The sequence below is a fragment of the Prunus persica genome, chromosome G6, assembly GCF_000346465.2.
Source record: "Prunus persica cultivar Lovell chromosome G6, Prunus_persica_NCBIv2, whole genome shotgun sequence".
NCBI lineage: Eukaryota > Viridiplantae > Streptophyta > Magnoliopsida > Rosales > Rosaceae > Prunus > Prunus persica.
This window is the reverse complement of record NC_034014.1, coordinates 8,060,238-8,126,862: the sequence shown is the minus strand read 5'-3', so window position 1 is coordinate 8,126,862 and position 66,625 is coordinate 8,060,238. Positions and strand designations below refer to the sequence as shown.

The following is a 66,625-nucleotide window of genomic DNA, read 5'->3' as shown; positions in this document are numbered from 1 at the left end:
ACTTCTGGAAAGACGTTTTCGACCCCTGAACTTCCAAATTTCCAGATTTGGTTATCTTCCAGTCAACAAATTCTTCATGGGGTTCTTTCTGCAAAAGGCGGGTGCATAGATGAAACTGAATTTAGCAAAAGAAAACCTCGGCTAAGAAACAATGTTCCACAGATTGTTGAAGGAATTTCTTCAAAAGGTTTGGATCCCCTAGATTTGGCAGTATATTGGTTGGAAAGTGGTAAAAAGCTGAACACAAAATTTTCAACTTTGTGGTGTGAAAGGACCCTTCCAGCTGCTAAAGAGGTTTATCTGAAAGACTTGCCTGTTTGTTACGCAACTTCACAGCATGAAGCCCATCTAGAGAAGGCTTTGCATGCTTTCCATTCAATGGTAAAAGGACGTGCAGTGCAACGTTTTGCAAAAAAGCTGGAGGATGAATGCACATCCATCTGGAAATCTGGAAGGCAACTGTGTGATGCCATTAGTTTGACTGGAAAACCATGTATGCACCAGAGACATGAGGTTGAGACTAGTGAGTCGCTTTCAGGGGCTCCCGTAAAGCAACATTCCAGTGGATATGTGTTCCTTCATGCATGTTCTTGTGGTCGATCACGAAGACTACGATCTGATCCTTTTGACTTTGAATCAGCAAACATTACTTTCAATTGCTTTCCAGACTGTGACAAGCACCTTCCCACACTTCAATTACCTGAAGTAAATAATACAGGGCCTATTCAACCTTCCTCATGGAGTTTGATTCGCATTGGGGGTGCAAAGTACTATGAACCTTCTAAGGGTTTGCTTCAAAGTGGGTTCTCTTCCTCTCAGAAGTTTCTTTTAAAATGGACAATATTTTTGGAAAAACAGAAAAGCCCAAACGACTTACCTGTCGGTACAGTGCATCAAGGTTCTGTAGATAGGTCAGATACAAACCTGAAGTTTGAATCTAAAGCTGATGTACAGTTGTACACAGGGGATTTAAAATCTGGAGTTGGAAGTCTTAGAAAGCCTGCAGAAGACATAGTGTCTGATGATAATAAAATCAGTTTCGGTAAAGGTCTTCCCAACTTTACTATGAGAAAAGCCTTTTCTGAGGTCGTCGCTGGAACAGCAGGTGCAGATTCAGGATTTCCTTCTATCCAGCAGAGAAAAACTTCATCTGGTTTAGATAATAGTATCAACAAAACTAGGACAAGGGATCAGATTGTAGAAAGGACTAGTGATAAAGGACCTTGGAAGTCTGAAGATGTTGTATCTGTTCAAGAGAAGTTTAGCAGGATTAGCAGTACAAATGGTGACCCCTATCTACGAATAGGTAGTAACGTAGTTCCTGTGAACCTGAATGGCAGTGAAAGGCTCAAAATGAACCCTTCTTTAAAACATGTAGTAGTGTATGTTGGATTTGAGCATGAGTGCCCCCATGGCCACCGTTTTCTATTAAATCCTGAGCATCTTAGTGAGCTTGGATCCTCATATCAATTGCCTGAAGAGTCTTTGGAAAACTCGGACCATAGTTTGGCGGAGGCTTTCAAAATCAATAGGAATGGTTTCCATGCTAAAGTTCATCGAAATTCAAATAGGACGACTGTTACTGCTGCAAATAAGGAGAGACGTGTAAATAAGTCAAAAGATATAGTAACTAATGGTAATCTGAATTTTGATGGGCTAATACAGTTCTCAGGACCAGCGAAGGAGCAGAATCAAACATCTTTTAGTGCATCTGCACTCCCAAATTTTTCCAAACTTCTTGAAGGGAGCTTTCAGTCTATTAGTCTTGATGATGGTGGAAGTGCTTTCTCCATGTTGAATAGAAATTTACCAATCTATATGAACTGCCCACACTGCAGGCACTCTAGGGATAAGCAAAATCCACCGAAGACTAAGTTTGCTGGCACAATATCACAACTTCAAAGGATTTTTGTGGTATGGGATGTTGCTTAGAAGCCATTTTCTCTCTTTGCATTATACGGATTAGTTTACAAGTAGCTTGTTTTAGTCATTGTGCTTATTACTATGAATTGACCATATCTCCGAGCTTCTTCTATTATTTGTGTTCGAAATATGCAATATCTTTTTCTTAAAATCTGGAATATGATTAAGCAGGTTTAATTTCATGCTAATGCTTTTCCCGCTTATCGATGCTTACTGTAGATTCTGCTTGTAGGTCACACCCCCCTTTCCAGTGATATTAGCTACTTGCCCAGTAATACAATTTGAGGTATGTGTATCTCCCTCCTCAAGTATGCATAACCTTTACAATATTACCTTCTGTACTTAGTGGTATATTTTATTTTACAACTTGACAGCCAAAGAATTAGAATCGTCTGAAGGTTAATAAACCAGTTTGCTAGTATTTCTTTACTGGGTTGTGTTTCAGAATAGCAAATCCTTCAGTTGTTTTTACTGTGTTCTGACGTGCTTGTAACATGCACTTGTTCATTGTTGGTGTAATTGTTTTTACAAATATATCGTAGGCATAGACATTTTTTGCACTTTTGTTCAGTCTAATTATGTTTATTACATCTTTCTTTGTAACTTAAATCTTGGTTTTCCTTATGTTATTGCAATCTTTTTACTTGTAGGCATCATGTCTACCAACATCAGTCCCAGAACGTGAGCAGAAGTTGCAGTTCACCCTTGGATGCCAAGTGGTTTTACCTCCAGAGAGTTTCATTACCCTTAGACTCCCATTTGTGTATGGCGTACAACTGGAGGATGGAAGTTCACGTTCTCTTAATTGTCTTGAACATCAACCGGAAGTAACAGCTTGGATTATCAAAGGAACAACATTGCAGGTCATGTCCAAGAGAAACTGTGTTGGTCAAGATGAATTTCTCACATAGTCAAAATTGTTGATCTACAGGATTTAACCTCTATCCTTGCTGAGTTTGCGAAGGCAGATTTAGTTCGCTCCATTACGTTCAGGTAATTTCTCCATTGAGGAAATTTCTTATGTAAAAGCACCTAATGCAATTTAATAAGCACAAGCATATGGATGGATGTTTAGCATTGGCGACCAAGATTGCTAAGTTATTGTCAATCTAATGGATGATCAGATAAAGCTGGATGCCAATAGAGAATTTGATTATTGATCCCAAATAGTTAGGATGGCTTTTATCTTGCAATCTGTTAATGTTCTGAAGTTAGAACTTGAACCTGGTGATGGATGATATGCATGCAGGCTAAGGTTTTTATGGATAAACATCATGGTGCGTATGATGATTGATAAATTCCAACCTCAAAACACATATGAGCTTTCTCATCTGTAGCCAGGTATTAATCTTGATGACATCATTTCAGTAATGGCTATTAATGGTTCTTTAATTTTTTTTTTTGTCCTGCCTGTTTTTCAGGCATGTTTTTGAACCTGTAGGTGGCTGGTGCTTGAGGGAAGCTTTTTAGAGCCATGGTCTTTATTTGTCCTCACTTGCACTGGAATGTCAGTAGCTTATACGCATACTTACTATCATATGCTACTTCTGACGATCTGGCTTCCAAGATGTGGCACACTTCTGGTCCTATATGCTACCAGATCCAAGATATCCTTCCATATTATCTTGTGTTTATTATTTTTGAAAGGAACATGACGATAATATATATAAAAGATGTTCGGTCGTAGATTGTCTTTTCACGGTCAAACAGTATAGTTAAACATTATATGAAAAGTTGATTTAACTCTATCCCTATCATTCAATGTTCTGGGATAGGTGAACATAACATTTAGTTACGAATGTGTGTATCAAGTTCCTGTTCTGTTCTGTAACCCATAAAAAGTTCACGTTTTAGTGCATGTATATTGAAATGCACATGTAGACCTATGCTTCTTGCAATAGGCAGACTCTGGGGATCTTATATATGACCTTCTAATGACTCAAATGAGTTATTAAAACTTGAATTTATTATGATCCTGCAGATTTAGATTCCATTGTTTGCTATACAAAATTATTTTGATTTTGTGTGAAAAGGAATCATTCATGATGAGGTGGTAAGTGAGCTCTTTTGGTGATCCAGTTTGAACTACAGCAGACCTTGTTGCCAAACAGATACACTTATGAAAACTAGGTTCACGGCCCAACTAAAGTTTCATATTAGATGATCTAAGGAAAAATAAAATAAAATAGCAAGTTAAGAAGGATTAACTAAGAAAAAGTAGCTTCCTTTGAGTGAATAGGTTGTAATTGTTAATGTAATTACTTTTGGATTTACTTTCACTTGCAAAGTACATTGTGTGAGATGTATGATGATGATTTGTAGTGTCTCTGAGGCTTGTGTTTAATTGCAGTATATATTTTGATGTAGGATATGGGTGAATTATAGATTTAGAGAATTTAGCAGAAGCTGAAACAATGAAAAACAGAAAATTAAACGAATAAAGATAAGTCTGGAATCACTCCAGGGCTTCACACGGTTTGGCTTCACACCAGAATTCCATAATGATGAATTACATAGGGGGTATTTATAGCAAACTAAACCCTAGAGATAACAGGATGAAATTCTCTTACTAAAACATAAATCCTAATCCACACAGGAAAAGGAAAAAACAAACCAATCCAAATAAAATAGGAAACTTAGAAATCAGTAAAAACTAGATATCCTATTGAAATCTGAAAAACTTAGAGAACCTAGGAAACTAACAAATAAATTAGGAAAACTAATCAATGATGTCTGCATCAATTCCCCCTGGCTGAGAAGCACTCGATTCCGGCGAGATAAAGTTTGTAATCACGGTCCAAAATGTCTCGATTAATGCGCTGCAGGTCCTCTTTGTTTTGCACCTCCTTGTTTGGTGGAAACTGATTCACGAACTTGGGTTGAAGTGGCTTCAGCGTGATGTTCTTTCCTTTATGTATGAATGAACATATATTTTCTCGACCCAATATGGTAACATTGTGATCGTAAATCCATGGTCTTCCCAAGAGAATGTGATTCACCTCCATCGACACCACATCACACCAAACATGGTCCTTGTAAGAGGAAAACTCAATAGGAACTTGACATCTCTGGGTAATAGGGATAGAAGATGTATCATCCATCCATGCTACTCTGTATGGTTCAGGATGCTTATCGGGTGACAAGCCAAGACGAGAAACGGTCAGTGTAGACACAACATTGATACAACTTCCGTTATCTATGATGACCTTACACTTTTTATCATCAGACTTGATATAAGTGTGGAAAATGGATGTCCTACGCCAATCTTCAGTATCCTTCTTAGGTAGAGTCAATGTACACCTTACCACTGCTAGCCTTGAGGGAGGGGCTTCACCCAAGTCATCTTCTAAATCTTTGTCTGCAAGTTGAGGCTCATAAATTTGTTCACGTTCACCTTTATTGTCAGCTTGTTTGTCAATGCTTGCACACAGATTTCTTGTTCCCTTCTTCGTTGGGCAATGGACAGCAAAGTGTCCAAAACCTTGGCATCTATAACATCTTGTCGTCCCGCCACCACGGGTATCCACTAGTGCTCCTTTTTCGTTGGCAGGTTTAACTAAATTAGTTGTAGTAAAACCCTTGGATGTTGGAGTCTCAAATGTGCCAACACGAAAATCAGATTTTTGAGAACCAGTTTGCTTGACCACATTGGAGGACTTTAGATAACGCTCCAGTTCTTGTACTACTTCAAAAGCACTCTCTAAAGTATTCACGTTATGAAGAATCAATTCTCTTTGAATCTCAGGACTAAGGCCTGATTTAAACCGACAAAGAGTTACCAATTGATCCTCCCTTACGTCACACCGCAACATAAATTCTTCAAAATTTTCAATATATTCAATAACTGGCATGTTGCCTTGACGAAGAGTTTGCCACTGGTCTAACAAGCGCCGTTGATACGAGAATGGTACATATTTCTGCTTCAACCTTTCTTTCATCTCAACCCAATTGACAATTGGTTCTTCACCAGCTCTCTCTCCAGTTGTTTTTCAACATTGGTCCAAAATAATCCAGCTTGACCTAGCAATTTTATTTTAGCAAGTCTAACCTTTCGAGCGTCTGACATGTCATGCCACTCAAAATAACGATCCATGGTAGCTAACCAGTCGAGGAAAGCTTTAGGATTTAACTCACCATAAAAATTAGGAGCGTCAAGTTCCACACTTTCTTCGTCATGTTGAATAGATGCTTCTATGTCTGCAAAACGACGATCAACGAGTCTAGATCGTTCTTTAAATCTGGTGGTTAGATCTGTCACTTGCTTTGTTAGAGTTTCCAGCATTTGAACAATCCGTTTAGAGTCCATCTCTGGCTGGTCTGTCTTACCCGCCTTAGTTGGAGCCATACACTCGACACTCGGTGTGCAGAAAAGAGACTCGAAACTCTAGCTCTGATGCCAAATTTGGTGTTTAGCGGAAGCGAAAACAATTAAGAACCGAAAATTAAACTAATAGATAGGTGTGGAACCACTCCTGGGGCTTCGCACTAGAATTCCAATCGCTGGAAAATTAATCTTTTAACTCAATAAATCAACTCTACCACAATGAATTACATGGGGGGTATTTATTACAAACTAAACGCTAGAGATAACAGGATAAAAATCCCTTACTAAAACAGAAATTCTAATCCACACAGGACAAGGAAAACAAACCAATCCAAATAAAATAGGAAACTTAGAAATCTAGAAAAACTAGAAATCCTACTGAAATCTGGAAAACTTAGAGAACCTAAGAAACTAACAAATAAGTTAGGAAAACTAATCAATGATGTCGGCATCAGATTTTCTGTGATAATATATGACCATACTTGTGTGACAGTTACTCTTCATCTATGGTTGCATAAGAAGCTGTGCATAATGAGATGCCCTGGATTCTTGCTGACCCACAATCCTTTGCTGCAGTGTGGTTGTCATGCCGAATTATGCTAAAACGGGCAAATTGTGGTGTTTTAACCATTCCGTATCCGACATTGAGCTTGCATAGCTGCAGTAGATGGTTACCGTGGATGGATAAAATGTCAGTTTGGGCGATCTTGCATCTCTCACTATATATTATAGGCGGAGCAGATGCCTATAGCGTGCCAATTATCTCGTTCACCAATTCTTGCTTTTGTATCATAAGAAGTCTGAAATGTTTGACTCCATTCCCGAGGAAGTGCATATTTTACCCGAGTCTTCTTCCATAATGGTATGGAACAATAGTATCATTGGGAGAGATACACGAATCACTTCAAGTATTTTCTTTTGTTTTGTAATTTATCTGACTCTCTGATACTTTGTTGTTTTTGTGTAGTTTAAACTTCTTTTCAGCATTACTGTTATATACAATTCCGAATTTGGATGATAAACTTGTAAAATTGATAGAAATTTTTGCCTGTTGGTGATAATTGCAGAAGAAACTCTCAACAGATGCTTAATTCTTTCGAAGCCACGAATGAATGCAACAAACCAACGGCCCAAAAAGAATTCGTATACCAACTTTTCCTCCCAAGGACTTTAAATAAATTGATTGAACTAGCCCAAGAATATCAACGAGGTTATGGTACAAATGGGCTTCATTCAAGCACAATGGTGGTGAGAGACGACATGAGGGCCTGAGGTTCGAAAGAGAATAACAAGCTCTGGTCTAGTGGTATTTTATACGTGTTTCTGATATCTCACAATGATGTTTTGAAGTCATTTTCTTTTGAATTCGTTTGCAGGTTTGTAAAAATTGATAATGGTGTTGTCACAAATTAATCGCCCGGGTTTCCTCTGCTGATATAACGGTGATAAAGCAGAAATCTCCGCTATATTGGGAAATGTCGAGGGTATGAGAGAAGAAATAGAGGCTATAGGCATCGTCGTCTTGACAAAAGGGATATATCGGTGCATTGGCATATATTTTCATCCTTAATCACACGGTTACGGATCGATCGTCTTGCATAAGCTCCAATCATAAATTCAAAATTCACTATTGAGCATAAATTCTTAAAATTAAAAACATTTTATTGGAATTTAGAAATTGAGTTTGAATGGTAATCAAGGGGAAGCCACAACAATGCCAATACACATGCTTGAAGTGGCCGTGCTTTGGGGATTAATTAAGCTCTGCGTTGGCATTTGGCATCATCCATTGTACGTTTGACTTACAACGTTAATCAATATTATTGTTATTCAAAAGACTACACGCATATTTTATGTATAACAAATCATTAATAAGATAGAACTAATTATCCGAAGGCATAATATTACTCATATTTGGATGGGGGTCGGTCGAAGATACTTGAAATTAATTAACTACAAGCATAATTGTTCTTGTTGCATGCATGCATGAGAAAGAGCTTATTGAGCTGAGAACCCAGAAGCCAATTCAAAACCTTGATTCAGAAAAGCCCCCGTCACCCAAAGTTTCAAGTTTGGCAAGTTGATGATGTCCTGCTCACATTCCTTTACCTGTTTTTGGACAAATAAAAATTAATTAATGTTGATGAGAGAGAGAGAGAGTTGGGAAGAAGATCAAATTGAAAGCTCAAGTATTATATACATTTAAAGCAAGTGTTAACTCAAATCTATCAGTCGAAACTGTGTTCAAGTTAGAACTCTGAACATTGAAGCTTGTAAAGGATTCGAGAGCCTTGTAAAGTGCCGCGGCTACTCCTCCTCCCTTGTTACATGCCACCTTCACATAAAAACCTTTTTCCTCCACTTGAGACACATCTATCTGCAAAGGCATAAACTAGTTTCAATAATTAATATTGCAGAAATTAATGGTCATCATAAATTTGAAATCCAATTTGATTGAATGTTTACTTGAATGATGCCTTTGGAAACTAAATTGATGTTGTTTGTAACTTTATTCTTGCTTGGATTTTCGGTTGATCCGTCTTGATATCCCTCATGATCATCTGCTCCTGGTAAGGATGCTTCAAGGCTTTCAATCTCAGCTTTCAACTTCTTTGCCTGCTTTTGTAGGTCTTGTACATACAGCACAGCATCTCCAACAATGGAGGCCTTATCCATCTGTGCACATGTGTCTCCAACAAATTAAACAACAATAATGCATGTATCGTATAATTATACATATATGTCGGACCCAATGTTATTGGAATTTTTAAAGAAACTAGACCTGTACCTTTCAAGAATAAATTTTTGTACGAAACTTCTTAGGACTAGTCAAAAATGGGGTGCATGTGTAGGTAGGCTATGGTGGTCACACATGTTAAGAGTCTTATCACACATCGGAGAAGTATAGTCTTGCTAGTTTTGGGTTGGATGCTCTTTAATTCTATCAACACGTACGTACCTTAGTTATGTTCGGAACCAAGGACCGCAGTGCATAGAGCCTTTCTTTCATCCTCCCCCTCCTCCTCCTCTCCGAGACCAAGGTTCTCGATCGATCAACCTTTTGCCTCTTGTTCGTGGTCGTTGTTCCAGACGAATCCTCGCCATTATGATCTTCTTCCCCACCCTTCATTTCTCCATCAAAATTTGGTAATGTAGTAAGCAAAGGAGCACTTGGGTCGGATAATGTGCCAAGAAAAGAAGCACTTGGGTCGGATGCAACGGCATCATTGAAACCAAAAACCACACCTGGAGTAGTACTTGCTGGACAAAACAGGTTATAATCATCAAAGCAGCCATTGATCATAAGGTCGCAACCAAAACTCGCCACCGGATCTTCGTTCTGGCCGCGGATAAGATTAATGAATTGATCAAAGTTTGCATCATCTATGAGGTCTTGTAACTCAAAGTCATTGATGTTCTGACCTCCTAGATAGTTTCCATGGGCATCCATATCCTTTGTTTGATGGTGAGGTTTGTGTAATTATGTGTCATAAAATATGTTTATATATATATACAGAAATCGTGGATGGGGTTTCATGTTTATCTCAAGTGTGAAAGGAATCAGGATGCGGATTTTCTTTTCTGACGTTGGAGCTGTTATTAATTAAAGTTTAAGGGAGCTGACAAAACTACAACACCAACATTGCCTCTTAATTTAAATTTAAAATAATAATGATAAATAACTAAATAAATAAATACAGTGCCTCTTAATAAGTACAAAAGAAAACTAGTCATGATACATATGGGTCTTAATAAGGAGATAAAAATGGTGTTTCTTTTAAGTAAATGACCAAACATGTACTGGAAATTAGGAATGTTATTAAATTGTTATTTAGTTTCCTTTTATTAGTTGATTGTAATTAATTTGGAGTAGTCTCCAAGTAACCTAGTTTTCCTAGTTAAGCTTGTAATATCTCTATAAATATTTAGCCTTTTGGCTCTATCAATAACAACTTAGAATTATTCTTCTTAACAAAATCTCTAATTTCACATGGTATCAGAGCACTGATTCTAGGGCATCTCTTGAAACTTTTTTACAAACCTTATTTTCTTCACAACCCTAGTTGCTAATCTTTGAAATCCTTTGCCAAATTGAGAGTCGTTGGCGCTTTTCATCCTTCACCCATGATGGGTATTCATCTTGTACAGTCGTCTTGTTCACCCTCTCCTCAATGATCAATATTTTATTCCCGCTAACAAAGCCATACCATCCCACAGTTCCTACATCTAACTAAACCAACAGTCGCACCCTTCTTTGGCGCTGCAATTTCCTTATGTTTTTCATACAAGTATTGCTCTCTATACAAATCATATTGAGCCATCTCTAGTCATGCTCTCTGTTGCAATCAGATATTGAGCCCATGTTTTGATGTTTACTACGCTTGCCACAACCACGGCATCTTCGTCCTTCATCGAGCCTACCCATCATTTTTTTAAGTCGTCTACGCTTGCGGCAGACACGCCGTCTTCATTGCGATTTCTTCGTGAGCCTCGTCACTGCTCACTAAGCCGTTTATTTCCTCCATGAGCCTCGTCAAGGCTCACCGAGCCGTCATGTCTTTGGACAACCCACGACATCTCCAACAAACGCAGGAGGCTCTACACTAGCACCACTGCTGTTGACCAGCCATTGTGTTCATTGATTCTTTACCCCTGCCTAGAAATCATCGATCGCTCGTATCCAAGCCATCTATCGTAATCTCCCTGAGAGCACCTTTGCACAACTGCTGGTCCTTTTTCTCTCTGTGTTGCCATCGCTTCTTTGCACCACGACAACCCAACATGAGCGTTCACTTTCTCTCCTTTGTTGATATATCAGTTTCTCTTTGAGGTTTCACATCAGACCCAATTTTTTTTTGTTTTCTTTCTCTACCTAACTTTTTTCTTGGCCAAGTTTGATATTTTCTTTCTGTCTCCACATCACTCAATTCTTCTTCTTCTTTTTCTGGCTAACTTTTTCGATAGGTCATATCCTTTTTTCGGTGGGTCATTTTTCAAACCAAAGATAAAAATAAAAGTATTTTTTTCACTTTCACGCCATCTTCTTGGCTTTGCTCCTTTTCTTTTTTTAATCTCTCTTTCATCATTATTTTTCATTCTCTCTGCTCTTTTTCCAAATCTCGACCCTCTACAAGCTTCGGATTTGAGGGGCAGATATGGGAGATAGACACATTGTCACACATCAGCTGCACACAGGCAGCTGCACACCATCATCAATAGCTTCCGCACAATTGCACCAGCAACATCATCAATCAGTTGCACCAGCAACACCATCATTCAGCTGCCCCAGCAGCATTATTATTCAGCTTCAAGAAAAGGCATCATCAATAACATTTGCTGCACATTAGCAACAAAATCACCATCGTTGCACATCAGCAACATCAACAACAGCCTTCATACATGCAACATGTGCTGAACATCAGCACAACATTATTTGGGTGCTGCTTCCTTCAACTCACGACTCTCATACATCGTCAAATTTGAGAGGAGCAACAACCCCCTTTACAGCAGCACACCGCTGCTCCATTTGCCTCCAAATTTGCCTTCATTACAACAGTGACACAGCTGCGACACAGCTGCCCCCTTTACAGCAGTGACACCACTGCCTCTTTATCAGCAACCTTTGGGAGTAACACCTTTCACAATCTCTTGTGCAAGTTGGACGTTCTTGATATCCACCCTCCAACTTGAGGGGGAGTGTTGGAAATTAGGAATGTTATTAAATTGTTATTTAGTTTCCTTTTATTAGTTGATTGTAATTGATTTGGAGTAGTCTCCAAGTAACCTAGTTTTCCTAGTTAAGCTTGTAATATCTCTATAAATACTTAGCCTTTTGGCTCTATCAATAACAACTGAGAATTATTCTTCTTAACAAAATCTCTAATTTCACAAAACAGGTATCAACATTTGTTCAGGCCAATTTGCATGAAGACTAATTAATACCAGTAGTCTAAATTACAATAACAAATACTATTCCTATATTATATGTTTTCTTATTTCATGGATTATATATAATATATATATAGTTCATTCTCTTATTTGGATTTCTATACATTATTACTGTGCGAATGCCATTGTAAATAGGAAGGAAAACAAAGAGAAATAGTAGAAAATATACAGTCTCCGTAAGATAATAATGTCCGAACGTACATATAGAAGAATTTCTGTATATATGTATAACTCATCTTGTTGATCAGATGATGAGTAAAATGCGCAAACCATGTGCAATCATAAAGTAAAACAATTCTATAAAGAAGGTGCTGTGCATATGTGTGCAATGTTTCTCAAATTGGTTTTGACTTTTTATTACAACTTTTTAAAATAAAAAAAAAATTGCAACAAGATGAGAAATAGTATGGTTCATCGAACCATGTGAGGCAGAGAAAACAATTCTGATTTGTTCCTATTTTTTCATTTTTATGGGGATAATTAATTATCTCTTCTTGGACAATTTTTTGTACTTGAAAACACTTGACGATAATAAACTTTTTTTTACCATAATGTTCCATGAAATATTCTCACGTCTTTTTTATGACTAGACCTAGAGATATGGTATTGTACTTGACGTAATTGTAGTATAGTTCATGGATTATTTTTTTTTCCTCACTTCTAAATCTTTTTAGATTGATTTAGATATTATTTGAGTTTTTTAGGAATGATTCAGTATGTTTTAGGACACTTGAGAGTTTAGGGTTTAATATTTTAGGCTGGGGATATATATACTACAGTGAAGCAATGCAATAGTAGTTGAGTGCCACAATTGGTTATGATGGAGCAACAGTTGTTTGCCGCTCGACAATGTTTTAAAGTCGTATTCTTTAAGGGAGTTATTATCGGCACTCTAAAAATATCATTATGCACTTTTTTTCTTTTATAAAAATATAAGAGATGAGCAAATAATGAACTTTTGGAGTGCCAACAATAGCTTAATTTTCTATAAGTGAAAAATTTGTAATAGAAAATAAATAGAGGTATGTTATACATTATATTTTTAAAACAAAAATAAATTAATCAAATTTTTATATGAGGTTTCAAAGTATAATTTTAAAGTAAACCAAGACATCTTGTATTTAAAAAGAAAACAATTACAGCTATTTTGGAACAAATTTAGGATTAAAAACAGTAAACATATATAGTTAACAAATTAAAGAAATCTTATTTTCACCAATATTCCACTTGTTTAGTCAACTCCCATTAAATCTTTTTTCTATGTCTGTAATCTTCTTCTCTATATTTTATCACAGAGGTCCCACTTCCTCTCCCTAGTCGGCTGCTGTTGGCTTATCCAATTCCCTCCCCAGTGATGACTTCTCTATTTGCCTCGTACAAACTTTTTTTTAAATTATATTTATTTATAATTTTGGTAAAAAAAATCTTTTTATTTTAGGTACTCCCTTTTGCTGCGTTTGGCGGATCGTCGGTCTCGGATTGACCTGAAACCAGGACTTTCCTGCTTTAACTTGCATCATCTTCATAGGTTGAAATCGAAGATTCTACCAGAAGCTTAAAGTTAGATCTAACAAACACCTCCACTAAATTCTTTGGCATATGTTTTATCAATGTTTTGTCCTACTCCTAAAATTATAATTGGAAAAATTGCTCAGTAAGTGTGACTTTAACACAGTTATGTAGTGTTATTAATCTACGTGTTATATGAATAGGCGATATGATCATTTCATTGCATAAGAAAATAACATAATATCATCAGTTAGAATAAATGGCATGTTTACTAATCCGTAATTGAATGATGAGGAATTGAATTGAAGAGGAGTTGGATTGGGGAGAATTAGATTCTGAATTCCTAATGAAGTTGTTTACTAAACCATATAAATTAATGGTTGTTAGATTCCAGATTCCTATTGAAGTTGTTTACTAAATCATATGGAATTGGAGTAGGAGTGATATTAATTAGTAAAATGTCATCGTTGTTTGGTTAAAGTATATAGTATATTTGAAATTTTAAAAATTGTGATAAGGATATAAAAGGTAAAAAAGATGAATTCCTAATGGATTAATTTTCCAAGAATCAGAATACCACCTCCCACTCAAGAATTGAATTCCTCCAAAATTATTCATAATTTTGTGTAGGCTCCACTTACTTTTCAATTCCTTGATGTGAAGTAAACGCAAGAATCCTCCATAAGTAGAATTCAATTCTTAATGAGAATTCCAATTTCTAATTAATATACACACTAGAAAAAGAACTAATCAAGACCATTCTCCATTCAAACTATAAAATTCGAAATAAAAATAATAAGGCGTATAAAGTCATAAGCAGAAAAAAGAGCTATCACATCAACTAAAACACCCTCAAATCTACTTCCCTCCATATACTAGTTGTACATTCCAGAAATAAAAAAATATAAAAAAATCTCAAGATCTCATGATTTGCATTTTTTTTTTATGAACGAATTGTCTTACAAGTCACTTAATTAAATTACTTGAATACTTGAAATATTCTAGAGATATTAGATGCTTCTTGACTTGGAGAGCTTTCTTTGCATCACTGAATATGTCATTTTGGCACCGAATGGCTTGAAGGCATGGCACATGACGGCACCAGCTTCTACTTAAAAATGGCTAATTATATTATCGGATGGTCGGACCAGGCTAATAATGTTCATGAACTTAATTAAGCCTTAATTCAATGGCTTAATGTGACATGTCGTATATTGTTTATTGTAAGTTTGCAATCAAAACATCGGACTGAGTTTAGCATGTGTTGCACAACATGTGATTGTAAGACAGCTCATTAGGACACGTGCATACTTGCCGCAATCCACACTTCTTATTTCCCAATTTCTTTCAAGGCTACAATAAAGCTATGCATAGTCACATCCCAATTTCTTTCAAGGACCGCAGTGCATAGAGCCTTTCTTTCATCCTCCTCCTCCTCCTCCTCCTCCTCTCCGAGACCAAGGTTCTCGACCGATCAACCTTTTGCCTCTTGTTCGTCGTCGTTGTTCCAGACGAATCCTTGCCATTATGATCTTCTTCCCCACCCTTCATTTCTCCATCAAAATTTGGTAATGTGGTAAGCAAAGGAGCACTTGGGTCGGATAATGTGCCAAGAAAAGAAGCACTTGGGTCGGATGCAACGGCATCATTGAAACCAAAAACCACAGCTGAAGTAGTACTTGCTGGACAAAACAGGTTATAATCATCAAAGCAGCCATTGATCATAAGGTCACAATCAAAACTAACCACTGGATCTTCGTTCTGGCCGCGGATAAGATCAATGAATTGACCAAAGTTTGCATCATCTATGAGGTCTTGTAACTCAAAGTCATTGATGTTATGACCTCCCAGATGGTTTCCATGGGCATCCATATCCTTTGTTTGATAGTGAGGTTTGTGTAATTATGTGTCATAAAATATGTTTATATATATATATAGAAATCGTGGATGTGGTTTCATGTTTATCTCAAGCGTGAAAGGAATCAGGATGCGGATTGTTTTTTTTCTGACGTTGGAGCTGTTATTAATTAAAGTTTAAGGGAGCTGACAAAACTACAACACCAACAGTGCCTCTTAATAACAAAATAATAATAATTATTAAAACAAAAAACAAAAAAAACAGTGCCTCTTAGTAAGTACAAAAGAAAACTTGTCATGATACATATGGGTCTTAATAAGGAGATAAAAATGGTGTTTCTTTTAAGTAAATGACCAAACAAGTATCAACATTTGTTCAGGCCAATTTGAATGAAGACTAATTAATACCACTAGACTAAATTACAATAACAAATATATGTTTTCTTATTCCATGGATTTATGCTATTCTCATTGAGTCATCATCGGCGATCGATGCTGAATCGTTGAAAATTTTCCCATAATATAGTTGGTTTACTGAGAAATCAGCCAAATTTGGTTAATTTCGACGAGATCTGACCGAAAAATTCAAGTAGAGGAAGAGAGAGAGTGGGAGAGACCAGATCTCATTCAACATTTATAATTTCAAATTTCTATTAATCTCTCATTCAACACTGACATGAAATTTCTTGAATACTTTATACACTTTACTCTTCTTCTTTTTACACAAGCGATATTATAGAATGGGGATTCGAATACAAGATCTCAAATACATGGATAATTACTCTTAACCACTTAAACAACAAGAGCATTACTTCATACACTTTACCTAAAGATAACAAAGTATCTCGTAATAGCGCTCATAGGACCACAAACATAAGAATATAAAGCATCCAATATATTGTATTTTTCAGAATATAGAGCATACATTATATGAAGATACGAAACTTTTTATTGTTTCCCAACTGATAAACGATTGCATGATTTTAGAGACATACTTTTCCTCATCCGGATTTATGCCTCTCTTTTGGCAAGAATTTTAAGCTATTTCTCACTGATGTGACCAAGCAATGTATGTTATAGCTTGACTAAATCTTCTCCAAGAGCTTTTATGTACAGATTACCAACCTTTGCATGTATTATGTAAAATGTGCTCTTCTTCTTTCCTCAAGCTAGAACAATTGAGTTTTTGTTGAGTTTCCATTTTTCATTAGCACTGACATCAGTGTATCATTTATCGTCATATAATTTTTCATTTCTATATGGGGAAGTTTCAAAATTACTGCATAAGTAATGGAATCAGGCATGAACTATCTGTTCGAAAAACTCCTAAGCATAATAGCATAGCTGAGAGAGGATAAACATAACTATTGTTGAAAGAATCATAACAAAGTTATCGCATGCCAAACTACAAAAGAGTTTTGGGGGTGAAGCTCCCATTACCACGGTTGATCTAATTAACCTTTCTCCTTCAACACCTTTGAATGGTGATGTCTAGAACAAGTTCTGGTCTGGAAAGATATTTCCTATAAATCATTGAATAAGTGTTTGGTTGTAGAGATTTTGTCCACACCATTCAAATATATTGAAGGTTTATTAATTCAGCCGCAGTCATGAGAGCTTCACCCCAAAAACTCTTGGGCAATTTGGTATGAGATAACATTGTTCTAATTCTTTAAACAATGGTTATGTTCATCCTATCAGCTATGCCATTATATTGAGGATTTTTTCAAATAGATCGTTCATGCATGATTCCATTACTTATGCAGCAGTTTCGAAACGCCCCCATATATTCTTCTTTGTTACCAGTGCGAATACATTTCAAGCTTCTACTAGTTTTCGTTCAACGCTAGCATGAAATTGCTTGAAAACTTCAAACATGTGATCTTTCCTTCTATGTGCCTAAGCCCACACCTTACTATAATCATCGTCAATGAAAGTAACAAAATATCTTGCATTGCCAAGAGTACTAGTGGTCATAGGACCACAAACATCAAAATAAAAAAAATTAACATCTAATACATTGGGTTTTCTTTGTGCAGATCCATGTTGAAACGAAGCTCTATGTTACTTTCCAACCAAGCAACGCATGCATGATTTTAGAGGTATACTTTTCTTCAAATTGGATAGTGCCTTTCTTTTGGCTAAAATCTGCAACCATTTCTCGCTCATGTGACCGAGCTGTTTATGCCAAATCACAATTGAGTCTCCTTTGAGAGAATTTACATACCCATTATTGATGTTTGCGTGTGTCATGTAAAGAGTATTGTCCTTCTTCGTTTATGCTATGACAAGAGAGTTTTTCTGAGTTTTCATTTCCCTTCAGCAAAGACATTAGTGTATCTTTCATTGCGAAGTAATCCTATAAAGATCATATTGTGAAAAATGTCTCGCATCCTTGAGAACCAAGATGCTACATGCGTTGGTTTCAAGGGAAACAACTCATCTTCCCACGATCTTGGATAATTACTCATTTTCCGTTCTCACATTACTAAAATCTTCATTGGTGTAGGATGTAAAGAAGTTCAATCGTGAGGTAACATGAAATGATGCGCAAGAATCTACTATCCAACATGTATCTTGAGAGGAAAGATTAACACATACATCACCACATATAATAATTACATCATTTCCACCAAAGGTAGTTGTGGTCATGTCTCTGGCTTCATTTCTCTCATTACCTCTATCATGCTATCGTTTAAAAAACATGCACTCCCTCTTCATGTGGCTTGTCCTGCCATAATGGTAACATTCTAGGTCCCTTCTTGTCTTGGACCTACCCCTTGAATCATCTCTTCACAAGAGCTTATGACTCGGGTGATGCACCCTGTTATTTCCTCTTTGCTTCTTCATTGAACATAGTTATCTTTAACTATGTCCAATGGAAGAACGCCTCGAGGAGTTGAATTGCTTAATTACACTACTAGTGTATCACAACTATCTAGCAAGGAGTTGAGTAACACTAGTGCATATAACTCATCATCGAGCACCATCTACATATTCGTCAACTGGTTGATCAAACCTTGGAAGTCACTAAGATGCTCGATAACACTTTGACCATCTCTGTACTTGAGATTTACCAATCGTCAAATCAATTAGACTTTATTTTGAACGGTCTTCCTCTCATACATGAACGACAATTTTGTCCATAATATATATGCATCTTTTGGTTGTGCCGCGTGATGGAACACACTTTGATCCACCTATTGTCGATTTTGTCCGACAACTTTTCTATTCATTATGCTCCATGTGTTGTCTAACTCCCCTTTCGGTGTGTGTCCTTGCAATTGAAAAGGCTCATACAAATATTCCTTGTAGTAAAAGAGATGTCCTCTATTCTTGGCTTCCAAATGGAATAATTGGATGTAGTCAATTTGAACATTGTTGCTAACGATGGATGATGACGACTCTATCTTAAATCAAACAAGATAATAATTTTGAGCAAGCTCTGATACTACTTGTTGTCAAAGATGATGAATAATAATAGCCAATAATTTCACCACATATTTTTCCCTCCTTCACCAAAAGAGGGATACCTATCTATTAAGAAGAGGATGCATATCACAAGTTCACAACAACAAAGCTAATATGTCATTTACAATACCTCGTCGCGTATTTAAGTCGTTTGCAAAGCATTCTACTCACCCCTGACTTGAAATTGTATTTCATGGCGTCCCTCACAACTTGTCTGCAGTAAGAGGTTCACCAAGGGCACGTATCTTTAGAGGCCTAACCCCTATATGGGTCGGCAATTGGACTCCAGACCCATGCTTCCTTTTTTAATCCACACAAGATGAACACTACAATTGTTGAATGAAGCTCATACTAATTGGACTCTAGTACGACTTGTTTGCGAAATGATAGCATCATACTAAAGCCTCTTGTGCGATGAACAAAATAATATAGGCAGCAACAGATGAATGAACAAGAACAATGAAACGTCAAAGCAAAATCTTACACTAAGAAAAGTAATGGGATCATAAGAGACAATCTCAACATGAAATCTCTCTCTCTCTCTCTCTCTCTCTCTCTCTCTCAATTTTTCTCTAAAGCGAGGTTTTGTTTTATGGATGGTTTCAAAGCATTAGTTTGTGCCTTATATAGGCAACATTTTCATGCATGCACTATTTGTATGTGGTCATGCATTAAAGGAGAAACTTTCTTCTCAGTTGTAGTTCAATTAAGCATTCTCTGCCATGCAGCTTCCGCAATAATAATTCTCCTCCACTAAGGGAGGATGACCTGACACCTGCCTAGCTCTTTGTACACTGATGGTAGATGTTACGTTTAAGTAGAATAATTAATACAGTAATTTAATAACACTGATTAACCGTATATATACATACATGATATATGCACACATCCTAACAATAATAATAATAAAAACTTGTTATTATACTACCAAAAAGGTGGTATTATTAAATAATAATTTTTTTAGGTTTTCTTGTTTTATACTTTTGTACCTATGCATCTTTTCCTAAATATTTAAACTTCTGTTATTCCTTTCACATATCAAAACAATTATAAAGAAAAATAATTTTTTCCATTCTACCAACGAATAATCTATAATAATTCGCAAATTCAGATCAGCTAATTGTTCTTGGATAGCACCTGCTTGAGTAGAAATTTCTTGATTTCGAAATGTATCAGAGCCTTGGGTAGTAAAAAAAAAGTGGGATTGTATTTCCAGGATTAGATTTCATATTCAAATGAACCTTGCAATAGCAAGAAAGTAGGTTTTTTAGCTACGGGCCTAGCGAAAGAAAAAATTGGATAGGATCCTATAGGATCTCCCCCTTTCAACACCAAACGTGAAAGTTTTCTCTCATACGGCTCTCGTAGTTATATATCAAATGAAGATAAAACCCAACTACTCCTTAGTCAAGTTCCCAAAGAAGATCAAGTAGCTTTTCATCAATTCCTTCTTCTTTTTATTTTATGAGTTATTAGTATTAGATTTTCTGAATTCTTTATTTGATTAAGCAACACCAACACAAGCATTAGTCCAATCTAATGATCAATATGCTGAAACAAGAGTTATTTAATCATTAATCTTGTCATTGCTCGAGTTAATTTACACAGTCAATTTGCGTTACTTCAGTTTCTTTTCTCTTTTTTCATTCTACATTTCTGAAAATTCACTTTTCAAAAAGAAAAATAATACAACAAATGTTGCCTCCTGAATATCCACTAGTAAGTTTTGGTTTCATTAGGGCCGACCCTGACTTTGAGTGGCCCTTAATTTGTATTTGTATGTAATCATAATTTTATAAGAAAAAAAAAAAAGACTACACATGTATTTTCTTTTTGGAATAAATATAGTAGTTTATTTGAACTAAAATAACAAATGTAAACTATCATATGGTTGACAAAAGAAAAAAGGAGACATTTAGTCATATACTCATTCTTAGCACTAATAATACAGATAAATCTTACACTATTTAATTTCTATAAATAAACCTAAAAAAAATCCAAAAAAAGACAGCTGACCCTATTAAATTTATTTTTTATTATTAAATTACTTTGATACCTTATTAAGTGTTTTGGATTTTTTTAAATAAGTTTTTAGGGTTGGGTTTGTTTTAAGAAATCAATGGCAGTTTTATAATTTAAAATAAGTTAAAAGCCTTTTTGTTATGTTGTAAAAAGACTTTGGGTGTGTTTCTAAAGTCCATTTCATATAGGGTTTTTTTTTTTAAAAAAAAGTGAATCTCCAAAAAAAAAAAATAAACCATGAAACTATAAGAATTCAACATTTTTTTGAGGAAGTGTTTGATTAATTGCATATTTGTTGTTCCAAAGCAAATTAATAATTTTTTAATATGGGCCATTGTATTGTTAAAAGATTTGAAGTGATTTTAGTTTGGCTCTTACAATTTTGAACTCTCCAAAAATTGCTTTTAATATGGGCAAATAATTATATATAATATAAGAGTTAATCGTTTTATTAGTCTTTGAACTTAGACTCGATTTGCATTTGAGTACTTCAATTTCCAAAATAGTTCTCGTGGTCCGTCAACTTCAGTTTCGTTAGGACAAATGGTCCTGTCGTCAATTTTCTTAACTTTTCTGTTAAATGCAAGGGCAAAATGGTATTTTTGTATCAAAATTGATTAAAATATGAATAAAAAATTAAAATTAAACTCTCACTCTCCCCTTCTATCTGGATTTTTAATCCCCCAAACTTGATTTATCTTTTTTTTTTTGGTTGGTTTTTTATTTGATTTTCTTTTATTGTTATTTTAAAGATATGATTTTTTATTCATTTTTTTGGTTTTAACATAAAAATACCATTTTGCCCCTACATTTAACAGAAAAAGTTAACAAAATTGATGGCATGACCATTTGTCCTAATGAAAGTGAAGTTAAAGGACCACGGGAACCATTTTCAAAATTAAGGTACTCAAATGCAAATCAGGTATAAGTTCAGAGACTAATAAAATGATTAACCCTATAATATATAAAAAATTGAGCCCACTAGATAAAAAAGTACCAATATATTATGTCGTGCCGTAGTTTGTTTGTTTTTTTTTAAAATTTTTTTTATCAAAGTGAGATAACTTCATTGAAACAACAATATTAGAGTACAAAAAGATGACTGGACTTTAGCAATGTAACAAGTGTGGCATCATTAAAACTTTACCTTTAAAAACTCCCAAATGAGAAAAAATCCGGTCAAAAAAATGTCATGCCGTAGTTTGAATTTTGAAAGGAAATAAAATTGCCTATATATATAATTATATATGATATAATATATGAGGTATATAGGGTTTATTGCATAACATGGCTTGACGATTATGTTTCTTGGGCTTGTATAACCCTTTTAGTAAATTTGGGTCTTAGGCCATAAGAATATGAGGGCTAATACATGTTGTAAGCCCTTATCTAAATGTTAGATGCTTTATCCAACTGCTAACTGTTGACATCATTTTGGTTTTGTTTCAGATTGAAATTATCTTCGGATAATCTATGGTTTAATTAGTTAATTGGGATTGACTGGCGCGACTGTTTTCAATGCATGTGGCCCAAATGGCTTATTGACCCAATCAGAAATTTTTTTTTTTTTTTTTCTTCCCAAAGTTAGGAAGGGCTTGGCTCCCCAAAAACTTTCCGCATATATATAAAAATTTTCCTCTCCTTCTCCTCCCTCCTCCCATCCCAGACCTTCCCCTCCCTTTTCCTCTCCTCCCCACCCCTTCCCTCCCGTCCATCCCCTCTAGCCCCTCACCGTCCCTCTTCTCCTCCCATTCCCACCCTTACCCTCCCTTCATCCCCGCCCATCCCTTCCTTGGGGCTTTTACCAGCTTTCGACTAGGTTTTGGTGATTGGCTGCTTGACTATCTTGGGGACGACGTGGTGGTAGTTCAGCTTTTATTTTCTTGTTGTGTGTTGCAGTTTTTAGAGTTGTAATAAGTGTGTCAATTTTTTTTGAGTTTGTTGCATGTTGTAGTCTCTATTTGTAGGTTTTACTTATGAAAGTTTAAAGGTTGTAGTTGCATTTGTAGTTTTGTATGTTGAGGCGCATTTGCCTAGTTTTTCAAGGCTTGTGGCTTTTATGGCGGAATTTCTTTGGCCCTGTGTGGCTATGAGTAGAGGTATGCTTTGTGCATATGTTGTTGTTGGTGGACTCCTTTGTATTTTGAGTACCCTTTGTGGTTAATGTGCTTGCGTAGTTATATTAACTATATGTGTTTATTTGTATTAGCCTTTGTGTCTGACGGCCTTTAAGCCTAAATTATGAATGCAATCTATCGTCTTTCTCAATTAAAATATATATATATGCCTTATTATGTGCTTTAAACATTAAAATATTTTTTTCATAAGAGATTTAAGTTCCCCCCGCCCACCCCCAAAACAATACTTGGACATGGAATAGTCAATCTTAACAGACGGGACCTGGCTACGCCCCCCCTGCTGCTCAAGCTAGGTCATCTTGCAGTATATAAAGAAACATCAAAGTTGGTTTGATACACACAACACCCATCAAAGATGACAAGTTACACAGATTTTTGGATAGGTTACAACCATTGTAAACAAACTGGTGGTGGTAGGTGTCATAACACTATCGTACGGTACGTGTGCCCTACTAAAATATTCACAGGCAAATGTAGTAAGTAATGTTTATTAAAAAAATTCACACACGTGCTCTTCTTCTTCTTCTATTTTGGGTGTAGATATAAATAACCTTTATATTTAAAACGAGTTCTTAATAAAAATATGAATAACTGGAAAATCAGATTACGAGAGCAATGAAGAATTCCCTATATTTTATTAATGTAATTGTAACTTCATGCATACACATGGGGTCGTGGCTCTCTCTTTATACGATTCTGGAGATTAATTATGTTTAGTTGCTCGTTAATATATAAGATTTTGAATATCATCACAAAAAAGATATAAAATTTCAGGAAGAGAAGGTTGATTAAATTAATTCAAATCCTTCATTGAGAAGAGCCCCAATCACCCAAAGCTTCAAATTTGGCAAGTTCATCTCCTGCTCACACTCTTTAACCTGATTTAATTTGACATATAGACCACTTATTTTCAGCTGAAATAGTTCAATTAAAATATGTAACCAAAAAAAACAAGGAGAATCAAGTAAAATAATTAAAGGTAGAAGAAGAAGAAGAAAAATGCATAACTTCAAAGTAACTGTGAGTACAAGACTCTCAGAAGCAGTGGTCAAGTTGGAATTCTGAACATTGAAAATTATAAGGAACCCAAGAACCTAGTAAAGTGATGTAGCCACCCCTTGTACCTTGTTGCACACCAATTTCACATAAAATCCTCTTTCCTCCATTTGAAACATGTCCATCTACATGCCCACATGCATCAATTAATATCAAGTTATAATGTTTCAAATATTTATTTTATGTTTTTTTCTATATATATATATATATATATAAGCAATTGTCTAAATTACGTACTCTAAATTTGTAAACTGTGTGTCCTTCTAGTAGAGTGAATGGCCTGAACCTGGATTAAGGTTTGGGCTTACACTTAATCTCCTGGTTGAGATACCTTCTGGAGATGGCCTACACACTTCGAACAGTATCAAAATAGGAGCGAACTGGGGTTTATCCCAGTTGAACCCCCTCTGATGGTTAAGTCAGAAGTAGTTTAGAGGTGAAGAGAAGGATGTGTAGGGTTTTTAAGTTGGGAATATTTATTACCTTTGTCCTTATATAGGTGAGGGGTATTTAGAGGGGGAGAAGGAGAGACAAAGATATTTAAGAAGGAGATATTTATCTCTCTTCCCCCTGGTGGGACTGGACTACATTAAATGACTTCTTCTGATCACCATGTTGTTTGACAGGGATTATGTGGTAAAGCGACACTTGGCTTTGGATGGGAGGCACATTAATTGATCCATCTCCATCACCTGGCTACCCATCAGGTATCACATGGCAAAGCGACACCATGGCTTTGAATGTGAAGTACATTAATTGATCCCTTCCATCATCAGACTGTTGTATCAGACGGATGGAGTAACTAACTTGACAGGGGCCTATTCATGCATGTTTAATATTAATGCGCCTCTGGTCACACACGGCATCCCAGTGGTCGGGTCGGTGTTAGAATGCTCAGCCATTTTATTCACATTCTTTCCTAACAGGTTCGATTAGGTGGCTTTTTATCGACACTCGGGGTAGTTCATCTGGTCGGATCAGTATAAAGGCAACCTAGCCCCCTATGGCCATGTGGTGTTCTTAAATAGGCTCGGCTCACAGTGATGGTATGAGCCGTTAACAAAATTGATCTAATTTCTAAGAAGGGGATTCAAACTTGGGTGTAAGAGCAAGTCCACCCCAAAAGGCTAAGGCAAGGCAAAGGCAAGGTAAGGGCTGCCACTATTCACGTGAATAGTGGCAGCCTTGCCTTTTTTAGTTCCACCCCAAATGGCAAGGGCAACGACAATTACCATTCATTTTAATTTATTTTATATTTTTTTATACTTAAACAATTAATTTTAACATGAGAAGTAAAAAATAGGACTAGGTATCGTAAAAAATAGGATTAGGTATTGTAAAAAATAGGACTAGGTATTTATATATAAAAAAAATTCTGAAAATTCTGAAAATTTTTAAATTTTTTTTAATTGTTGACGTCATCAACGACGTCAGCAAACCCAGGCAAGATTTGCCTTTGAGCCTGCCCAGGCTTGTGGCCCCCATCAATTGCCTGGTCTTGTCTTTGAGCGCTAGAGACAAAAGCTAGGCCTAGGCCCCCTCCTACCTGGGCAAGCCTGCAACGCTGGACATGCTCTAAGGAGGGTGGACTATCCTAACCAACTAGCTTAACTCACTTCTGCTATGGTGTTTCAAATTTTAAATGGTATGAAAATAGTAAATATGTCTGCATCAATGTGTACGGTGGGTGTACCTGAATTATTTTCTTGGAAACTAGTAGGCTTGTGTTTGCCATTCGAATCTTTCCACTGTTTCCAATATTATTATATCCTTGATATCTCTGAGGTCGCCCAACCAAAGGATGCTTCAAGCCCAGCAATCTCAGACTTCAGCTTCCTTGGCATGCATTTACAACTCTTACACATACTGCAAAGCATCCCCAACAATGGATGCCTTATCCATCTGCACATTAATTCACAAGGACCTGCATTATTTAATAATGTATACTAGCCTGACGGAGTTCACAGCTGAACAATGTCATGATGATATGGTTCATCATGCTGTATACCTATCAAAAATAAACATATGCATAGTAAATGCATTCAAACACAAACCAACCCGATTAATAGGTTTAGATTCAACCTAACAATTGTCAGACAGTCTGTCGAGAGAAATATTTTTTTATACATGTATATTACCCGAGCATATACGAAGGCATACCTTAGTTATACTCGGAACCAAGGCTCACAATGCATAGAGCTTCTCTTTCATACTCCTCACTACAAAAAAAAGTGGCAACAGTCACCATTTTGTCACTAATTTTGGTGACTGTTGTGTGGATTATTAAAGACTTTAGTCACCTTTTTTTACTTTTTGGGTGACTAAAAAGGCTTTCAGTCACCTTTTTTGCTCTTTTTAGTGACTAAAGCCTTTAGTAATCCCACAACAATCACCAAAATTAATGACAAAATGGTAACTATTTCTACCTTCTTTTTTTTTTTTTTTTGTAGTCCTCTCCTCTTTCGCTCAGAAATCAAAGTTCTTGATTTGTCCATGTTCTTCCCCCTCTTAGTTGTAGTTGTCGTACTTGTTCCTGAAGAGTCGTCCCTACCATTAATATCTTCTTCTGGAACCTCTTTCTTTTCCCCTTCAAAACTTGGGAGCAATGAATTAATATTAAAGCCAAACATATCACCAGGGGTCGTGACGTCGTCGGACCAAATTGGTTATCAATTAAGCAGCCATTAGTAATAAAGTGATTATTATCATGATCACAATCGAAACGATCCACGACAGGGTTTTGATCTTTCTCACGGATTAGATTGAAAAACTTATCAAAGTTGGCACCATCCATGAGATCATGTAACTCTAGCTCTAAGCTAGGGTCGTGCAGGGCGGGGTTTTCTAGAGCATCAATGGGATTCATTGTTTGGTGGGTAGAGAGGCCAACTTAGTCTTGGTGTGACCAAAACATATATATAGATGGAAGTGAGCAATGGGGTGAGTGTAATTTCAGTTTATATAGGTTAACGTTGAGATATGTACACTGTATATATATATATATATATATATCCTGGAAACGAATGTTCCTGGGGGAGGTAGCTAGCTAAAAATATTATGTTCTGAAGTTTTGGAGATGATTTGTTTATTGACATTGGGATTGAACATCAAAACCAAATTTTAAAGATAGTGACACTGCTCGTAGTGGCGGACCCAGAAATTTTTTAGCGGAGGTGCAAAATTGATTAAGTACGAAAAATAGTTTTTCGGAATAATCAATTTTCTCAAGATAATTTTTGGCGGCTTTTATTCCTTACACATTAAATAAGAAAACTTGATTTTATGGGATTTTAGTATGAAGTATATATTGACTTAATGAGCCATCATTTTTAGCATAAATCGTATTTTGCACTAAAACCGATTTTTCATATTTTGATTTGATAGGAATTTGATTTTCTAATATCATCTTCAATCCGTCACGTATCAGGAAAGTCTCCACCCAAAAATTTTCTCTTAAAATTGGACAATTTCCCGATTTAATTGTGTGCATACTCGTAATTCTTCAAAATAACTACGTAGATGAAATTTCAGAAATATATGCATTATATCATATATATATATACATGAAATGTCAACCAAAAAAAATATAGATGATGAAATGCATTTCTTTCCTTAAGTAATTTCAAAACTAAATTTATGGAAATTGGATTACCACTTCCTATCTTTCCTTTCAGTCCAGGGAGGCAAAAAGAAAAGCTATGTGTAATGTGTTTTATAGTAAATTTAATTATTTTCTCCTTCTTTTATTTTGCATACATAATGTCTTAGATTTTGTGTATATATAGGAAATCATTTTTTATTTGTTTATGTACGTGTGTGGTTGGAACGAGAGGGCTAAGCAAAAACTAGTACACGAATCGAATGTGCTTTGATCCCAAAAGCATATACGTTGCATCAACGCGGTAGGGGCTCTGTGAGTGAAGTACTTACTTATTTATATTATTTCTAATTATGAATTTATTTATACAACCAAGTGTATTAGGTGTTAATTAAATCGATTATTTAGTTGTACGTGCATTACACAACCCCAACACATTCCCTGCTCCAATCTTAGCCCTCCATAAGCTCAAACGAAAATTAATTAATCGCTAATCTTGTCTTTCCACACGCTCAAGTGTGCCATTAGTGCCAAATCATCATTTTTATATTTTCGTTAGAACACTTGTCGTGGCATTACTTAACTTCAAACCATACTTTTGCATTACAAATTTGAAGGATAATGTTGTATCTGTGTGAATTTTACTTGTATGGTTGGTTAATTTCTTCACTTCAAGTATGTTTTGATTACCATTTTGAAAAATTACAAGGATATGGTTTCTTCACTTTAATTTTTTTGGTATTTAAATTGGCCGCTGACGTCACGCTAACGTCAATATGACGACATGACGTCAGCTTGCCCAAATAGCAGCTTAAGCAAGTCTTGTCTTCGGACTTGTCCAGTTTGGTGGGCCCACTTCTTGCCATGACAGCTCAATACTTTTGAAGGCTAATTACTAAGTTTTACCTCTGGTTATACCTACCAAATTTCAAAGGGTAGTAATTTTTATGCTCCAATTTTTTCCGAGATGTTTTTTTAAATCAATGGGAGTTGGGGGTTTCGAACTTAGAGTTCTTTTAACATTGAGAAGAGAAGTATCACTAGACCAAGAGCTAGTTGATTGTCTGTGAATTTTATGTTCTGATTAACCTCTTATTTACTCAATTATCAAAGCATAAAAATAAGAAGGATGATTGCAACATAATGGAACCCGATTAAAAGAAAATTAAGAATTTCATTGCTAGGAATTAGTGTTTGAATGATCTTCAACCAATCCCAACACCCTACCAATTCTCCTTGTCCAGAAAAGGAAAGAAAAAAAAATCAATGAATTTTCTTTTTTTGTCAGTTCTCCTTGTCAAGTCAACGGACAGAACCTGCCAACAACAGTTCAAGACCAAGTGTAAAGAAAAAAACAAGGACGACAGAGACCTGAGCAAAAATACAAAGGAAACTCCACTGATTGTCCAAGCAAACCCATTGTCAACTTTGACAGTAGCTAAAAGATAAACTACTAGTGGTTAATGAGATCGAGAAGAGATATATATATATATATATATATAATAGAAATTCTCCTATACAAATATTCGGATGTTAGCAGATCTAGGCAATTCTCCTATACAAATATATATCATGCGGATGTTATATATTTTTTAATTTTTTGGCATATTTGATTTTTTTAGCAGATCTAGGCAAATCTGATTTTCTTCTCTTAAATCCATAGTATAAGGACAATATAGGTATTTAACACACACAAATAAACTAAAAAACAACTATTAAATTAAAAAAATTAATAGCTGTCAATTTTTGAATTTTTTTTTATGTGTTTATAATTTTTAAATAATATAGAACTTTTTTATAAGACTATGTCTAAAATTGAGTATATAACTAAATTTCCATTTTTTAAACTAGTGACTACTTAGAGAGTGCATAAATACAAGTTCCAACACGTCATCCCACATTGCGGATAGTGACTGCATATTGAGACATTAAAAGACCCAAAGAATGATTGGAAAAGCAACGCAATACTCTTCAATCTCAAGACTCCACCACCCTTCAACCAACGCCTCAGTCACTTTATTATTAATGCATGTCTGGCCAACTTGTCTTTCTTTTTGCTTTGAGCAAAGCCCAAATTTCATGTTTTATAAATTTATACTAAATAAACATTATTCTCAGTCTTCAAAGCTTCCTGTGCCCTGAAAAAAGCAAGAAAAACATATACACTAGTTTTTCAAAGCAAAAGCTCCCCCAGACAACTCATTTATTCGCACACAGCTCCTTCTATTCTATCCTTGTAGGACTAAAATTTTGAGCATAAAATCAAAGTCATCTCACATGTGATTTGAACCTTTTTTTTTTACAACCCATACCCCATTTGCATCTTGCTACTTTGTCCTAAAAGAAGAGAGACACCAAACAAAGGAAAGGAAACCAACCATAGGCTATAGAGATAGCCAAGAAATAGTAATTTAGAAAAATAATGGCATTATTATATGCACCAAACCCCAAAGTAAGCTGCTTTGACCTTTTGAAAGGACCTTTTCGGCTTTGAGAAATGACAGTCCAAAGCACCTTCGGGCTTTGAGAGTCAACCACTTTACCACAAGGCAAGGGAATCCTATGAGATGTTGAATCCCGATATCCAAGTCCAAAAGGGATTTCCTCAGAAAAATTTGAAACCCTAAAATAAATCTTTGGTGCTAATAGCAGAACCATACTGTAAGAGGAACTGTTCTGAGATAAAAGCAGGGCAGAAAAAGGGAAAACCCCATTTGAACAACCTGACCCAAAAATCCAACTCCATATCTCAGGAGTAGGTCCACCCACCAGGACCACACCTAACCCATCATCCCCTTTGCAAATTATGTGATTTGCTCCTTTCTTTTTACTTTTCAGATGTACAAAAAAATTTCTTTTTGCCTTAACCCGCCAACAAGTTTACATCATTTGAAATTCGAACGACCAGAAAGTCAGCCATTTACTTTATCACTAAGCATTGCTGTCTATGAGCTGCCAACTGCGGTAGTATCGAACGGTGTTCTCGATTGGATTATAACCCGAGCTCCTGAAGCAAGCCTGTTTAGGAGGAAAACAAACAAAATGTCAACCAACATTGACAAGACAAGAAAAAACAGGATTATAGTAATAAATTTGACCAATGTGAAAATGGGGAGGAGTCAACACTCAACTTTCTTCGATTTTGATCACCTTCTCCTTCTCTTCTCTAAAAGAATCTAACCTGTTTGATTGCTTTTTAAGAGATGAAGGCCCTGTGATTCTTTTACTAGCTCCATTGGATGCACAGTGGGTATTGATTTGTGCACCATCAACTCCATCTGAGGAGTTCCTTGGTTTGTCAGAAATAGGTGATCTCATAGATTCACCTCGTTGTTGCTTATTGAGTGACGCCTTGATTGATCTTGGGATGCATTTTGAACGTCCTGAGGTAGAATCCTCTTTGTCCTCTTTGTCCTCTACTGAATCTGCCTTCCTACAACTCCTGCAAGTTCATAAGTTTAGCATTTGAACCATACTTGTTGCAACTGTCTTATAAGTACCCCCATAATTCTTCATGGAAAAAACTCCAGAATACTCAACAAAGCAATCCAAATTGGGGGAAAGTCCCAGAGATGCAATTTGGTGGACCTAACCTAGTACATGTAACCCCTTGAATTTGCTCTCAGTAGCATTAGAAATGAATCTGCTTCTCTTATTAAAAGAAAGAAGTGAATCTGCTTCATTCCTTGTTCGGGATCAAATCAAATTCTCATGATTTGATGTAATTCTCTATTTCACTGTCACTGTGATGCTAACATCTGATCTAACAGTTTTAGGCTTTGTGATTTGCTAACTTTTAGCAAAGCACGTTCATTACAAAGATCAGATAAAATGGATCACGCATATAAGAGACCACAAAATTTAATGTGACTCAGCAGAATCTTGCTGATATCCATAGACAAGGGGGGAAATCTGCTTAAGCATAGAGGATTACAAAAAATTATGAGTCCCACACCAAACCCAATTCTCTCTAAACCGAGCCTTGAAATCATCCTAGTTCCACTTTCAATACTCGTTGGTTTCTCATAAGACACCGTTGCATCTCTATCAACAAAGTCAGACAACTACCTCATAATCCTAGTTATTTCTAACTACACATCTATTAAATTACCAGAGCTAAATTCCTTATTTGACAAAGAAAAGAATTCCTTTCTACCCTAGTAAACCCAAACGAGTAATTAAATACAAAGCCCACAATAGACCAAGCTAAATTGAGATTTGAGAAATAGTATCCAGCTGCTTAAACCGACCTAACTTGGATGTTCAGAAGCCTAATTGCACTGATCATGGTCTTGATCAAGCTAGGTTTGCTAAGCAACCAAACTTTTGCTAAACTTTTGACTTCAAAATGTGCTTGCAGTCACCAGGAATGAAGAAGCATCCAAGGGGCCCAAGCTCAAGTTGTTCAACTTATCCTAGGAGGGGCGGTCTATGTTAAAGCATCATTCAAATTCTATAACTGATTAATCTGATTTAAGAATTAAGAAACATCTTAGTTCTTCAAGGTAGCTAAGAAGTCAAAACTCTGGTAGAATCCCTGGGTTTAACCATCTAGGGAAACTGCATACGTGAAAATTTTCAAATAAACACCCCTGCACTTCACATTATCATCATCTTACGTATGCTTTTGACTGATTTTGGTCCGACCTTACTATCAAGTGGTAAGAGATTACCCTAAAATACTTGTATCATAAGACAAAAAGTGCCTAAAAGAACTGAAAGAAAAGTTCAGGGACTAGGCAAACCTGTCAGCATTGTATGAAGATGATCGCTTTAGAGTTGAGCATCCATCTTCGTCCTTGAGCATTTTAGTCTCAATCAAGCTCCCACTAAAATATTCTTTCTCTTCCAATCTCGAACCCCTTAGCCTTGGATTGTCTGATAGGCAGTCTAGCTCTCCCAACATTACCTTAGTGGAGAATAATGGGGAGTGAAATTTGGAATGGGAAAACCTGGGCTTGTATGTTGGAATAAGACCAAAACGGTGATCCTTCACTGATATTGACCCACATGAGATGAGTTGCATAAGTACATTAGTAGCCTTGGCCCTTGGATAGTTTGTCATTCGAATGTCTTCCTCTTCAAGAATTCTAAAACTGTTAATTTTACTAGCATCAGCCCTAATAAGTGATTCCAGAGTTTCAGTCTTCCCACCCGATGAAGATGCACTAGAGGAAGATGGAGGAGGAGAAACTGAATCACTGCAAATCTCAGAGTTCTCTTTCTCACATGGAACTCTGTTTTGGTAATAACTACTATCAGGTTCTAATGACCCATCATCAGTGGAAACACCCCTTGTACATGTTTCTTGAGCTTTAGGTTTGTTCACATTTTCTTCAGTCTGCGTAGAAGCATCAGCTAAACCGTCACTCTTGTAAACCTTGTACTCTGTCAAGCTCAGAGAACCCCCCCAAGAAGAATTCTTTCCAACTGTAGACTCAGGAGACGCACTGGAAGAGCCTTCAGGACGTTGAACTGGAGGAGAGAGCTCATCTTCTTGAGAATGCTTTGTTTCCTTTCCATTCAAACTCGAAGAGGATGAAGAATCATCTTGGCTTCTAGAAGATGCTGGCTCTGGTAGTTGTTTCAAGTTCTGGATTTTTATATTTGCCACGGGGCTAAAACGATCTGTCATGAAAAAAGTAAGCATCTAGATTTAGGATGTTTAATTTATTTACCATGGAATGGAAAATTTTGGTCAATAAGCAATTTCTATTATCTGGTGCAAAAAATATATGGAATTTTAGAATTACTAACTTCAATTGCTAGCAACCAAACAATGAGAAAATGAATCTTCTACCCCTTTTACCTGAATTAGATTCTTCAAAGAGCTCAGAACCTTTGAGGACGTATTCATTTCCATGGGCCGGAAGAATCAGATCATCTTCAGAGAGATCATGCCAAACGAACCCATTCTTATAGCTTCTGTACTCATTCAGACAAACAAACCCCACACTTAAACACTGTCTTAAAAATCGACCATTTCTAAAATTTGGGCTGAAAAAGGAGTAGAAATTCACCTCTTAGAAGACCATGAATACATGGAAGCCATGCCTCTGCCCCTCAGAGCATTAAGCCTATTAATCACATCTGCACCAAAAATAAAAAATAAACAAATAAACAAATAAATCCTCAAAATTCAAAAAAACAAAATACCCACTAGAAAATCCCCAGAAATTGATGCTATTTGTTAGTTGAATTTTGAATACCTCTGAGGTAGAGCCCTTGAGGAGAGGTTACAGGAACCTCCATGAAATGAGGGTGTTCAAGCTGTCGATTTCGAGAGAGATAGTAAACCACAGGGACTTTGCGATTCTGATGGTATTTCGGCGACTTCTCAGTCCACACTTTAGCCCTCTCAGGACTCACTTGTGAGTACTTCTTCATCCTACCCTCCATTGCTTCCTTTGTTTTCAGCTCAGTTCCACAGTTTTCTAGCAAGTTGAAAGCTCTTTAGGTTCTGGGTTCTCACCAAAACCTAGTAAACAAAGTTCTCGGAGCTTCAATGGCGGCTCTGCCGCTCAGATCAGTGTGAAACCCGCAGAAGATTTGTGGGTTTTTAAAATGGTGGAGAAAACCGGATCAGAGATTCAGTCTGAGAGAGTTGGAGAGTTGGAATCTTTGAAACCAGTCAAAAAAAAATTTGAACTTGTTAAGAGGGCGAGACAAGGAGACAAAAAAACAGAGACAGAGAGAAACAAAGAGAGGAAGCTGATGAAGCATCGGAGGAAGTGGACGCCCGCATTTATTGCATTGCAGAATGCACACACGCTGTGCAGTATGTGTTTGTATTTACGACTCTGTCTATTTATGTGTCTGAGAAAAAGCTTCAAAAAGAAAAAAGAAACCGAAATTTATTACCAGAGAAATAGTGGCTGCTTGTTGCTTCAATGCGACTCTCTCTCTCTCTCTCTCTCTGGCTTTTGCTGCTTTTCGATTATTTTGCTTGGCTTTTGCTTTGTTTGTATTGTTTTATTTTATATTTGTGTACGGGTTTTACCTCATGTGAAAGCCAAGGATCGTCTCACAGATTTCAGAAAGAGTGAGAGTGATATGGCTTTTCAACTTTGAATGGTTAATTTTCAGGATATGGTAAATGGAGTTTTGTTCTTTCTTTTATGGAGATATAACAAATGACAGCCAACGAGAGTTGGTTTAGTTGGTAAAGTCCTTGTATTGTGTGTAGTTTTCATCAGCATTCGAGTCCTATTATCAATAAAGTCTTTGTTGATGTGCAATTTGTAATTTCCTAAAAAATTTATACTGAGAATTGGGTGCCACGTGTAAATTCTTTCGGCTCGAGGTTGTGAGTTTACCCTGACGATGGTGATAAGAGTAGACAATATTTCACCTAACAAATGAGTTAAGAATCATTAATTAATTATAGTTGATTAATTAAACTCCAATTATTTATGTCTTCCGGACTATCGAGTATAAGCAACAATAATTTTCCCCTAGTTTTTCTAAATCCCAACTTGGTTTCTACATCAAAATTATTAAAAGAGTTGGATGTAGACACAGACAACAATGTAATATTGTCAAATAATCTACGATGACTTACTATCTCCTTTCAAACTCTTCAGCATCAACAGTTTTTTTTTGTCCTGGTTGGAATGTGTGTTTTATATTGATAATCAAAAAGGCGTTGAAGTCTAGATTTTGTTTTAAAGTATTCTAGGTCTACTCTCTCTGTGGTAATATTAACTTTTCACAAACTTATTCTCACACATCTGGTAAAACACTCCTTTTTTTTTTATGTTGAAATTTTTTAATGTTCTATAGCTATGAAACTATGCTATTGATATGATACCAGTTTGTGTTTTGTTAAAGTAATTTCCCTCAATAAACTCATTTTAAAAAAAAAATTAAGGCTGAAAGATCTGAGTGAAATCTGGTCTAATTGTGTGGTGAAACATGACTTTGATACGATATATTAGAGTACCTCCAACAGTAGTAGTAAATTAAACTTTTCAAATTGAAGTTTGTTGACCTATGTGGCAATTTGAAAATATTTATATGCTACTTGAATAATTTTTGCTCCAACAAACTTTTCAATTCAATTAATGCAATATCATGGAAATGAATAAAAAATATAAAAACATGTGAAAAATGTCTATGTATTTATTATATGAAAAGAAAAACGGTATGTTTTTAACATTTTCAAAGTAGGTTCTGTTTTTCCAAAGTAAAATTAAATGTTTGAAGAGTCAAAGTCAACTTACAAGTCCTAAAGAGAGACAAAGAGGTTGCATCTTTGATGACTGAGGTTGAAGAGACTGTTGGAGAGAGTTTTTCTGATATGGCTCACCTATTTTAGAATTCGAAAGCTGTTGGAGATCCTCTTAGGAGCTTGTGTGTAGAACTTGTCACTACAAAACCAAGGAAAATATTTGTACTTTGCCATATGTATTCCATTCACATATAAATTTATGTATTTAATGCATTCAAAAAAATATATATCTTCTTTACAAGGAAAATATTTGTACTTTGCATTAAATACATAGAATATATATATAAGTAGAATACACGTGGTATAAAATGAATGAAAAACGTATAAGAGAAGATAGTTAGCGCTCCTCCGTTATATGCACGTATGCACTGATGCTACAAGACAGAATGATTGTGCTTTTATCATTTTGGAATAATCCACTTGGCCTAATAATTTGTAATGTTCTTAAACCCGTACATTAATTCATGCTTATCACAAACAATGTGGTCCAAACCTGTCAAATTAAAGAATTAATAATCCCCAAGACATGGCGTGGAGGGCATTGAATTGCATTGCCCTATTATTATCAATCAATTGGAACTGTCAAACACTGTATTTAATTTAGTCTAAGCTTTACATAAAAACAAAACATTTCTATTTATGCATTTATTTCCCCCACTCATCTACTTTTTTATTTTTATTATCTTCAGCAATTTTAAGAATTAAAATGATGATATTTTTGTTATTTATTTTGAGGATTTTATTTTATTGGCATTGATAATGCCATGGTTTTGAGGGAACAGAAAAATGGGGATGAAGGAAAGGGATAGGAGAGAATAGGAGGAGGAAAGTGAAAAGAAATTTCATAAAAATGAAAAACTTCGGTACCTACCTATTGGAAGCGATGGTCAGGAACTGAACTGCTTTATGTATGAAATAATTTTGTTCATAAGTGCTTTTTCTAGATGCGCTAAAACTTAAATTTACTGTTTATAAGTATGTTTTCTAGATGCGCTTTTATTAGAAGCACGTCGAAATTTTTTAAAAAAATCAAATTGCTTATTAAAAAAAGTACTTGGAAGTGCGTCTTGGAGAAGTATTAGAAAACGTTTTTATGACCTAGAAAAAAAACTTTGACTTTTTTGTCAAACAAAATCATAAGTGTTTTATGTGTGAAAAACTCATTTAAAAAACAGTTTCAAATATGCTCTAAAAATTTCAACATCATTTTAATGAAATAATACTTGATGCAGGACGCATGACCTTTTTCTTTGCGTGTTGAATGTTCATCCATTTTTCTATGAGTTTATCATTGAATGATATTCAAATTTGCAGGTTGGTCGAGCCCCAAATCAGAAGCCAACATGAATGAAATTTGCTGCATTAAGCCACTAACCTGAGAACACAGCAACCAGTATTTTAAAACGAGCAGGTGAGGTTGAGATTGTACTCTTTGTCACCTCTATGGCAAGAAAATGAGACATCATCTAAAGTATTAGTGCTTACAATTCCACCTAACCACATAGTCAATGCATGCGGCAATGCATGAAAAGAATAAAAAGGATATGCAGAGTATCAAATTAGCAACAAATTGGCCCTCATTTTCACACTTACTAGACCACAAGAAAAATAAACTAATTGTTGTAATATAAATGTGGATGCTCCACGATGAGAAACAAATGGAATCACTTGATGCAAAGTGAAGCTATGGCATGAGAGGGGGTGGTGTGTGCAATAACTTTGCAAATTGCATGTAACTTTTGACCTGAAAATCAGATAGAATTCAACTTTCCTTCTTATTATTGTGATTTTCACGGATATGCCATCATATTTTTGCTTATAAACAGGCACTCGAGAATGCCTTAAAGATCATATTCAGAGAAGAGTGATAAAAGCATCAATAAAAAGTCTCATAAAAGAGAGAAAACAATACTATCACGTGTAGTATCATAAGGGCATTTTCAGCGCACCTCTTTTGCCCGGGCATGAGGGGGCCTAGGCCCAACAATTGGCTCCAACGCGCAAGAGCAAGACTGGGCAGCTGGTGGGCTCCACAAGCTTGAGTAGGCCCAAAGGCAAATCTTGCCTGAGTTTGCTGAGGTCATTGATGACCTCAACAACGAAAAAAAAGATAGAAAAAAACTAAAAAAATACCAAATATTTCAATTTTTTTTATAAATAAATACCTAATCATATTCTTTACTTCCCACACCAAAATTAATAGTTTAAGTATAAAAAATAGAAAATAAATTAAAGTGAATAGTAATTGCCCTTACCCTTTGGGTGAAAACAAAAAAAGCAATGCTGCCACTATTCACGTAAATAATGACAAACCTTGTCTTGTCTTTGTCTTACTCTTGCCTTTTGGGGTGTGGAGGTGCTCTAAGAGTAAATACAATTATGCTCTTATATTTCGTCTGTTTCAAAACACTAATATATCGTGCCGCATGTCAGTTTGCAGCTCTAATGGATGATATTAGAATTTCAAACTAAGGCGAAAATAACCTCACATGTGGATAAATGCATTTACAAGCCTTAATAGACCATGTTACAACCCGGTAAGACATAAATTACCTTGAACACGACAACAACAAAAAATGCCTCGCTAAAAACATGTGAGACATTTTATTTTGGTGTTTAAAATTCAATGTAAATTATTTTTAAAAAGGTAAATATTAAAAAAGTAGTTACTTAAATTATTTGCCTCCTTCAAAGTCACAAGCTTTTGGTGAGGCAAAATTTTATAACCAAGCACTGGCGGAATTAGGAATTTTTTAACGAAGGTGTAATGTTAGTTAGGATTTATATATAGTCAAACACCTAGAGTACACCTCTTCGGTTGAGCAAATGTGCAATATGCAGCACCTATAATAGTTTTTCCGACAAAAGAAGATGCAACTACACCTCATCGCGCCTTAATAAGTCCGTCACTGTAACCAAGTGCCACATAGATCCATTGTCATACTTTGAGTTCCCAGACAATGTTTGAAGAAAACTCATTCAAATATCAATTGTTTCAATAGTGCCCTCGTAGATGGTTGTAGACTAGAAGACTGCTTAGAAACCCATATGGCCTATAATAAATATATATAAAAAATTGAATAATGTTATAGAACTAGAATAATCAGAGAATATGAGAAGTACCACTAAATATTATGAGTATATTGGGAGTGGAATTATATTTGCTCTTTGTGGTGTTTACACCGACAAAATTTCTTCTAAGATAGAACTCACTCTCTCTTTTCTTCTCTGACTCTGACTCTCTTCTCTTCTAATTGGTTGTGTATTTTACAACTTAAGAAGAAGCCTATTTATAAGCAATTAGAATGGCCTCCCGTGGATGCATCTTCAACATTTTCTCCCAACATCATCATTCATCCCAATATCATAATTTCATCTTCTGACTAATACTCCCGTACTTTATTCATGTGGACTTCACTCCTTACTTTATAACAAATAAAACTTTTTTTTTTTATAAGTTAAACTTAAAGCATCTTGTGTAACAAGCTTTGTAGATTAACCCAATAAAAAGCAGCTGTAAACAAAACATCTTGTTCTTATGCTTAGACAAAATAATTATTTAAAAGAAAAAAGAAAAAGAAAATCTTGTTCTTGAATCTTGATAGTTAAGCAAGCACCTTAATCCTTCCCGCCATTTCTATATTCAGTCTCACTCTCTCAGACCTTTGTCCAGAAAACCCACTATTTTCCCCCAATTCTTCTCCATTTGATGCTCTCCCGATCACTGTGTTCATGCTATTGCCTACGCCCACACTCTGTCCACCATCTCAGCACCTCCATTTCTCTCTTCCGCTCCAAACCCTCTTCTCTCTCTCTCACCCTCATTTCCCTCTCCCCGAAAAACCCTAATCTTCGCGCCATGTCCTCTCGCCCCTCCGCCTTCGACGCTCTCATGTCCGGCGCTCGCGCCGCCGCCGCCAAGAAAAAGCCCCAAGCTTCACCCTCCAAGAAGCGAAAAACCCTAGAACCTAACCCTATTGAAAACCCCCAATTGCTATTGAAACCCGAAAATGGCAGTCCAACCCAAGCCCCAGAATCCAAGGAAGTCAAAGAAGCTCTAGAAAGTTCTAGTAATGGCGGCCAGGTGGTTCCCCTCGCGAAAAAAGTGTGCGCGGCGGCAGGTGCTCAGGAGCGGATGGCGGAATTGAAGAGCCGAATCGCTCTGTTGAAGAAGAAAGCCGGTGACTTTGACCCGAAATTGATGGCGAATTGGGGCGAGGGCGAGAGGGTTCCGTTTGCGTTTGTTTGTTTGGCTTTTGATTTGATTGCTAACGAGACGGGTCGGATTGTGATCACGGATATAGTGTGTAACCTGTTGAGGACTGTAATGCACACCACGCCTGAGGATTTGGTGCCCGTGGTTTATCTGGCAGCAAATCGGATTGCGCCGGCGCATGAGGGATTGGAGCTTGGAATTGGGGATGCTTCGATTATCAAGGCGCTTGCAGAGGCTTGTGGGAGGACTGAAGCACATGTTAAGAAACAATACAAGGTAATTTCCATGTGGGTTTTGTGCGTTTTTTATTGAGTATGTATCGAGTTTTGTGTGATCAATCATTAATGCGGTTGTTGTTTATGCACAATCTAGTCCATCATATAATGTAGGAGGATGAAACAACAAGAAAGTTAATAAAGCTCTGCTCGAATTTGTTGATTTATTTCATTCTTTATCGAGTGAGGTTGCATTGAAATTTTTTGAGGATGTGTATGTCCTTTGTTCTATGATGGTTCAAGGGCTATATTTGAGTTGATGTCCCATCACATGCATTCTTCTTTCAAATCTTCCTGGAACTTGTCTGATTTATGTAGGATTTGTTATTCAACAGTGTTTAACTTTTTGTTTATGACTGCATTTCCTTTTTCTTTCCTCTAATGATAATTGGGGTTCACATTGATAGGAATTGGGAGATTTGGGTCTTGTTGCAAAAGCAAGCCGTTCATCTCAATCTATGATGCGCAAGCCTGATTCGTTAACTGTCACCAAGGTTTTCAGTACATTTCGTCAACTTGCTAAGGTGATCTTCATATTTCCACACTTAAAATCCTTAATTTTAATAAATTGATACATTGATTTGGATGCTTTTTTTTGTCTTACAGGAAACTGGACTTGGTAAGTACAATTTTGTTTCCTCAATTGATTTTTTTCGTTTTTGGGTCTAGTACTCTAACCTTTTACCACTCCATGCAATGATACTTTGGACTTTATATCTACGTTTTATATATGCATTGTGTTGGGAAGTTATCCCAATTGCAAAACAATGTGGGAGTGTCAAATGTCATGGTGATCAAAGTCCTTCATAAGTATAGCTTATTAATTGCCTCCAAGGCCTCGGCGCCCATGCTTGTCTGTTTCTTTCCTTGTCAAACTACTTTTGCTTTGGAAGCAGTTTTTTCTTTCTAGAAGGCCTGTATTTTTGGTTTTATTTTTATTTCAAATTATGCCTTATGGAACCTAAAAGGGGGGTTTTTTGGTACATGCATTAACATATTTTTCGTCATGTAGTTTATGAATGAGAGTTTCTTTTTTCTTTTGTAGTGTAAAGTACTCTATGTAATGTAATTAGCTGGTGAATTGTTTTCTCTTAGATCATTTTACACTAAATTTACTGGTGGGGCAGGAAATATGAAGAGTTTGTGGAGGGATTAAATTTTTTATACTCTATGATACTGATTTTGTAATTAACTTGCCCCGTGCTTTTGAAATTTAATAGGAATCTGGGAAGGATAGTCAGGAGAAGAAAAAGAACCATATCAAGGCACTTCTTGTTGCTGCCACTGATTGTGAACCTCAATATCTGATCCGTTTACTTCAGGTTGCAGTTTGATCACATACTAGATTTCAGTTGTTAACTCCTTTTAGCCTATTGTAAGGTTTAAGTGGTTTTCTCTTGTAGACAAAGTTGCGAATTGGGTTGGCAGAGCAGACTCTCTTAGCTGCATTGGGACAAGCTGCAGTGCATGCTGAAAAACATTCTACACCACCTTCTCATATTCAGAGTCCTATAGAAGAGGTCTGTTTAGGTTCGTCGGGTCAAATGATAGAGTTATAACTTATACTGAATCTTCCTGCCATCAGATTTTCTGGATACTGAATTTTTTTACCTAAAACTGAATTAGCAGTGAACTATGAGTTCAGAATCTTTTGTGTCAAAGACCTTTGGCTATTATACCATTATTCTTGATATTTGTGAGAATATATACAAGCTGAGCTGAATTTGTGTTGGTGGTTTCTTGTTTTTCTCGTCATAAGTTCTTTACAATTTTGATTGATCAGGCTGCAAAGATTGTTAAGCAAGTGTACTCTCTACTTCCTGATTACGATAAAATCATCCCTGCCCTTTTAAGTGGTGGTGTGTGGAATCTTCCGAAGACATGTAGCTTTACTTTGGGTGTCCCAGTGGGACCTATGCTAGCAAAGCCAACTAAAGGTGTATCTGAGATTGTACAGAAGTTTCAGGATACAGAATACACCTGTGAATACAAGTATGATGGAGAACGTGCCCAGGTTATACCATCTAGTTGAAATCCCACATGTAATTTTGTTCCGCCTGTGATATATTATGTGCTGTAACATGCTCATCCCTTACAGATACATTACATGGATGATGGTTCTGTTGAGATATACAGTCGAAATGCTGAACGAAACACTGGAAAGTTCCCTGATGTTGTTGTTGCAGTGTCGAGGTAGGCTTCTATCTTTGGTTGTATATGGTACTTCATATTGAATTTAGGTGTGAGAATATCTGAGGGAGTGTGGTGCTCTAGAATAAAAGTTCCATATTTTGACATCTTCATGTAATTCCATCAGTTGTGCAATTCTTGGTGTGCCAACAAAAAGTGATGTGTAAAAGAGTTGGTTGGTTACTGATTAAATTTTCAAACTGCTTTTGGGATCTATGTTCTATTACTATGCCACTATCAATGTAACTAATGTCATATAATACATAATGCACTGAATAAAATTAAATATTTTATATTTCTGAAAAATAAGACTTGCTAAATGGGTGTCAAGGCATCTGTTAGTGTAATAAAATGAATGCCTGGCGATCTGTGGTTTGAAATTTTCCAATCTGTATCTGACTAGTTAACTTGTGAAAAGTTTTTATAATGAAAGAGCTCTACGGTTGCAGCTTCATGTTATCCAAAAGACCAACTGTGCTTACTTTTCAGTTGCTAATGCTTTCTGTCAGCTTTCAGGTTAAAGAAGTCATCTGTAACGTCATTTGTTTTGGATTGTGAATTGGTTGCTTATGACCGTGTAAAACAGAAAATTCTTCCTTTCCAGGTAAATTATTTTCACATTCCACTCCAGAATTGTAATTGTCTCACAAAGATCTCAAACATTTGTATGATTTATATTATTGCATTTCTAATATAATAATATAGATCATAAAATTTTGGAAGAGCAGTTACCCTCATACCTACCAAAAGTTTGACTCTTGCCCTCCCCACTTCTTTGAATAGTATGCATATGTGATTATGTGTGTGAGTATATTCTTCTTGTGTGAGTACTTTTTTATATATTTTATTTTATTTGTATATATATATATATATTTTTTTTAAACACCAGGTATAGTATTTACTACTGATGATGTTGAGTTAAGATAGAAAATTTCTTTATGAGAAACTATCATGGCAGGTACTCAGCACTAGAGCTCGTAAAAATGTGGCCATGAGTGATATTAAGGTCGATGTCTGCATATTTGCTTTTGACATGTTGTATCTTAATGGACAACCACTAATTCAGGAACAACTGAAAGTTCGTAGAGAGGTACACTCTTTTCCTTTCTTCTCAATTAGATTTTAGAATTTACTGCTATTTTTCTTCTGGATAGGAGTAATTGTGCTTCTCTAGAAATTCATGATTTATATTGCCAAGTTGGAGCAACATGTCTTTCTGATTATTTACTGTAGGTGGAGTGAAAACTGATGTCGAAATTATACTCTCTTTTTTTCCTTTTCTTGAATTGTCAGGATGTATGGAGGTAATTGGTTTGTCTATTTTCGTCATGCCCATTCACACTTAAGTTTGAAATTACTTTATGTCCACAGTGGATGGCAAAATGTTGATAGGTTCCCTGAATTTTTGCAGCAGGGAAATGTTTGGATTGGTATCTAACCAATGCGAGTAGTGTGGCATGCAATGGCATCCCTAATTTCCTTTAGGAATAAATACTGCTGACAAGGATTATTCTAGAAGTTAATTATTGCTTGCCAAATACTAGGGAAAGGTTTTATTTTAGAAGTTTTTTGTGCATGTAGCAAAGTAATGGCAGTAGTATTATTCACGAGTTGAGCTATTGGATCTTTACTTCTAGTACTTCAATTCTATGTATTAGTTTCATGTGTCTAGAATGGGGAGTGCAAAAAGTTTAAAGAGCCAGCTGTACTGTTACTTGTATTCCTTTTTTCTAGTATTTTATTAGTCTTAAAGGATGATGCGTTAAAAGTATTATTTTTTATAGGAAAAATTAAACTTTAATGAAAGTGAACAACAAACTGCAAGAAAAGACGGAAAAAGGGTGTCTATCTATGCTGGATAGTATCCTTAACTCATATTGATCTTAGTGATATTATGTGAAGGGTGCCCTGTTGACTGAACTTTTCAATTTAGGTGCTACCATTATTACTGTTGCAGGTATCATTGATACAAATAAATTTCTGGATTTCGACCATTGTTCATTCTTGTTCTGTTATTTCACGAGAAAGTACTAATATATTCTTACATGTGGTTGTGTGTCTTGTGCAGAGTCTTTATGACTCTTTTGTGGAAGAAGCTGGATTTTTTCAGTTTGCCACAGCAATAACATCAAATGATATTGAAGAAATACAAAAGTTTCTTGATGCTGCAGTTGATTCAAGGTATACACTTCGTGCTTTTGATTTTTCAAGAGACAAGTGGATATGATCCTTCTGATGGAGTAGTTCAAATTTCCTAAACGTGTTCATGATACATTTGTATTACAGCAGGGTCACAAATTTTGCACAAATACATTTCATGAATGTGGCAAATAATAATAGTAATATACTCTTGAAGAGATCCCTTTAGCTTGCTAAAATCAGTTTTGTTGAGTAGCATTTATTTGTTTTTAGTTCATTTGCACTTTGGCCTGTCACATACTTTCCAGTTAATTTTTTATTTGTAAAAGTTTATCCTCATTAAACCATTACTTTTTATGTTATTCCTTCATCCTGGCATGCAGTTCTGAGGGTTTAATTATCAAAACATTGAACAAAGATGCTACTTACGAGCCTTCAAAGCGGTCACTTAACTGGCTGAAATTGAAGAAAGATTATATGGAGAGGTAAGTGATATGTCAAGTGTTTTCCATTTTAGTAATCCTCATAAAGCTTTGTTCATTTCTGTTTATTGGCTTGCTGTGACATACAGTATTGGGGACTCACTAGACTTGGTACCTATTGCTGCTTTCCATGGCCGGGGGAAACGTACAGGTAACTGTAATGAAACATCATTTTCAGTTGAATGAATAGGCACTGTCCGGTCAAATGTTTGTTTCTGTGGAATTTAATTTAAAAAAACTCCCCGCTTTCTCTTCCAAGAAATAAGGAAGCCCTTAAAAGTTTTCCGGTCATTTGCATCTATCATTTTTCTCCTCATCTTATTGGCCCAGCTATCTTCTTCCTCAAACTGTCACCATCTTATTTTAAATTGAAAGACAAGGGGGAGGTGATAATAATGATCTGGTCTTCCTTAGGTGTCTATGGTGCTTTCCTCCTTGCTTGTTATGATAGCAACAATGAAGAGTTTCAAAGCATTTGTAAAATAGGTAAGTGCAATTTGTTTATGCATGTGTTGGCAGCCTTTACTATGATTTCCAAGTCCCTTTACCTATTACTGATCAGTCTGCCTAATATCTTGATGCATTACAGGCACTGGATTCTCTGAAGCAATGCTTGAAGAACGTTCTGCCAGTCTCCGTACTAAAGTGATACCCAAACCTAAGGTATTTTTTTTCTTCCACTTAGATTTTGCCACAAAAGACTGTTTATGTATTTGGTTCTGTGGATTCTCTTGCTAATTTTTACGTTCTTGTCAATTGCAGTCATACTATCGTTATGCAGAGACGATGAATCCTGATGTATGGTTTGATGCCTCTGAGGTAATAACCATCGCCTTTTGTGTTTGCTGTGCATAAACTTTTTTTTTTTTAATAGAACTACCTCTATGCTTAGTTTTTGTTACCCAGTTCTTTTTTCCACATTGAGATTATAAGTTTTTTGACCCTTGATTGCTTACAAAGAAAAAAAATCCCCTTTAAAATGTAACTAATCCCAAAGAAGTTTACATTATTTTTCAGGTAAGCACTTCCTGGATTGTTTAGTTGATTCCTCCAAGTAGTTTGGATTCTTAAGCTGTCTAGGTAGAACCTGTTGGGAAAATAATAGACCTAATAGGATATTGCTTCAATACAAGTAAACGTTTATCAAAATTCACTTCAGGAATGATGCTATTCTCAAATTATTTGCCTAATGGATATTAGTTTTTTAACAGTTTTTCCAAGGGTTGAGATAGGTCCACTATAATTTTAAACTTATTTGGGCAAGCAATTTAAAGAGGCTATCAAAGTGGTAAAATACAAATTTGTGGAAAGGAGCAACAGCATAAGCAGGAGAGATGGTGTGAGGAGCAGCAATTTTAAGCATTGTAAAGTTCAGAGCATTTCTGGGGCATGCTTGTAAAAGTAAACTTTTTATATGCGACAGTTGAGAACTTAAAATCTTGCATGAATGAAAAATAAGTTGGCTCAGTTGTCATAAACATTATTTGTATCTTTGCACATTGACATATCTTCATTCGGAAAATAGTGAATTCTTCATCTTGGACAAAAATGTTAAAAAGGTGAAATGTGAACCAATTTGTTCGATTTACCGTGATTGTCATTTTTTTTTAAAGATCCAAAAAGATGCGAGATTAAATTTTGTGGTGTTTTCTTGCTGTATTAGAATATATTGTTCACCTTCACAGATGCATGTGGACATTTCTCCCCCTTTTCTTCTTAATAATTCAGGTAGAATATGCTGTGATATACTGAGCAAATTAGCAACTGTTTTGCCAGAACTCAATCCCTGAGCATTTGGTGTTACCTAGGGAAAGTTTACTTTTATTTTTAAAATATAATTAAATTTGTTGCACCGTAATTTTGATAGGTCTTATGCAGCTCTGTCAGGTTAAGTTCTTTTTCCCCTTCAATCTCTATTGATGGGAAGTTTCTGGATTAGGAAGTTAGAAGGCTAATGAAATTTATTACTTCTAGTTTTCTGTTTGTTGGTTGTCAAAAAATGCAATTGTGGAAAATTACGTGGGTTTATCTAAACTTTTGTTTTAAAGGGGTAGACTTGTAAGATACAGCATCTTCTCATATTGCCTGTGGTGTAATTTCTCCCAGGTTTGGGAAGTGAAAGCTGCGGACTTGACTATTAGCCCTGTTCATCGCGCCGCAGTTGGCATAGTGGATCCTAATAAGGTTCACTGGATTTTATTTTATTGTACTTATCATTGTATAATTCTATTTGCTATCACTTTGTGGAATGCAAATTAGATGATGTGTTTTCTTCCTCTAATTCCATGTATACATGTAATTAGGGTATTTCTCTTCGATTTCCACGTCTTGTTCGTGTTCGGGAAGATAAACCTCCAGAGCAAGCCTCATCATCTGCGCAGGTGAAGATAACTCTGGTTATGTAATCATTTTGATTCAATATTATACATATGAATATGCATTCTCTTACACTTCTTTGAAACTTCAGGTTGCTGAGATGTATTCTGCTCAAGCTAACACTCGTTCGAACAATCAAGATGACAACGAAGATGATTAAGGAGCAAAGTTATGCTATATTTCTCTCATTTCTGGAGATGTCTGATGTGCAAAGACCAGCAGTCTTGTTGGTACAGCCCATGTGAGTAATCTGAATGTGATGTTTATAAGTTTAAGCCTATTAGGGTTTAACCAGTGCATGAGGGCCCAGTTGCCATCCGTCAGCGTGTTCGCCAATAATATAGTGCCAGAGGGCCGAAGCTATGCCGAGGAGTCAAACATTGAGATTATCAGTGGTAATGTTTCATCCTGTACCCTTGACCACTTGAACCAAGGGTCATGGGCTTAGCAATTCTAATGAGCACAACTTAGGAATATTATATGTTTTAAGCTACACACTAATCTTGTTTTTTATAATTTGTGACATGTCTCAATTGAATGCCAGTGATTCTGTTGATAACAACAAGATGAGAGAATTTTCACCACAGCTAGTAGCTACACATATTGACATTAACTTACGGAGTCATCCTTTCTACTCTTTAACATATTGACAGTAAACATTTTGTCTGCATTTCATATTTTTGCATAAATACAGTTGTCTTATTTACACGTTACATCTTTTTCATGCTCTTGCGCCTAATAATACAATTCCTCCGTGTTACTTGCATGGCTGCATCAACCCTCAACCTTCAACCTTCAACCCCTACCACATAGGTATAATGTATAGAAAATGGTGTGGAAGTCTATTTCTAATAATTACGAAGAGACAAGACGTTTCCAGTTTTGAAAGGATGGGAGGAGGTCTTGTCTTAATCCTTTGAACGAAGAGCTGTTGGTCAAGTGGGTCACAATCGAACCATTGAATCTTTCCATTCCTTAAGCTTCTGCCGTCTTGAACAAGTAATAAATCAAGTAGCCACCGCTGTTGGGTTTGGATTTTTTGGCCTAAATATTCTAACTAGTTCTGGGTTTCATATTTGCCTCCGCAAACCTCACGTGGGTTATCCACCAGTCCTACACTTATTCCTGATGAAAGTTTCAATTTCCTTGTCTATGCTCAATTACTTTTGGGGTTCGTTTGGTGCTTAGGAATGGATTGGATTATATTATCCACTAAATCTGAGATATGTTGAAGGAGGAAAGAAGGTTGCTAGCATTCCTCTTTCCGTTTTGGGGATTAGAAGGTACAAGTTATAAGCTGGTGTTTGTTATCCTATCATTTTGTAGGGATTAGCTGTGACAAGTTTTTTTTCCCAAGAGTAATCCATCTTCTACCTTCAAATTGGTCAAAAAAATTTCATTTCTTCTTTAAAATGCCTTAAATATAAGGAGTTATTCCGTCTAATCCAATACTATGCACCAAACGAGCCCTTACAAGGATAGAGCTTTGCTTTCGACATTGTTTAAGTCTTTGGCCAGTTGTCAAGATATGTTTGCGAGACTTATTAAGACGTGCATTCGAATGTTCAGACACATGGATAAATGCTGTTACAACGCTTGCTATTCTAGCTACCACTTAAAAACCTTCACGATGCTGGAACACTTGCCAACCTTGCCAACTTTTTGTTAGTTGGAATTACTATATGAGACATAACACCAGTGTTGTTATCAAAATTTTTGAGGGGCAACCTATTGCTATCAATTGCACTTGAAAGAACTCTTTCATTATCAAATATAGGTCACATCATTGATGACTCGAAAGATGGACCATAAAATAACAATCATTATGGCTTATAAGGAATTTTCTTGTTCTAGTTGTAAACCACAACTACAATATGTTAAGAGTTTGATCCGATATTCTATGTTGGTACAAATTGTATATTTGAACTCATAGCTCACAGGCCAAAAATAAAGAACTCATCATTTAAATAAAACTATAATCTATAAGCACTTAAACTAAACTAATTGAAATATAATTAATTTTTTTTAGTACAAGTGATAGTCTAAAGTATAGAGAGAGAGAGAGAGAGAGAGAGAGATTAACACATACACACATACTACCCTGGTGCCATAGGAATTCGAACTTAAGACTACTAATCTGCATGTCAATGCCATTTCTCACTAGACTAGATCTTGTTGGCAAAATATATAATCATTTTTTAAAAGAGCCATATTTTACCGAAAATTAGAATGACTCTTATTTCCATGAATGGGCCGGGCTATTGTAGAATAGAACTTTGGAAGGTTTTTAACCTTGCACATGTCTGCATGTGCTTGTACAGTTTTCTGGTTAACCTGTTTTTTTCTTGGTGAAAATCTATTATAGTGTGTCTTGTCACTTGTGGACCTAAAAGAAACAAGGACTGGAACTGTATGAGCTGCATAGAACCAAAATTGCTCAACGACTTCTATGTACCAAAATGACTAAATTCACCTAATGATATCTGATGATGGCATAACTGAAGGAAGATTGCACTTGGGTTTTTCTTTTTCTTTTTACCTTTTTATTTACTTCAACCTTGGTGTTGGTTCTGAATTTTCACTTGGATTGGAACAGTAAAATGGGTTTTTTTTTTACCCTCATTGCTCATTGCCAATGAATTTAGTAACTCCAAAGTCAACTGAGTATGTTTTGCAGTAATGAAATGCTATTGGCAAGTTGGATAGCCTGCAATAATTTGCTCCACTTTTGAGAGATAAAGGCATAAACAAGTAAGTGGGGGCAGATTAGAAAAGAAGAGGGGTTTAGTTAATTAGAATTAAGAATTAAAGTAAGGGGGAGGGAAAAATTGATGTTGAGAAACATGGGGGGGATTGGACTTGAAAACAATCATGCTTCCCTCAAAATATTTATAGATTTATAATCATACATCACACCAGTAGCAGATCCTGATTCTGATTTTTGGGTTCCACTCAACCCGACAAGCAAGGCTCTTAACCTTTCTGGTTGTTGGCCATACCCATCTTCTAACCTCAACAACTCCACACCTATAATCTTAATGTTTTGATGTGATCTCTCTCTCTCTCTCTCTCTGTGCTTCTCTCTCCTCAACCTCACACAACACACACACACACACACAAACAAACAGAATGAACATACTGAACTAGTATCAAAGTTACATTTTACATCCCACAACAAATTTGGAAAAATCAGGTCCGATTTCACATTCATGGAGCAAAACTAAAATGTGAAAGGCCCAAAAAGAAAAGAGACAAATTAAAATCCCCACAAAACAAAGCTCTCTTACTCTTTTACTGGTTTCTCCCTGAGTTAATCTGGAAAATAGCTGCCTCTTTTCTCTAGAACAATCCTCTGTACAAATGCTAGATCAGTCACATACCCACTTGAAATTCATGGTTTTTTTCTCATCCTCACTAACCTTTTAGTTGTATTCAATTATAATTATATAAATATCAAACTGTAAAAAAGCTGCTGCAGTAGTCAGTGAAGAGCAACCCTTTGGAACTTGGTCTCTGAAGGAGAGTCAGAGCCGTCACAGGGGGCTCTTTTCCTGTTGACTATGCCACAGTTGGTGTTGCAGCCATTAATGTTAATCAAGGAGGAGTCTTGGTGGATGATCTGTGTGGGCAATGGAGGTTGTGGTGAAGGAATGGTCACAGGGGGAATTTCAAAGGACTCAAGTGGTGGTGGTGGGTGTCTCCATTGAGGCAGTGGTCCAGCCAGGAGAAGGGTTGAAAGCAGTGGACCAGCTTTCATGACTGCCTGCAAAAGCTTGCCTTTTTCAGGCAATGGCTTCTCAGGCACTAGCTCCACTGTTTGGTGTGGCACAGATGGTCCTGCTGGCAACTGGGTTGGTTGAATTGGGTCAAGAACTGGAGAGGAGACAATGCTTTCTTCACAATCTGAGGAAGAAAAGCCATTGTTGGAGTCAATTCCCCTTCTGGGTTCATCTTCAATGCTTGAAATTCCAGACAGAGGAGCTGTTTGCTGCTGCTGCTGTTGTTGGAGTTGGAGTTGGAGTTGTTGCTGCTGCTGCTGCTGCTGGAGAAGGAGCTTCTCAAGGAGAAGTCTTTGGCATTTGTCTTGTGCTTCATCTCTTTCTCTGATAGCTTTGTTAAGCAGATCTTTGAGATGAGACAATTGATCATCTCTCTTTCTTAGCTCCTCCTGTACTGCAACCCTTGTTTGTTCCAGCTCCACAGTTGTGTACAAAAGGGTATGCCTCAACTCTTCCATGCTCTGTGTGATCCAAACAGAGTCAATACACAAATACCATGTAACTTTTTACCCCTCAATTTGCAAATAAAATCCCAACTAAACCATAAAATTGAAAGTTAGGTCTCAAATTGAAGAGAAGAGAAACCCCATTGTGCAATTTGAAGGACAAAAGTAAACAAGTAGTTACAATTTACAAAAACCCTCTGAAGCTGACAAAATTAAGAAAATTGCTTGTTTGTTTTACCTTTCCTTGGCAGTAGTATTGCCAGCTGCTAAGAAGAGGGCCGCTGCGCTGGTTGTCCATGCTGTTGTTGCTGCTACTCTGGTGTGAAGAAGAGAACCAAAAGTGAATTGAGAGAGCGAGAGAGAGGAAGAAGAAAAAGAGGTGAGAAAGGGAAAGAGAGAGAGATGTGGGGTTTTTGAGTGGTTCTTCTAGCTCTTATAACAAGTACCTCACGTCACTGTTTTCTTCTGTTCTTTGTTGCTTTTTTTCTCACTGAGGGGGTTGGACAAAAGCACAAAAGGCCAATTCCTCTCTCTCTCTCTCTCTCTCTCTCTCTCATCAGTCAGTCTTTTCTTTTGGTACCAAGCCAAGCCAAGCCTAATGCCTAATGGCTATGACTCTCTCTAGACTCTCTGTCGCACAAACAAGCGCGGGGAATCGTAAATCAGCGAAAAAAGCGGGAGTAACAAAAAAAAAAAACCAGTCTCGCTATGTTTTACTTTTCTCTAGCCACTTGCACAAATATGGGAAAGAAATTTGACATCAAAATTTCTGAACAGCCTTTAACCCCTATATCTTAAAGGTAATTATAATTTTAAAAGGAAAAAAAAAGACTTGATAAGACACACTAGTTTATCAGTTTTGCTTTTCTTTTTCTTTTCTTTTTTTTTTTTCTCATTTTTGGGTAAATGGCTTATGAGTATTCTGAAGGGTTATGTGACAAGTGAAAAGTGTATGAATGGCTGAAGATAACATTACACTCGGCCAAACGAAATCATTTCGAGCGGTTTGATTTCTATAGTAAAAATATGTAATTCTGAATTGAACTAAAATCAAATAAAAACTAGTTTAGTTCAATGAACCAAACCAATACAAATCGTGTGTGCTTGAAATTTAAACCAAACTAAACCAAAGTTGAATCATCCCTTACCATACATGTGCAAACTTGAGAGAAAGAAGGCCCATTAATGTTTTAGCCAAAACCTAACAATGGCTAGCGTCCCCTATAAAAGAAGAATTTTTTATATGTTCCTAATATACCAAGTGACTAGTGTATCATCCAATAGACGCAAGACATGTAGAATCACTCTCCACCTTATTACATTGCTTTTTATGACATGTGACTAGTTGTATTGTAAATATTCCACATGTCATACGTCTATTAGATAGTACATTATCCATGTGGTGTACTCGAAAACACCCAAATGAATTTAGGGTTACATTTGTTTTTTGTAAATTATTCTTTCCCCCTAGTGTATCATCCAATAGACACATGACATGTAGAATCACTCTCCACCTTATTACATTGCTTTTTATGACATGTGACTTGTTGTATTGTAAATATTCCACATGTCATACGTCTATTAGATAGTACATTATCCATGTGGTGTACTCGAAAACACCCAAATGAATTTAGGGTTACATTTGTTTTTTGTAAATTATTCTTTACCCCTAGTGTATCATCCAATAGACACATGACATGTAGAATCACTCTCCACCTTATTACATTGCTTTTTATGACATGTGACTAGTTGTATTGTAAATATTCCACATGTCATACGTCTATTAAATACTACACCATCCATGTGGTGTACCTGAAAACACCCAAATGAATTTAGGGTTTTTTTTTTTTTTTTTTGTAAATTATTCTGCACCCCTAGTTTTTGTAACTTTTTACATTTTTAATTAAGAGAAAATTAACCATAACACCTATTGGACCTTACTGGTTCGAATAAAGAGTTGACTAACTATCGAACCAATTACCTTTAAAGTCAACAGCATGATTATTAAACATTACAATGTAACACATACGTTTACCATGATAATATATCAACTTCTTTTCTTGTGAGTTTTTATTTTATTTCATTTTATTTTAAGATTAGGAAGAAAGAAAAAAAACTCCCTACGTGCGTCCATCAACAAATATTGAGTGCTTTACGAATAAAGAACTTGGGCTTTAATTTATGAAATATAACCTGAGTTAAAACTTAGAACTAAACCACATTCTATATTGTTTGACACGTTATGGTATTAGTTAATTAAGTCAAATTACATGTTATGATATCAGCTATGATAATTAATTAAGTCAATTTATATTTATTTGTACAATTTTCGTTCATAGCCTCGGTACATAATATATTTAGAAGTCTCAAACTCAATACCTAAATAAGCGACGAATTTAAGTTCATTAAAACTTTCATATATATATATATATATATATTTGCACGTGGGCTGCCTTACCTGCACTCAATATTTTCTTCTTAAGTTCACTCTTGAATTGATTGTATTTGAATTGCTTACCTTAAATTTTCCTTTTCCTATGAATATTTGAGAAATCAGAGGTATAACCACGGTACAAGCACAAACAAAATTACGGTCTTAATTGCCACGCTCTAAATTGTTTACTGAAAAATGCTTGCCACGTGGAAGCATTTTATTTGACCTGAGACCACAAAGTCTAGCTTTTATATGATTATTATTCCGCAAAGCAGAGGAGAGGTTTTGTCTGAATAGTAAGAGCATAAAGAATCTAGAAACTGACTAGTCCTCTGATTAAAATTTGGTTTTATTAATATTTTAACATGAAGTCATATTGAAGTAATTTAAAAGCTGATATTAGGTAAGATTCTTTAACTTTTACTTGGAAATTAGGGAGAATTTTTGTTTTCGTGGGTTAAACAATTTGTTTCAAAATTCTACTCATATCCTTGCGGTCGTCTCATGCCTCATCTGCTTCTTTTGTCCATGGAATACTACTTGGAATTCTTTTTCTGTCCTTCGAAACAATAATATTCTTGCTCTCCAACTTAATAGGTGAATTCTTTGTCAATTATAGTATGATAAAATGCTTATTTTTAAGATCGTGTAACCTGTTATGAGATTGTACTTAGTCAATTCATATCAATATAACTGTGTTTAATTGTGTCTAAAATCGACTCGTTTGCTTACTATATTCATTCTCAGTTCTGAAAACTCTTGGACAAGGAAAAGAATTTCGTTACGAATATTATAAGAAGGTTTTGTTAGTCTTTCTAGCTAGCTAGCTAGGTAGAAAAGAGCATATACGTCCAATGTCCAAAAAAGAAAAAGGAATTAAGAAGGAGAAATAGCATGTCTTGTTTGACAAAACCCAATTATGTGATAACTAGGAATCATGGTTTGATGAACATCTTTGACTTGAAGGGCTAAGCAATCAAAGCATGTGCATTTCTTGACAACCATAGTGAAACCCTAAAGGCCTAAAACAGGCATACATACCTTTTATACAAAATTCAGTATAAATCCAAAATCGAAAACAAAAGTTGGATGCAATTCTTGTATTTGTTGTTGTTGATATAAGTCCTTTGACTTTTGTGTCGCGCATGATTACATTCCTTTTTTTTATTTTTTTATTTTTTGATATTTACATATTATTTTTTTCATTTTTAAATTACTTTGTTATTCCCATCATGACCCTAAAAATTAGATAAGGTAAGAAATTAATTTTTGTCATAATAATTATGATATTTTCAAAATGAGATAAACATAAAATACTGCCACAAATCACGTCTCTTATAAAATTTGAAATAGGCTATTATATTTTAGTCATGCTCCTATATGAACGTTGGCCTGTTGTGGCTTTGTATTCTTGCACTATGGCAACCTGTACACAAGGTACATAAATATTCTTTTACTCTTTGCCACAGCTTTTGTTATTCACTGATTTTATTTGTTTGTTTGTTTTCTTCTTTGATAATACAATTCCTCATTGTTTTACTTATGATTTTGTTTAGCTCACTTTTTTTTTCACGTTTTTGTTGCTGTAAAGTTCATTCCCACCTAATATCTTTACTTACGATGCAATTAACCATTAACAAAAGTGGGTTTTGCGTTTTCCCCCCCACATCATTTTCGATTCCTTTGTTTCTTGATAGTTAATTATCTTCTAGTTTTCCTATTTTTCCCATGTTTTTGTTGTGGCATTTTACTATTTGTATCACTCAAATCCACACATTTTATCTAAAATCTACATGTTTATCAGGTATAATAGTAGAGTATACTACTTTTGTGTTAGGTACACATGAAAAAATTAATAAAAATCAATAAACCCAAAACTACAGCAAAAAAAATGTGGACTAAATCTAATGACGATTAAGAATTTTAAACTTAGATCGAAGAACTCTTATATTTTTTGTCATACATTTTCCTAACGTATATCTCACTGTCTCCTATGTGGGTGTATAGAAATATAGTCAAGTGAGCTGCTTTCATACAGTCTCATTGGTCAGAAAAAGGAGCTGGTAACCAAACTTTCCCACCAATATTTGGCATTTGCCCGAAGAAAGGTGAAGAAAGAAAGAAACCCTGCTGCACGATTATAATTTAAAGTCCTCCTTGGAAGAAAGGAGGGAGGCTTCCATTTGACTAATTCAAGACTCTCTCTTGCCTGAAAATATTTTTTCAATACACAAGTCTATATATATGCATACACGTGTACGGTCTGGAGCACAGAAGTCATCATCATAAATTATGATATGTTGATTATGTTTTGTGGGATATTAGAGTATTGATTTGATTAATTTTATATACAAGAAGTTCAAGAAAATATTAGTTTTTAAATATCGATAAAGGGGAGATGGAAAATTCCATGATAATAACCCAAATTTTCAAAAAAGAATATCTAAGATGGGGCGCCGAACCTTTATGTCCCATCTGTGGTGGGATTATCTTTGGCTGCATATCTATTGTACGATGCCCTAGGAAGCTGCAAACTTAAGCATCAGACAGACCAACTAAAAGACCATGGACACCTTCCAACTTTTCCACTCTTTCACAACTTGAAGAAAGGTGAGGTGAGGGTAGTAGGGTACACACAAAATTATGATACTATTGCTCCCCAAGATTTTGATGGACTTGTTACATGTGTGTGACATGAATAGATGGCAAGAGGACAGGGTTGCTGCTGAATTTGTCATTGTCATTCTCGTTCTCGTGGATTACAGGAACCTTATTAGATCAACGGCCCCAATAAATATTTTGTTTAAATTTTCTCTTTAATAAAATGATTGATATTTGTAGTTTCGTACATATAAAGCACAATAATACATATAATCTTAAACACAAATCTAAACGGATAACGGATAACGAACAAGAATGGGTGGGGGGCTTCATGCTTTGGCAACTAATCATATGTCTCTATATGTACATTACAATTAATGTGTTATGTTGAGGAGCCAAAGCATAATGTTCTTTTCCCCCCTAAACCATATGGCTATGAGCATGCAGCTTAATTAGCATCTTAAAAAACACATAAAAGATAAGTAAAGAAAGGGTGTCAAAGCCACAAACTTGAGTGTTGTTTTTCTCTGTCTCTCACGCAGGCATGTTATGAAATAATAATAACAATGATAAAGATGTCATAATACCAATAATTAAATTAATTATGCCAATTAAGGAATATAGTATCAGGACCAAATATATATTCCCATACCCATAGATAGTAGCTTGCGAATTGAGACTCCCAATGTAGTTCCTCTCTCTGCAGCAGAATGCAGAAATCTTTAAGGAAAGTCTTCCTCACAGACAAAAAGAGCAGACAGGAAATATCATTACAATATTACTTTTACCAACATAAACATGCATTATATATACTAAGATAAATCCACCAATATATAAATACATATTATTTTTTTATATTTTTATATACTGTACCAGAGCATGAGCATGAGCACCAGCTCCAACACCAAATATTTGGTAGGACCCATCTTCCAGATTTTACACTTGGGCCCCACATTATCTTACTTGCAATGCCTTGTAAATCAAACAAGCAAACAAGCAAATGGCTTGATCCAAAGGGTATGATCTGGTTGGCAACATGGAGAGCACAATTCTAGTGTAAATTTTGTAGTGGCTCTGCTAATGAGTTTGAACCCCTCATAAGCCTACAAAGGTGAGCAATATGCTTGCAATTTCCAAACCAAAAAGGCATGTAGTGGAGCTTCCCATCCATTCAGGTTACAAATTTAAGCTTCCATTTGGACCAAAATTGAGTTCATTATGGAAAGGTTAATAATAATTTTACAATGGATAAGAAGATAAATTTATATACATTAACTAGGTTTATATAAAGAGGGTAATTTAAGGTTGTCTCTTTTAAAAGTTGTGTTTGGATATATTGCAGGCAAATTGCATCAAAGTGATTCTAAAGCTTCATAAAGAACTAACGAATTTCTTTTGAAGGCAGTTGGGGGAATTTTGTGTTTGGTAAAAGGCAAAATAAGGATACTACAAACATATACCTTGTTTAACTAAAAACAGTCATTCGTACCCAAAAAGAATTTTCTACATTCATCCTTATGTCACAAGAAATTGACTGCTTAGGAAGCCTCTAGTACACAATCTTAATTAATTAATGGTTTAGTTTTCTTGTTAAGTTTGCTAACTTGAAATGATTCGAATTTACCAACGAGATTTAATTTAGCGAAAAAACAGAAAAACTTATACGAAACAGAGTTCAAATCAAATCAATTTGATGCACTAAACGTAAGCACAGGATTTTCATATATAATTAGGGGGTTACATCAAGTAAAATTAAGCTCGAATTGCCTTGATTTAGTTTGAATCAATTGGATACATCACTAAGTAACACAAAGTCATTGGGGCCTTAAGTCACAAGTTGTGGGGTCCTAACGGCTAATACCTGTCGGTATGAAACCCTAGAAAATTATGGATGCCAACTTTGTTTAAGCGTGTGGGTCCCATCAACACAAATAAAATTTAAAGATTAAAAAATGGGTCATAGGTATCCTTCTTTTAGTCTTTAGGTGGGTCGTCAATTCCATCTCAAATCATATCATGTTTTTTTTTTTTCTGCAGATCTTGGGAATCCCAAGCGGTCGTTATACAAAAAGTTAAAGGCTTCAACTAAGTTCATATTATTATTATTATTATTATTATTATTATTATGTGTGTGACATTAATTTAATTAAGTAAATTTAGTCCCAGGTTAAAGCTTGTTACCATAATTCTGGGGATTTATTTACAGGTCCAAATTTAGGGTTAAGTGACTATATTCCTTCTTTTCATTTGGCTTATCTAGTTAGAAATAGGGTAATTCATAGAAAACCTCCTACCAATCAATCCAACTAATGTTTTTATTGCGCTACCCTATCGATCAATCAAAAGCTACTCTATATGATGACGAACTCAACCACTAACATTAGGAATGAATGTGTTGTGATGGGAATGGGTTAGGGCTAAGATTGGTTCTTTGGAATTTTTTTTCTAATTTGATGTGCGTTGGAGCACACACTCTAATCACGTCTTAGTCTGTATTTATTACACATGCAACGAACGTTTCGTAATAAGTTGAACCATCTGACATGTCATGTTGTTAAACTCTCAGTTAATAATTATTCATCATTTGAAAGTCACCAAATTGCATGTTGCATAACAAATCAAAACACTATGATATGATAGTGTATGAGACTATGTCATAAGAAAATGAAAAAGAAATGCTCAATATAGTCAAATATTTTTCAAAAGTATTGTGTGCAGGTATACATAAAGTTGTACGACTTGGAAATACTTTTAATACAATAAGAATTTTGAGTGCTCAATTACTTTATGAAAGAAAGGTGTAGAATTTTGGGTGCAATTTTTTTTTAAAATTAAATTAAAAATTTGCAAATATCTAAACAGTCCGTGATCTAAACGCGTTTTTGAGGTCTCGAAATCTGATAATATGACGGCCCGTTTGTCCTCTTCTATTGCTCTTTTGCTTGCATGTGAAAGAGAGCCCGCTCCGATTCGCAGTTAGAGTTTAGTTGGATTGCGCCACGTGGCCCAATATGGTTTCTAAATTCTCAGGGAGAAAAGATGTTTGTTTGTGCATTGGGATTTGTGGAGCCCATGCATGTCCATACATACATAAGATACTCCATAGCCTCAATTGCTCACGAGGCCTTTTAAAATTTGATCTCTTTTTATATTGCAGGTGAAATCTGATCCAAGATACACTTGTCCATCACATATATTGGTTACGCAAGGGTCAATTCGAAAAATGAGCTGTGTTACGAGCAGTCGTTAACGCGTTATAATTATAATTATAAGATTTTCATATAAAAATATGAGAAATCAAAAATTTACATGCTCAGTTATTTTTGTCGCTCTAAACTTCATTCATTTCTAGTAAGAAAAATCCTAAAAATGTGCATTAGCATATCATTTGGTGAGCAAATTTGATAAAAAATATGGATCAAAGAAACCAATCGATTATGATAATATGCTAGTTTTGCTTATAAGAGTCCAATTTTCCTGTTACCAAATCTCCTATGCCCCCTATTTCCTTCTTAGTTTTGTGACATGTGACAAACAACTTAACACTACTTTAACTCACTTCAACTTTAAATTTTGTTTAAAAATATATATTAAAATTAGCCTCTTTGCACGTACTTTCGCACCTGCAAGAGGTTTTTTTTTAAAAAAAATTAAATTTATTTTAGAATTAAAAAAGATAATGGGTAGTTGTGTTCCATAAAAAAAAGGATCCATTATCTGCTTTTTCTTTTAATAAATTTTCTTAAAATATGAAAAAGTGTGAAGTTACCATATTTTCTTCTTTTAGTTAATAATTTGAATTCTTAATGTTTGCATTAATCAATGGCATTTTCTGGTATTTTAAATGTTTCACCATTCTCACCTTTTACTATATAGACAGCATAAAACAGTTTGCACGCATCTTCATCTTCAACCCCTACATCTTCTCCGCCCCTGCATCTAGTTCGATCATCTAAAAGGTACCTAAAGTGAGGATCTTTTTGTTGAATTTCAATACTCGATGACATAACTTCAATTACAAAGGGAAGACATCCTCTGCATCTCCACGCTAATATCTTTAAAAAATAAGTAAGAGATGAAAGATATATATATACATTTCTAGAAACCACCAGAAAATTCAATTTAAAGCAGAGCCCACTTCAAAAAATAATTTTCTCCACTGTTCACAAAATTTTAGCATCAATAGGATTCAATCATATTCATCAACATGCTAAGAATTCCATTGTGAGCACGACAAAAGAGTTTTGCACAATGGAGAAGCATCGGGCGGAGAAGATGTAGGGGCTGAAGATCAAGGGCGTGCAAACGTGTTTTTATTGAATTTTAACATATTTGATTGAAAAAAAGGGCTAAAGAGAGTTAACAAAGTTAAATTAGTGTTAAGTTGTTTACCACATGTCACAAAACGAGGAAGGAAACATGGGAGCACCTAGACACGGGGGATTTGGTAACAGGAAAATTGGACTCTACTTACACCAACATATCCGATAAATCACCATCGGCATAAAATGACGACATCTCAAGTTAAAAGAAACATATGTGGATATAACTGTTCTAGGTGTCCAAGCTCTTTTATGTTTGTTCCTTTTTATTTTATTTTATTGAATTATACAAGCTCTTTTCAAACTCACTGGTATTCTCAAAATTCAGGTGCTTCCCTTATGCTCACTCTACGCAATTTTGCATTGGGAGGAACTTCTTTGTAGGACTGAACCTTCTCAGCTGCTCTGCGTGGTGGTCTTCCGAATGAAGATCGCCTTGGGGCACATTAATCTTCTCTCTCTTCTTTACTAGTAGATGAAATCAATGGAGTGGGACCACTATTATGCATTGGATTGTCTGGTGTGCGACTGACTGGAATTTGACATCCTCTATCTCACATAAGTTCTCTGTCTGCGACCTAAACCTAGCAGATTGCCTCCTCAAACACCGCCTGAGCAAAGAAAAACATGCATTAATGGGAAGCGTATGCAATAACTTGGCACATAAATTACAGTTATCAGATATGGCGAAACATCATGCTATTACTTATTAGATGACTGACATAATAATTAACACTCAAAGTCTTGGAGTTATGTGGCTCGATAGAAGCCATGGATATGGAGATAATCCTACAAAAGCAAGGTGAAAATTCGTACCAAAAAAAGAAAAAGAAAAAGAGGGTGATAACACAATCTACAACACACACATATATATATATATATATATATATGTATATATATAAAGTTGGGTGATCCACTACTACTAAAACGACATTCTTTTGTGATAAAACCCTACGCCTAAGTTGGCCCGAGGTGGCTAAGTTGGGGACCATACCAGTGCTGGATCGAGATTAGTACCAATCCCATATTGTTTCATTGCTTTGTAAGTGGTACCAGAGCCGACAGTTCGACTAAGACACACATAATGTGATAATCTTTTAAGGTTGAAAAGACACATGGTGAAAGAGGAGACTTAGTGGATCTCTTGATCCAATAGGTGCAGCAGCTTGAATAAGTCCTAGGGGTGTTTAGAATGCCTAGCTACGTGGTGCCAGCTCATGAAAAAATTATGGTTAGGAGGTAGAGTTGCAAGGATCAATGCACATCATTGGCTGATTGGTCCATGAATGCCATGGAGGGTGAGCAGCATGTGTGGAGATTGTTGGGGTTATGTGGCTCGATACATCCGCCAAGGCTTGAACAAACACTGTTAGACCTAGGCAGCTAAGTTGAGGAATTATCAGTGACGGATCGAGATTTAGTGGTCTCAAGTTGGTATGTTGCTAAACATAAAAGTATATCAAACATTAAATCCAGCAAAACCGCATCCTGAAATACATGATGCAGGACTGTCTAAAAATCTAAACAGGAAATTAAAACAAAACCTAGTAAGAAAAGGAAAACAAAAGAAGTAACTATTAATTTAAAGGAACTAGAACCCTAGCCCAATTGACTAACGGGCTTAACTAATCTTAGAGAGCTTCGTAGATGCTCTTGCATCAAACTCCCCTGGTTGGAAAAGACTCGTCCTCGAGTCTAAACCGTTATCATCGAAGATTCCATGAGAGGCTTGAAATTGAATTCTTCCTTTCCAAACAAAGAGGCACCCAAGAAAGCATGTGTACGTTGATTATGTGTTACTAATGTGTACATTAACCTCTATATATATTCGACAAAATCTGAACTACTGTGTTAAAAATTGCAACAACTCCTACTTCTTAAATGGAGTTTATGTGATTGCTTCAGGGTTACATAGCAAAAGATGTACACAGACATGAAGTTGCAATCTTCCACGATTGATGCATGGGAGGCCTTTTGACAATACTTTAGCATAATGAAACATACTGCTTGATATATAGAAAATCATATACCTTGTATTGTGACTATCACGAAATCTTTCTAGATAGCTTCCTCAAACCACAGCCCACACACTTGAGAAAAACAGTACTTGTGGATGCGCATGGCGTAATGACAAATTTAACTCCGAGAAAATCATTAATGTTTTTCAGTGTATCTATCCCATAAGGAGAGAGCTTTCCGACCCGAACTTTTGAAACATCTTGGGGACATAATGCACAAAGAAGAAACAACAAACCCTACAAACCCAGATGGCAGCAAACTCACTATCAGAACATAAACATAAATCATAAAAAGGGAGGAGGTGAGAGGCACCCATATTTAAATAATATATTCTACTCTAATATTTCATTTTTATAGCAATCATAATTCATTTCTTATAGAAAGTGTGGTGTGGCGGAGCCACCTAAGGACCAGGGTGGGCCCAGGCCCTCTCTCATTTTTTTTATTTTCTCATATTTTTACTTATATGTTTGCTTCTTGGAGTAAAAACTCTTTTTTTTTTCCTCTTCTCTTCCTCTTTTGATTAATTTAAGCTTTGTGAATTCCCCTTTCCCCCATTTTACATGTCTAAGTAGGGTATCTTAATATTGGGATTTTCAATTTTTGATTTCTTCTCTCTGTTGAAGTATAAATTATTCAGTTTTGAGTCTTTAATAGTGTAGATGATGAGATTAATATTCAACCATGTTAAAATATGAAATTCAGGACAATTATGATTGTAATAAATGGATAAATTATTAATCAGTATGAAGTAATATTATTAACTTATTAACCCGTTTAGCGCTTGAGGACTCCTATTCGAATTATTTTTAAATTTTTTGTGAAAGGCCCCCTCTAATGTGAAATCCTAGCTCCGCCATTGGTGCCAAATCACCCTGCGTGGAATAAACAATAAAAGACAATTCATATTTTAGTGGTTATGTTTGATTGTTACTATGGAAAAAATTTGGCTGGTATCCTCACAGCAGCATCTCTTCTATGTGCTCATTTGACAGATTCAGAAGACTTTGGCTAGGATTTCAAAATCTTTTTCGTTTGGATGTTGCTTTCTAAGGTTCTTGTTTGTTGTTTAAGATGTTGTTGCATCCGTTTGGCTGGAGTAACAAGTGTCAATTTTAATATTTTCAATCCAATACTTTTTTTCATAGATAGCAAGAGGAAAGACATAGACCATGAACAATGATCATTAATCATTTTAGGTTAACAATAACTCCTTATTGTTGTTATCTTCATTTGACAAATGGGAGTGATTACTGAAATAGAAAAAGTATATCTAGCACATGCCTTAATAAAATCATAAAGGAATTTCAAGGGTCTTCCTCAGACTAAAATTTTGCCAAATCTTCCATCTAGGACAACTTTTCCCTTCATTTCATCCATTTCTAGAAATCATTTTCCTGTTTTAGTGTACACTTCCCTAATTACTGTCCTATGGTGTGAAGGTTCTAAAATCAATAAAAATGAGAAGGTACGAGAATTAAGTCGGTAGGGAAGGAGCACAATACATAAAATAACTAACCTGGAGATTTAAATCTACCACTCCGCCCTGCCCAATCTCCCCAAGCAGAACAGAAGCAATTTTCAAACCAACATCCTTTGGAGGCACCAGCTCTTTCTTCTCAGAGTCAACTTCAGATATTTGTTCCCCTCGTGCATGAGAAATAGTTGTATCAGCAGAGATATAGCAGCCAGAGGTTGTTTCTGCAACTAGTGACATTCCATAACCATGTGACCTGCCATAAAGTCATTGTTGTCTATATGAGTGGAAGCGTACTTAAATGGCATAAACCTCAAAAAAACACATTCAAAATTCCATCAAATACATCCTGACATTAGAGAAATATAACAATATCTGGATGGAAAACATACACTCCAGCTTGTGGGCCAACTCTATGGTCAGTAAATATACGAACATCTGGAAGGAAGGGTTGAAAGACTCCGCGAGCGGCATGTACCTAAACCCTGAACCGATTGTTGAAATCCCATCTACATTGGAAAATTGTAAGTGTTCAAACAAACTGACTGCTAAAAAAACAAACAAACTGAATTCTTAATATTACTAAAACTCTGTCATTACCAAGTGCCAAAGTTTAGAACTAGTTACAAATATGCAGTTTTCAAAGTCATAGCAATGATGAAGCAACAAGGTTCAGAATTGGCAGTGAAAAAAGTGGCTACCTTTAAGCGTAATAGTAATGGGTTTCCTGGCAAAGAGGCCAAGCAAAAATTAAGGGCTCCAAGAAATACCCAATAGACCGCTCAACACCACAGTCGTGTTCCAGTTTCGACCCACCCATCACTATCCCTGGCTTGAACTTAAATCCATTGCCTACCCAAACACACAGAACAAAAACAGCACTCAGAGTATACATACATATATATATCTATATAATATAAGGTATGAAAAAAAATTAGTGTCTGGGGAGGGCTACTGGGTACCAGTGTCGTTGATTTCGAAAGAACAACCATGGCAGACCAAAGCGAGCAACTTGAGGAGGGAGACCTCGTACTTGCGGAGACCGGGCCATGTCTCGTTGTTCCGTATGTCGTGAATTTGAATGGGCGTGAAGGTGAGTGTAGACAACACAAGCTGTTGTCTTAGGTTTTGGCTTCCAAATAGCTTCTTGTACCTGGTTTTCTCTATTTTGCTCCTTCTCTGCTCACTGCTCTCTGTACTCCTCTTTTGTGCTGTTGTCTAGAAACAAAATTAGAAGCAGAGCAATTGGGGCTCTGGTATATTTTGATCCGCAGTTTTCGTTTGAGATGTATATTTGTACCCACAAATTCACTCAACATACCTACAAAACTTTGTTCAAGGATAGTTTACATACTTCTAATTTTGACCGTTGGATTGAATTAAGTAATTACCAACATATTTAATGAATGCAATGCAACGACTAAGATTATAAGTATGTAACCAATCCTTAACATAAAATACTTAATTGGAGAATCTCCTAAAATTTATAAAGCCGAATTTATATAGTTACTTTTGTAAGGGAATTGAGTTTAAAAGTTCTATATTCTAATTAGATCGCACAGGCTAGTAAAGTGGACTTGTAACTAAGCAGATCATTAAAGTAATTGACTTTTTGAGCTAAGTCTAGTCAAGTGAGGTGTGAATGCTCCCCCGGCCCCTCAACATTGAGTTAGCAGGAACCCCCAACTGAAATGGGTGGGTAGCAAACACAAAACTCAATTGTTTGATTGAGGAGCATCCGTAATAAGCTCCCTAAATCATCTTCTTAGACAAATTTTAGAGAGGAATTGAA

General features: G+C 35.7%; 6 protein-coding genes and 2 pseudogenes across 10 annotated transcripts in view; 2 read left to right on the top strand and 6 right to left on the bottom strand.

The window, feature by feature from the left end:
• LOC18773205 overlaps positions 1-3,916 on the top strand; it is a 5,974-nt gene extending 2,058 nt beyond the window's left edge. The window contains exons 2-6 of one of the 3 annotated variants that reach the window (XM_020566773.1): positions 1-1,914; positions 2,156-2,209; positions 2,574-2,916; positions 3,173-3,264; positions 3,365-3,916. The exon at positions 1-1,914 is cut by the window's left edge and continues 939 nt beyond it. In XM_020566773.1, the coding sequence (XP_020422362.1) occupies positions 1-1,914; positions 2,156-2,209; positions 2,574-2,834 (2,229 nt within the window). In that variant the 3' untranslated portion in view covers positions 2,835-2,916; positions 3,173-3,264; positions 3,365-3,916. Of the gene's footprint in view, positions 1,915-2,155; positions 2,210-2,573; positions 2,917-3,172; positions 3,265-3,344 lie in introns of all 3 variants that reach the window. The other 2 variants (XM_020566772.1, XM_007208070.2) reach the window with 2 other exon arrangements.
• Positions 8,048-9,714, bottom strand: LOC18773870 (transcription factor FER-LIKE IRON DEFICIENCY-INDUCED TRANSCRIPTION FACTOR). Of its 2 annotated transcripts, XM_020565380.1 has the most exons (5): positions 9,452-9,714; positions 9,207-9,418; positions 8,714-8,923; positions 8,448-8,624; positions 8,048-8,356 (listed from the first exon to the last, which is right to left on the bottom strand). In XM_020565380.1, exons 1-5 carry the CDS (start codon positions 9,696-9,698, stop codon positions 8,246-8,248), a joined length of 957 nt encoding a protein of 318 aa, XP_020420969.1. In that variant the 5' UTR covers positions 9,699-9,714; the 3' UTR covers positions 8,048-8,245. The 2 variants fall into 2 exon arrangements, with proteins under 2 accessions (XP_020420969.1, XP_020420968.1); XM_020565379.1 differs by having other exon boundaries at positions 9,207-9,714.
• On the bottom strand, positions 14,992-15,879 carry LOC18775580 (transcription factor FER-LIKE IRON DEFICIENCY-INDUCED TRANSCRIPTION FACTOR). The gene has a single exon (XM_007206894.2). It carries the CDS (start codon positions 15,575-15,577, stop codon positions 15,080-15,082), a length of 498 nt encoding a protein of 165 aa, XP_007206956.1. The 5' UTR covers positions 15,578-15,879; the 3' UTR covers positions 14,992-15,079.
• LOC18772040 lies at positions 24,229-27,007 on the bottom strand (annotated as a pseudogene).
• LOC18774056 (protein UPSTREAM OF FLC) lies at positions 30,105-34,776 on the bottom strand. Of its 2 annotated transcripts, none has more exons than XM_020567029.1 (6): positions 34,057-34,776; positions 33,868-33,937; positions 33,657-33,772; positions 32,593-33,475; positions 31,029-31,289; positions 30,105-30,865 (listed from the first exon to the last, which is right to left on the bottom strand). In XM_020567029.1, the coding sequence occupies exons 1-6, from the start codon at positions 34,244-34,246 to the stop codon at positions 30,793-30,795; spliced, it is 1,593 nt and encodes a 530-aa protein (XP_020422618.1). In that variant the 5' UTR covers positions 34,247-34,776; the 3' UTR covers positions 30,105-30,792. The 2 variants fall into 2 exon arrangements, with proteins under 2 accessions (XP_020422618.1, XP_007205039.2); XM_007204977.2 differs by having other exon boundaries at positions 30,978-31,289; positions 34,057-34,775.
• On the top strand, positions 39,493-48,444 carry LOC18772664 (DNA ligase 1). The gene is made up of 17 exons (XM_007207081.2): positions 39,493-40,569; positions 40,976-41,092; positions 41,789-41,890; positions 41,972-42,088; positions 42,352-42,582; positions 42,667-42,761; positions 43,275-43,362; positions 43,717-43,848; positions 44,827-44,939; positions 45,281-45,382; positions 45,469-45,530; positions 45,794-45,865; positions 45,969-46,042; positions 46,142-46,198; positions 47,486-47,563; positions 47,683-47,760; positions 47,847-48,444. The coding sequence occupies exons 1-17, from the start codon at positions 39,787-39,789 to the stop codon at positions 47,913-47,915; spliced, it is 2,370 nt and encodes a 789-aa protein (XP_007207143.1). The 5' UTR covers positions 39,493-39,786; the 3' UTR covers positions 47,916-48,444.
• LOC18773444 (protein enabled homolog) lies at positions 50,614-52,552 on the bottom strand. The gene is made up of 2 exons (XM_007205649.2): positions 52,219-52,552; positions 50,614-51,995 (listed from the first exon to the last, which is right to left on the bottom strand). The coding sequence occupies exons 1-2, from the start codon at positions 52,276-52,278 to the stop codon at positions 51,237-51,239; spliced, it is 819 nt and encodes a 272-aa protein (XP_007205711.1). The 5' UTR covers positions 52,279-52,552; the 3' UTR covers positions 50,614-51,236.
• On the bottom strand, positions 61,508-66,230 carry LOC18774090 (annotated as a pseudogene).

Bases quoted from the DNA above. Each gene is read 5' to 3' on its own strand.
- LOC18774056 (XM_007204977.2), bottom strand. From the start codon at position 34,246: ATGGAGGGTAGGATGAAGAAGTACTCACAAGTGAGTCCTGAGAGGGCT. The intron at 33,773-33,867 runs GTGAATTTCTAC...GAATGAGTACAG, and splicing joins TATTCATGGTCTTCTAAGAG to AAGCTATAAGAATGGGTTCG. The intron at 33,476-33,656 runs GTAAAAGGGGTA...TTTTCATGACAG, and splicing joins CTTTGAAGAATCTAATTCAG to ATCGTTTTAGCCCCGTGGCA.
- LOC18773444 (XM_007205649.2), bottom strand. From the start codon at position 52,278: ATGGACAACCAGCGCAGCGGCCCTCTTCTTAGCAGCTGGCAATACTAC. The intron at 51,996-52,218 runs GTAAAACAAACA...TGGATCACACAG, and splicing joins AATACTACTGCCAAGGAAAG to AGCATGGAAGAGTTGAGGCA.
- LOC18773870 (XM_020565379.1), bottom strand. From the start codon at position 9,698: ATGGATGCCCATGGAAACTATCTAGGAGGTCAGAACATCAATGACTTT. The intron at 8,924-9,206 runs GTACGTACGTGT...ACATGTGCACAG, and splicing joins TGGTTCCGAACATAACTAAG to ATGGATAAGGCCTCCATTGT. The intron at 8,625-8,713 runs GTAAACATTCAA...ATGCCTTTGCAG, and splicing joins TTTCCAAAGGCATCATTCAA to ATAGATGTGTCTCAAGTGGA.
- LOC18772664 (XM_007207081.2), top strand. From the start codon at position 39,787: ATGCTCTCCCGATCACTGTGTTCATGCTATTGCCTACGCCCACACTCT. The intron at 45,531-45,793 runs GTAACTGTAATG...GGTCTTCCTTAG, and splicing joins TGGCCGGGGGAAACGTACAG to GTGTCTATGGTGCTTTCCTC. The intron at 46,199-47,485 runs GTAATAACCATC...AATTTCTCCCAG, and splicing joins TATGGTTTGATGCCTCTGAG to GTTTGGGAAGTGAAAGCTGC.
- LOC18775580 (XM_007206894.2), bottom strand. From the start codon at position 15,577: ATGGATGCCCATGGAAACCATCTGGGAGGTCATAACATCAATGACTTT.